Genomic DNA, 72,089 nt, shown 5'->3' with positions numbered 1-72,089 from the left:
AAGAAATCATGAAAAGCATGCATAGATCTTCAAGAAAAATAGATCTAAGACTGAAGAACATGAATCTAAATAAGGAAACAAAACTTACCATAAATGTATCAGTTATGGTTCTTGGAGAAAGCATGGTATGATCAAGAAGAAAGAACTAGAGATTGATAGGTTACAACTCTTGTAAAGAAAACACAGCGATTAACTACTAATATGATCAATAAAACAGATCTAAGAAGATCAGAATTTGAATCAAAAGATGAACAAAGACAAGATAATGATTTAGATTATGATTCCTTCAAAAGCTTGCAATAATCATGATTAAGAACATTGCATTAGCCATTAATCCTTAGGAAGATCATGAGGGATGAGTAGCGAGATGTTTGCAACAGAGAATGCAGCATCTTCTCTACTGTCTCAGCCCAAAAAGGAAAGAAAAACAGAGATGGAGAAGAAGAAGAGAGTGTAGACATACCTTTGATGCAAGAGGAAGAAGATTACTTGAGTTCTTGCGAGAAATCAACCAAGGATGCAAGGAAATTGATTAGAATGGAGTTCTAACTCGTTCCAGAGGCTTAGGAGGTAGAGGAGACGAACTAATCCCGAGATTGGACTTAAATAGAGCAAGAAAGACCTAAATCTAGAAAACAGATCTCATTGGTCGATTGGATTGGTCTACTGGCCCAGTTGACCAATCAGTCGACCAATGGAGACAGCAAGGTACAGATTGCACTGTTTTGGTCATAACTTCTTCGTTTGAAGTCCGATTGATCCGAAATTCGAAAGGGAACTTCACACAAACATACTAAGACTATCTAGCATGAATTGGGAATCATCCATGGTCCAAAAATCAGTACTTTATTACTTGGGAACATGAGTTTCTAAATTGGAAACAACATGGTTCTCATAACAAACTCACCATGGATTCAAGGGAAGAATTAGAGAGAACAAGGCTTCTCTCTAATGGAATATCAAGAACATATCAGAGGCAAGAATAACTAAATAGAAAATCAAAAGAATACTAATCCTAGAATGAGAGGAATCAAAAATAGAAACTTACTAGAATGCTTATATCACTGGTCAACATAGAAGGCTAAAATGGCTAGAAAGAAAGGGGAATTGATTCAAGGAGATGAAACACATTAGAACAGTAGTAAAGGCTAAGATCAAACATGTTAACATTTAATTAGAAAAGAAGCTACAGTTGAATGATCTTGCTGTCCAAAATTCAATCAAAATCAGTGAAGAATTGAGGAGATTCACCATGTGGTTTCAAGGAATGCATAGAGTGATTGGGGTTCACTCTAAGACATAAGGAGATTAGAGAATAGGTAGTTATAGTAGTGTAACACCTTCTCCACAATCAAAACATCAAGATAGAACAGTAAGAAGAAGAAAAGAGAGAAGAAGGAGACAGAACACTGAAATCAAGGTCCAACTTCAAGATGTAACATTAAACTAACCTTTCTTCACCCAAAATAGATAGGGTGTCCTGGCTAGGTTTGGGTTGGATTTCACATTCTCCCCCCCTTAAAATAATTTCGTCCTCGAAATTGGGAGAGTTCCTGGATTCCGAAAGACAGGGGTACTTTCCTATTATCTTGGCTTCCTTCTCTCAAAGTCCACGGAAAACAATTAACAATAAGTCTTATGTAAGAAAACAAGGAATATATCTTACATGCTTTGAAATCAAATCGAAAGTATGATCATGTCTTCATGAAGATTTCACAAGGATCATGGCGAAGATGAATATGAGGATCATAAAACCTTAAGAATTAAAGGAGATTGTAGAAGAGATGGTTGCTAGGATGCAACATCCTCTTCATAATCTCAATCTCAAAGAATAATCATAGCAAGAGTAGATCAATACAACACAAGAGATATTACAAATCTTTGATTGAAGAATAGGAGATGAAAAGCTTGAAGTCTTGAAACAATTAGAAGGAATAATAAATCATGAAGATCACACTTGATTTCTCTTCGAAATCATCATGTGGAGAATTTACAAGGTTATAGAGTGTATGGAGATCCACTCTAGAACAGAAGGGATAGAAGGATCAGTCATGGGAATGATTTAAGATCATCCTCCTATCAAAGGGAATGTAAGACATAAGAAGAAATCGTGGAGGGAATAGATCAGCTTTAGGATAAAATTCTACCAAACGAAACTAGGCAATTCGTACAATAGAGAATAAATCGAACAATGCATATGGTATGCATATGGTATGTATGCATTTGGTACAACAGCAAGGTTAGGGTTAGGTGGGATCTCACAATCTCCCCCCCTTAAAATAATTTCGTCCCCGAAATTGAAAGCATACTTGGGCTTCCACTAAGATGAGGAAACTTCTTCAGGGGTGTGATTCTTCCACCGAATTTTTAATAGGGGATGGAAGGTACAATGAACAATAGATCTAATAGGTAAAGAACATTGGACTCTTGGCTGACTTCTTAAATAGCTATGAGGAATTCAAAACAATATTCACAGGCACTTCATACAGACTAGGCAAACTCATATGGTAAGAATAAATCAAAACAATGCATATGGCCTATATGCAATGCATCAGTAAGGATTAAATCAAGCAACGCATATGATATGTATGTAATGCATAAGTAAAGAATAAATCAAGGAAATGCATGTGTATTCATACATGCGCAAGCAAAGATAAATCAAAGCAGCGCATATGGTATTTATACAATGCATAAGTAAAGAATAGATCTATAGCAGAAGTTAAAGGATAAGAGCAACGTACCAGTTACGAGATCTTGGTTTTGTTCTATCTCACTTCCAACTACGCTACACACTTTACCAGTAGGAGGGGCTTGAACTGACTTCGCAGCTAAAGCAGCTAGACGACTTGGTTTATGAGGGCAGCAACGGGCGAAATGTCCTTTTTGACGGTAGTAAAAACAAACAAGTTCTTTCTGTCCTACAGGTCGCACTGGCTCTAGAGATCTTCGATTCACTAGCCTCAGGTCTGCAGCAATTTGATTGAGGTTTGCATTCCCAACACTTTGTCCCACAGTCTGGGGCTGATAAGTCAAGGTGGAATACGGTGCAGGCCTAGTGAACTTTCTGCTGGGTCTTTTAACATAGCTAGGACTTCTATGGGGCAAGGACTTCTGCTAACAAAATTTCTTTCTTCCAACATCAGGCACAGTAGCGAGGTTAGGGTTTGTCTGGGCAGCAGCACGAGTCTCATTGTGCATAGCCATAATCCCAATCAAGATCCGATTGAACTGTGCACTCTGCTGTTGCAACATATCCCCCATAAGATTAATGATTTCTTGGTAGTTAACCACTGGAGGAGCACCGGATGGGTTACCGGTCGCTTGACCTGTCAGAGGGTTCTGGGCTTCAACACTGCCAGAGGACACTCCAGCTCTAGGAACAACTCTCTTTCCATTCCAACTTGAGGAAGCACTACAGTTCCTTCTTCCGGTCATTCTGACAAACCAATCGAAAGTCAAAAATCTACGAGAATATGTCCAAATTCAAAATCACACTCCCAACATGTCAAACATACTTGATTTCAACTGCACATGCCATTAAAAATCCAAACAATGCATCAAAATCAATATTTTCCCAAAACTGCCAAAACAGTAAAATTTGTCCTGCTTGAAAAACAACCTTAAAGGGACCACTTTCTCTATTTCAATCCCATTTCAAACACTTCCAACTTCAATTTTGGCTCAGGGAAAAGGTTATCTAGGGCTCCTAAGGTTCCAAGATTCTCAAGAGGCTTCAACGGCAACTTACAACCCTCATTGATCAACAACACAAGTAAGACCTTCTCTTTCTTCTCTTTTCTTTCAAACTTCATTTACCATTGGTATGTTTTTCTTCAAAACTGAGAAATACTTGAGGCTGAAGGTTAGGATAGTGTCTAGGGATGTTTAGAAACATGTTCCTATTATTTTCCAATCAAAACCAAGCTTCAACCAAAAAGATTTCCCACACTTTGGTTCAAAAATACTATTCACCTTACCAAATTCCAACTTTACAAACGCTTGTCCCATTTTCAAACCAAATTGAATTTTAACACCAAACCAATTCCCACAAGACTGATTTACTATGGGGAAGATGCTCCCACTCTCCGTTCGTTCAAAATCCAACTTTCCAAAAATCACAACACCTTGTTCATAAGAGGATTCCTTCTTCAAAAGTTGCTGAATTTTCATGTCCATAAAACAAAATTGATGGGTTTTCTTCAAACAAATCATCCCAGCATGTTTATCCAAGTCTTATGAACACACTAGAATGTTCAAATCGAAATTTTGACAAAATCGAAATTTTTCAAAAATTTACGAAAATGCCCGATTTGCAGAATTTTTCCAAACTCCAGGGGTTTCGATGGATCTTCTCCAAACAAACCTTCTTATCATGTTAAACCAACTCTTATACACATGCTAACATGTCCAAATCGCAGTTTCCATCGAAAACAAATTTTTCCAAAAATTGACCAAAATGCCCCTCTTCATCAAATATTGCATTGCTTAACATACTTTACTCATGTAATGCAAAACTCAACTTGACTCTTCAAATTCCCTTCAAACCAACAAGAAGAAAATGCTTTAGGGTTAGGAGAGGTAGAGATGAGGATCAAAGTACTATTCTTATGTCACAAGCAGAGATAATACAAGGATAAGGAGACAACAATCCAAACTTCAGGTGAGGTTCAAGATCAGGATGAAGATGATGATGAGGAGAATCAGGAAGTTCAGTTAGACGAGGAGGGAACTATTCCAGCTCGATGGTTTTGAGGATAGAGGCACACAAATATACTATAGAAGATCGATTAACACGACTAAGATGAAAGTCTCGGGCTATGAGAGGTCAGCTCGATTCTCAGGAACAATTTCCTAAACAAATAGCACTAGAATTGTCATCGAGTCTATGGTTGGAGGCAGAGCAATCAGTTTCACTAACAGGGACATCATAGGGGCTTCATGACATAGCTAGGTCAGAGGATGAGGGTGAAATTGTCAAGGCTGATGACACAGAGGTTGAGGATGCCGACGACAGTGATGATGATGATGATGGGGATGAGCATGGAGACAATGATGTTCATGATGGGGTTCTAGTTCAGGATGAGGATGTTATTGATGATCAAGGAGGTGAGGATTAGGGTCAGGGTGAGATTCCGAGACACGAGGAGATTCCTATACCACACTTCCGTGAGATTGGAGGTCCATCACATACAACTTCTGGGGTTCCAGGTGTGGCTTCTCATTAGTCATTGATTTCTTCCACACTTAAGAGGATAAAGGCTCAACAGGAGAGGATAGAGTCCTATATGTATACCTTGTGAGAGAAATTTTCACGACTGGAGAAGGAGTTCAGATCTAGGAGGGACCAGATAGATCATCGGAGTTGATCACCTAGATAGATAGTACTAGGAGTTTCCTTGTATGCTTTCTTAGATGTATTTCCTTTCAGACTTGTAAGAATATCCTATGTGATTAATGAGATTCAGTTTGTTCACTTGTGTTATTGTACATTATGTGTCTCTTTTGTTGCATTAGTAGTTGTTAATGTTTGGTTATGACTTATAACTCATAACGACTACTCACAACCATTACTCCCAACGACAACTCCTGACTCAAACTTACATGACAACACACGACGACAACACGACTCGAACTCATATGACAACTTACTCATGACAATACTTCACAATAAGGACTCACTCGCAAAGACGACTCACCACGACAACTTTCAACAGAAGACTCAACTCAAAACTCATACACATACCCAATAACTTAAAACTGACAACTTAACTCTAACCATGACTACAACCCAAGTACAAGTCATAAACTTTAATTATTGTGCATTATTCAAACATGGTATATTATGCTTTGTTTGTTCAAATTTCTAATCCAAGTTTTCTATTATTCACTTCTAAGAAAGTTTGAGTCACTTCTGGATCTATGACTCAAGGATGCTTCCATTACTGTGTTCTATGGTTATGATTGTCCGAAAACTTAGGGCTTTGATACCATTCTGTCACATCCTCCCAGCCGGTACCCTAACTGGCATACCCGAGAGTGTGATCCACAGCCCAAAAGATCAAGTTTAGGAACGATCATATCCATTTAGCACAATAACAAATCAAAAGCAAGAACAAATCATTGTATTCTAATAAGTTAATAATAAAATTCAAGAAAAGATCTCAAAAGAATCACTAAGAATATCAGAGTGCGGAAAACATGATACCAAATAAAAAGGCAACTGTAGAGTATAGCGGAAATATACTCCACAACATATGCGGAAGGTAGATCGAAATCTAAGTAAAGCTCTAAGCTAATACAAGTAAAGTAAAAGATAAGTCTAGAAGAAACAAGAGAAATCTAATCCACATCTTCAGTCGGCTCTTCTTCATCTTCAGTCTTCATCTTCTTCACCTTGCCTTTCCTTATATGGACCGTCATCATATTTCAAACCTGTAGAGAAGTCTAACAAAAGATATGGTACAAAAGGAGTGAGTTTCGAAAGAAACCCAGTAAGGCAGTTAAATCCACAATAACATAAATGGCAGGATTACAAAGCAAACATAAATGCAATATGGTATGAGACAAACAATGAATGTATGAATCTAACTCTATGTATGCTGGTCTCTATTGGCAGACATGCTTTAAGTCATAGCACCATACTTCTTTGGGTAGGTCAATCACACAACGCCTTTTGGTAGTGGGTCCGGCATCCCTCGGGACATTCCATGGCTGGGGGTATAGGTCACCACTCTCTCACATCACCATTGGTCTAAGTACCGGCGCATGTCAGGGTTAAGCCTAGCCAAATGCAAGTCTTCTACTCAGTTACATCAAGTCAGATCCAGATACGTCCATTCCTCGCCCCTGGCGATCCTTTCCGGTATCCTTCACACTAGAGTCCTCATAGTCCCTGACTACGGACTCATCAACCCTATTGGTTATCCACATATGGTAAACGGGAAGCTCTCACGTCCTCTCACGGGTTGGTTACCGGTCTTGAGCGCCCGTGAGCCCAAGTCTATCCATATGCAACCCTACCAATAAATGGCCCCCACAATGTGATTCCTGTCCTCTCACGGGTTGGTTACCGGTCTTGAGCGCCCACAAATCCCCATTGCTACCACGGGTCGTTCGGTCTCAATACCCCTCCGATTAGGGTCTGACATAATGGGACATCCAAGCCAAACACTACTAGACAGTCCTAAATATGTCATCCAACAGTTTAGGAAGGTGTCCACAGGGCATCTCCGGAAACATCCCATAATATTTCCGTAGTTGTCCAAGGACAGAAGTGTCAAAAGGACACCTCTCCTTCCCGAACCATACTTAATCAATCACAATCACAAATCAATCATATCATACACATTTATAGTATATAGAAAATATACCATAATAAGATTCATCTCATATACAGTTGACAAATAAAGACTTTCATAAACTAAAGAAAGTAAGTAAATAATGCTACTATAATTGAAGTAAATACAGCAGTAATATATTCACAAAAGAATCTAATTATGGTAACAAATCCGAAAGATTCTAATATAGAAACTAAAATCACACAATCTATGCTATTATAGAAGTAACCATCCTTACCTTATATAACTTGAAGAGAATCTCCAAGGATCAAGGAGAATCTTCCCAAACTTGGCAAGAAGGTCCTAAACAAGTATATATATCATATTAGGAAAGAAACCTAGAAGGAAAGATATCAAAACATCCAAAACAGACCAAATCTGGAGTTGCTGTACTCATTGGTCGATTGGATTGGTCTACTGTCTCAGTCGACCAATGAGTCGACCAATAGAGACAGTGGCCTTCAAAATCAGAGTTTTTAGAATATAGAACCAAATTTGGTGGTTCAAAAGGGTACCAAACAAGGGGGAAACTACTATGAAAGTATCCTAGTATATAGAGGACTTCAAAACACTAATCAAATCAAGTCTTCAAGTTACAAATTAGGAAACAAAAGTTACCATAATTAGATCAATCATGGTTCTTGAAGAATTCATAGTAACAATCATGGACAAGAACGATAGGATGATGGATCATTGATTGTGATAAAGAAATCATGAAAAGCATGCATAGATCTTCAAGAAAAATAGATCTAAGACTGAAGAACATGAATCTAAATAAGGAAACAAAACTTACCATAAATGTATCAGTTATGGTTCTTGGAGAAAGCATGGTATGATCAAGAAGAAAGAACTAGAGATTGATAGGTTACAACTCTTGTAAAGAAAACACAGCGATTAACTACTAATATGATCAATAAAACAGATCTAAGAAGATCAGAATTTGAATCAAAAGATGAACAAAGACAAGATCATGATTTAGATCATGATTCCTTCAAAAGCTTGCAATGATCATGATTAAGAACATTGCATTAGCCATTAATCCTTAGGAAGATCATGAGGGATGAGTAGAGAGATGTTTGCAACAGAGAATGCAGCATCTTCTCTACTGTCTCAGCCCAAAAAGGAAAGAAAAACAGAGATGGAGAAGAAGAAGAGAGTGTAGACATACCTTTGATGCAAGAGGAAGAAGATTACTTGAGTTCTTGCGAGGGATCAACCAAGGATGCAAGGAAATTGATTAGAATGGAGTTCTAACTCGTTCCGCAGGCTTAGGAGGCAGAGGAGACGAACTAATCCCGAGATTGGACTTAAATAGAGCAAGAAAGACCTAAATCTGGAAAACAGATCTCATTGGTCGATTGGATTGGTCTATCGCCAATCGACCAATCAATCGACCAATGGAGACAAAGAAGGTACAGATTGCACTTGTTTTGGTCATAACTTCTTCGTTTGAAGTCCGATTGATCCGAAATTCGAAAGGGAACTTCACACAAACATACTAAGACTATCTAGCATGAATTGGGCATCATCCATGGTCCAAAAATCAGTACTTTATTACTTGGGAACATGAGTTTCTAAATTGGAAACAACATGGTTCTCATAGCAAACTCACCATGGATTCAAGGGAAGAATTAGAGAGAACAAGGCTTCTCTCTAATGGAATATCAAGAACATATCAGAGGCAAGAATAACTAAATAGAAAATCAAAAGAATACTAATCCTAGAATGAGAGGAATCAAAAATAGAAACTTACTAGAATGCTTATATCAATGGTCAACATAGAAGGCTAAAATGGCTAGAAAGAAAGGGGAATTGATTCAAGGAGATGAAACACATTGGAACAGTAGTAAAGGCTAAGATCAAACATGTTAAACATTTAATTAGAAAAGAAGCTACAGTAGAATGATCATGCTGTCCAAAACTCAATCAAAATCAATGAAGAATTGAGGAGATTCACCATGTGGTTTCAAGGAATGCATATAGTGATTGGGGTTCACTCTAAGACATAAGGAGATTAGAGAATAGGTAGTTATAGTAGTGTAACACCTTCTCCACAATCAAAACATCAAGATAGAACAGTAAGAAGAAGAAAAGAGAGAAGAAGGAGACAGAACACTGAAATCAAGGTCCAACTTCAAGATGTAACATTAAACTAACCTTTCTTCACCCAAAATAGATAGGGGGGGGGGGGGGGGGAGGAGCCCCCCGGTTTTGGCGGGTTTTGCCCCCCACCAGGGGGGGGGGGGAAAAAGCCCGGCCAGGGGGGGCCCCAAAAGTTTCCCCCCCATCCCCCGAAAACCAAGGGTAGGAAAACCGAGAGTTCAGCAAAAGCAATCTCCTGTTATGATCATATTGGGGAGTTTAGACTTAAATTCAATTTCAAAGTCTAAGGCTCACGCCAGGTATGTGCATTCTGTTGAATCTCATGTTATTCCTAAAAGAATTAAGAAGATGAAGGAAATAATCTTCACGGAGGAGGAAATGAGAGGAAATGAGTGGAATTCAAGAGCCACCTGATGATGCGATTGTTGTTATTATCAAAGTGGCAAACAGAGACATTCACAAGGTTTTAATTGATACGTGATCTTCTGTAGACATCATGTCTTACAAAGCCTTCCAACAGTTGAAGCTAGATATTGTGAAGATAAAACCTTGTGGAACAAGGTTATTTGGGTTTTTTGGAGTCTACTTCTGTGGAAGGAACTGTGGAGTTGACAATAACACTAGGAACACATCCACAAACGGTGACTACAGTTACCAAATTCCTGCTGATAAAAAATCTATCGGCATACAATATAATTCTGGAAAGACCAACTTTAAATTCTATTGGCGCTGTGGTCTCAACAAGGCATTTGAAAATGAAATTCCCAACTGAAGGAGGCATTGGAGAATGCAGGTCGACCCAGAAAACTTCGAGGCAAAGTTATACAACCTTTTTGAAAGATTCCAAATCACATGGTAAAGCTCTTGCCCTCATTGTTGAAATTATGGATAGTAGAGATGAGGAGAATATTCAGAGGGGAGAACCGGTGGAGAAATTAGAAAAATTCTCTTTCGATCTCGAAAATCCAAAAAAGGGGACCATGATTGGGGCTGATTAGACCAGTCAGGATAAAGTCTTGTTGAAAGAGTTTCTCCGTATGAATGTGGATGTTTTTGTCTGGTCAGCCCAGGATATGCCAAGGCTGAGCAGGGAGGTTGCGGAGCACTGTCTCTAGATAGACAGTACTGGTAAACCTGTGAAGCAAAGAAGGAGGAATTTCTCATCAGAATAACATGATGCAATCAAAATTGAAGTTGAAAAGCTCAGTAAATCGAAGTTTGTTGAGCAGATTGAGGGTCCCAAGTGATTAGCAAACGTCGTAATGGTGAAAAAGCATAATGGTAAATGGAGAATGTGCGTGGATTATACTGATTTGAACAAGGCCTGCCCCAAGGATTGCTATCATTTGCCATGGATTGATCAGTTAATTGACGCCACTTCAGGTCAGCAAATGCTAAGCTTTATGGATGCCTATTCGGGCTATAATCAGATCCTTATGAAGAAGGAGGACCAACCTCACATGGCATTTATGACAAATCATGAAAGCTACTATTATAAACTTATGCCTTTTGGATTGAAGAATGCCGGGGCAACATATCAAAGAGCAATGAATAAAGTGTTCGCTGATCAGATTGGGAGGAATATGGAAGTTTATGTTGATGATCTTCTGGTGAAGAATCAATTCAAATCTGATCACCTCACTAATCTGAAGGAATGTTTTGACGTACTCAGAAAGAATGGACTGAGACTTAACCCTGAGAAGTGCGCATTTGGAGTTTCATCAGGAAAATTCTTGGGTTATATGGTTACACGAAGGGGTATTGAGGCAAATCCAGAAAAAATTAAGGCCATCTTGGATATGTCACCACCTAGCAATATGAAGGAAATTCAAAGTTTGACAGGGAAAGTTGCGGCTTTGAGCAGATTTATATCCAGATCTGGAGATAAATGTGCACCCTTTTTCAAAGCGTTCAAGAATCTGATCGCACTCAATGAATTCATATGGTCAGAGGACTGTCAAAAATCATTTGAAGAATTAAAAAGAAGGTTGACCAGTCCACCAGTCTTATCTCGGCCAATTCCAGGAGAAGCCTTACAAATGTACTTATCCTCTTCAAAGGCTGCAGTGAGTGCTGTATTAATTCAAGAAGAAGGTACGATTCAGAATCCCATCTATTTTGTAAGTCATACATTATTAGATGCGGAATCTAGATACCCTGAATTTGAGAAGCAAGCTTTAGCTTTGATAATAGCGGCTAGAAAACTCAGACCCTATTTTCAGGCTCATCTAATTATTGTTCTGACCAATTGGACTTTAAAGAAAATAATGCATAAACCTGACCTTGCCGGGAGAATGGTGTCCTAGGCAGTGGAATTAACAGAACATGACATTGACTATAGACCCAGAACTGCAATAAAGGCACAAGTCCTAGCGGATTTTGTTGCTGAAAGTGTTTCATCACCAGAAGACCTTGGTGAGATATGTAGTGGGTGGATTCTTCATGTGGATGGATCAAGTCATTCTCAGGGATCTGGAGCAGGTATGATTTTACAAAGTCCAGCAGCTGGATTTGTAATTCAAACTACTCTTCGATTCAATTTTTGTGCTTCAAATAATGAGGCAGAGTATGAAGCTCTTATTGCGGGGTTGCGATTAGCCAAATCCCTATGTGTACAAAATATTGAAGTCAAGATCGATTCTGAGTTGGTGGTCAGCCAAGTTAAAGGAGTATATGGAGCAAAGGATACTAGGATGATCAGTTATCTCAAAAGGCACTGGAATGTAAAGGATGGTTCCAGCAATTCTTGATTATGAGGATTCCCATAAATCAGAATACAATAGCAGATTCTTTGGCAAAGTTAGCATCGGCAAAATTTGCTTCTCTGCTACAAGCTGTATATATTGAAGAGTTGGATATTCCAGCATATTCTGAATCAGAGATAATGAAAATTGATATGGAAGTGTCATGGATGGATCCTATTATGCAATATCTTAAACAAGATACTTTCCCAGAAGATAGGGAAAAGGCCAGAGTATTAAGAAGAAGAGTAGCAAAATGTGTTTTAAAAGATGGGTTATTGTATAAGAGAACAGTTTCTGGACCACTTTTGAAATGTTTAGGACCATCCGATGCACAGTATGCGCTTGCTGAAGTTCATAAAGGAATCTGTGGGAGCCATCTTGGAGGAAGAGCTTTGGCTTATAAAATCTTGAGACAAGGATTTTACTGGCCACGGATGCAATCTGAGGCAATTGAATATGTAAGGAAATGCCATCAGTGCCAAATTCATGCTCCGATTCAGAAGCAGCCTATAGAACAATTGACTTCAATTCTAAATCCCATTCCATTTGCAATGTGGGGGATGGATTTACTTGGTCCATTTCCTATTGCATCTGGAGGAAGAAAATTTGTGGTAGCAGCAATTAATTACTTTACAAAATGGGTGGAGGCAGAAGCTTTGGCCACAATAACAACAAATCAAATGTAGAAGTTTTTCAGAAATAAGATCATTTTTAGATTTGGTTTGCCTAAGATCTTGTTAACAAATCATGGCACTCAGTTTGATAATGAAAGGTTCAAGGAATTCGGCGCAGACTATCACATTGAGTATAAAAATTCTTCTGTAGCTTATCCTCAATGCAATGGGCAGATTGAAATAACTAATAGAACTCTCTTGCAAGGAATCAAAAGAAGATTGGATGAAGGAAATAGTCTGTGTGTAGATGAACTACTTTGCTATGGGAGGCTTCTGACTTTGATCTTCAGGCATTTCGGGGTGAGTTTCGAGGATACTCCGATGGACAAAACAAATCAAGGGGGTCCCCCATTGGGCCCCCGCCCCTTCCGCCGATGAGACTACATCGGTTAGAGAGATCTCCTGGTCCGGAGGGTGAGGATGATGATGAATCGAGAGGATGAGGATGAGGGATCGAGAGGATGGAGGAGAGGATATCGGTCTCGATAGTGATGATCGGGCCGGAGATGATCTGAGATATGCGCGAGGCTGAGCCCGTGCATCATGAGTTTCCTTCATCACACTTCGAGGCAGGTGGCCCTTCACATGCGGTTCCGGAGACTTCAGATCTTGGTGCACGAGATGAGATCGATGACTTCCATGCTAGAGAGGATGGAGGTCGACGGGGAGCAGATGTACGAGAGGATGGAGTCTCGACGGAGACGAGGATAGAGCATCGGGTGACTCGGCTAGCGAGAGGAGTTCGAGCATATAGAGATCGAGTAGATCACCTAGATAGACTGTGTACCTTAGGATTTCCCATTTATGCATTTCAGATGTAATCATTGTAAAAACTTTTGAAATTAATGAAGTTCATTTTGTTTCTCTTTAATTATTGTATGTTATGCACTTTTCTTTTCCTTGCATTAGTGACATTTGTTCAAGTATAATCATGGTATGTTATTCGAAATGTTACTGTTATGCCTCAAAGTTCAAGTTTCTAATTCGGTGTTCTATTATTCACTTCTAAGAGTAGAAGAGTCACTTCGGATCAATGACTCAGGGAATGTTCAGTTGTTGCCTTTTGTGGTTAGGATCTCCTCGAACCTTGGGCTCGATACCAATCATCACGCCCTCCCAGCCCGGTACCCTATCGGCATACCCAGAGATGTGATCCACAGCCCGAAGATCAGGTATCGAGTGATCAACCTCCCACATAAACAATAACATAATCATGAACAACCATAACAAGAGTGCGGAAGATAAATCATAGATCCAATAATGAAAGAATGAATCATAAACGAAACGGAATAATAGATATAATCGAGTGTCAAACGGATAAGTAAAGTGAAGCAAAAATCCCCCACTTTACATCCAGCGGAAAAGTAGCTCGAAAGAATAAACTAGATAAAAGCTAATCCCGGTAGCAAGTACATTGGGTAACTAAATTATTCTCCACTTTGTAGACGACATCCTTGTAGGTGTAGATCTCATAAATAGCACAAGGACGCTTCCACTCAATGGTCGGACTAAGCATCGTACGGAGCATAACCACCCGTGGGATCTTCAGAGTAATTGTGGTAACCGCAATCACCTTCCTGGAGATATGTCTCTTCGCCTTGCGCTTCCTCATAGGGACCGTCATAGTATTCCGTACTGCACAGGATAGTCTAACAACATTGTACAATAAAGGAATGAGTTTCAAAGAAACTCGATAAGGCGATTAAAATCCATAATAACATAAATGGCGGGATTCCGGAACAATCATAAATGCAATATGATATGAGACAAACAATGAATGAATGATTCTAACTCTATGTATGCTTGGTCTCTATTGGCAGACATGCTTTAAGTCATAGCACCGTACTTCTTTAGGAAAGTCCACTCACATCCTCAACCATTTAAGATATCTTGGATTCCCTCCAACCATTTAAGATATCTCGGGCGACCGATTGGTAATGGGTCCTTCATCCCTCAGGACAAACCTTGGCAGGGGGTTAAGTCAACACACTCTCTCACAACCATTTGGTATAAGTACTGGCGCATGTCAGGGTAATACCTAGCCGAATGCAAGTCTTCTACTTGGTTACATCAAGTCGGATCCGGATACTTCCATTCCTCGTCCCCTGACGATCCTTTCCGGTATCCTTCACACTAGAGTCCTCATAGTCCACCGACTACGGACTCACCAACCCTATTGATCATCCACATATGGTAAACGGGAAGCTCTCACGTCCTCTCACGGGTTGGTTACCGGTCTTAAGCGCCCGTGAGCCCAAGTCTAACCATATGCAACCCTACCAATAAATGGCCCCCACAATGTGATTCCTGTCCTCTCACGGGTTGGTTACCGGTCTTGAGCGCCCATGAATCCCCATTGCTACCACGGGTCGTTCGGTCTCAATACCCCTCCGATTAGGGTCGACATAACAGGACATCCTAGCCAAACACTACTAGACAATCCTATATATGTCATCCAACGGTTTAGGAAGGTGTCCAGGAGGGCATCTCCGGAAACATCCCATAATATTCCCGTAGTAGTCCAAGGACAGAAATGTCAAAAGGACACCTCTCCTTTCCAAACCATACGTAAGCATACACATGCATCAATTCATATCATCACATATATGGTAACTCCATATATGGAAAGAAATCAATATTTACAATCATTTGTATAACATTGGTAAGTAAATCATACATGAATCAATTCAATATGAATAAGCAATGCTACTGTAATCAAAGTTATGCAACAGTAGTATATCATTGTAAGAATCTAATTTAGGAAACATATCAATGATATTCAAATATAGAAACTAGATTCATGCTATCTATGTAATTAAGGAAATAACCATCCTTACCTTTTATAACTCGCAAAGAATCCTAAGAAATCAAGTAAGATCTTGGCAAACTTGAGAAGAAGGTCCTAAACAAGTATATACAACATATTAGGAAAGATCCCTAACAGAAAATATAGCAAAACATCCGAAAGCAGACCAATTCAGGGTTGCTTTGTACTCATTGGTCGAGTGGATTGGTCGAGTGGTCCGATCGACCAATCGATCGACCAATGCGGACGATAGCTTAGAAAATCGAGTTTTGAGATATGAAATCCGAATTTGGTGGTTCAAAAGGGTACTAATCAAGGGGTAGACTACATCAGTAGTATTCTAGCATATAGGGGACCTCAAAACACTAATCAAATCAAGGTATCAAGATCCAAATTAGGAAACAAAAAGTTACCATAAATAAATCAAACATGGATCTTGAGGAATTTTGAAATAGAAAACAAGGACAAGAACAATAGGAGGATGGATCATTGCTTTCGGTAATGAAAACATGAAAACATGCATAGGTCTTCATAGAATAAGGCTTAGAAGCATAAATCTAAATAAGGAAATAAAACCTACCATATATGTACTATCATGCATCATGAAGAACACATAGTAAGGTAGAAGAGAACAACTAGAATTCTATGGATTATGGATCATAGAAAGAAAACACAACCATTAACCACTAACATGATCAATGAAAGAAGATCCAAAGAGATCAGAATTCAGATTAGGAAATTAACAGAGATTAAATCATGGTTTGATCATGAATCCTTCAAAAGCTTGCAATGATCATGGTTAAGATCATTGTTCTAGCCTTAAATCCTTAGGATGATCATGAGAACATGTTCGAGAGATGTTTGCAACAGAGGATGCAGCATCTCTTCTCTGTCTCAACTCAAAAAGGAAAGAAAAACAAAGATGTAGGAGAAGAAGAGAGAGTAGACATACCTTTTGATGCAAAAAGAAGAGTTCCGACGAAGATCCGCCAAGAAAACTCCAAGGATGCAAGAGAGATGACTTGCGAGAGGTCTTTGGTTCGTTCCGGAGGGTTTGGAGGCAGCAAATACGAAGTGGACTCGAGGTTAGACTTAAATAGAGCAAGAATCAACCTAATTGCCAAAGACAGCACCCATTGGTCGAGTGGATTGGTCGACGGGCCCGATCGACCAATCGGTCGACCAATGCGAACGACAAGGCCAAAACGAGGAATTGAAGGCCCAGATCAAATCCAAACCTAAAGAGGTTTTGCACACAAGTCAAGTGACTTACCTAGTAGGTAGAAATGCCTTCAAACCAAGATAGAGAGCACTCCAAGTCCATCAACTAATTAGATCTTCATCAGGATTCTGTTTCCATAAATAGAACCTCATCATCAACCTTCATGGATTCAAAGCCAGACACCAAGTCCTCTACTGGGATGGCCCAAAGCTGACTTCTTACTTTACTTCGGGTCATCGGACCTACAAATAACAAGGTTTCCGGGTCAAGGTTAGGGCTGGGTTTCACAACAGCAGCATACTATAATGCTCGTATCAGGCCTAAGTGTCACATCCCCCCAGCCGGTACCCTAACTGGCATACCCAGGAGTGTGATCCACAGCCCTAAAGATCAAGTATCAAGGAAATCATCCTCCCACATATACAATAACATAATCATAAACAAGAAATAATCAAGGTTTTAATATTATAAACAAAGGTTCAAATCAGTAAATGAATAATCAATATAATCAGAGTGCGGAAATGATACCAGATGTAATCACATCAAAAAGAAGTAGAGTGAGGTGGAAACTCACTCCACAAATACAACGGAACGTAGTACGTAAGTCTAAAAAGAATTACAACTGTTTCTAAAGAAAAGAAAGAATAAAATGTTCAAAGTAAACTACGCATTTTCTAATTTATAGATGACATCTTCAAAATAGTGGACTTCATCAATCCAACATAGATGTTCCATCTCTACATTACGTCTAATCGTAGTACGCAATGTGATCGCTCGAGGGATCATCAGGGTTATCTTCATAGTTGCCAGCACCTTGCGTGTAGTACGCTTCTTCGACTTGCGCTTCATCATACTATCCTTCATAGTAGTCAGTACCTGTAGAATAATCTAACAAAAGATTGTACAAAAAGGAGTGAGTTTGAATGAACTCAGCAAGTCAAGTTAACTCATAACAACATAAATAACATGCGGCAGAACATAACAAGATGCAATGCAATATGAAACAGATAATGTATGTATGCATCTAAACTCTATGTATGCTGGTCTCTATTGGCAGACATGCTTTAAGTCATAGCACCATACTTCTTTGGGTAGGTCTCAAATCACTCATCATCAGTTGGTAATGGGTCCAGCATCCCTTGGGACATTCCATGGCTTGGGGTTAAGTCACCGCTCTCTCACATCACCATTGGTCTAAGTATGGCGCATGTCAGGGTTAAGCCTAGCCCAATGCAAGTCATCTACTCAATCACATCAACTCAGTTCCAGATACGTCCATTCCTCGTCCCTGACGATCCTTTCCAGTATCCTTCACACTAGAGTCCTAATAGTCCCTGACTACGGACTCATCAACCCTATTGGTTATCCACATATGGTAAACGGGAAGCTCTCATGTCCTCTCACGGGTTGCTTACCGGTCTTGAGCGCCCATGAGCCCAAGTCTATCCATATGCAACCCTCCAATAAATGGCCCCCACAATGTGATTCCCGTCCTCTCACGGGTTGCTTACCGGTCTTGAGCGCCCGTGAATCCCCATTGCTGCCACAGGTCGTTCGATCTCAATTCCCTTCTGAATTGGATCTGATATGATGGGGACATCCTAGCCAAACACTGCTAGACAGTCCTAGGTATGACACCCAATGATTCGGGAAAGCATTAAGGAGCAACCCCAGAAACATCCCATACTATTTCCGGTAATGTCCAAGGACAGAAGTGTCAAAAGGACATCTCTCAATCCCAAACCATACTTAATCAAACACATTCTCAGATCAGTTATGACATACACAATCAACAACTCATCATATAAAAGAGAATATAAAAGCATAATCCAATCATTAAACCATATGCAGTAATAAGCATTTCATATTATCTTGAATAATGAAAAAGAGTACATAAGTGAAGTGCTACTGTACTTACAGTCAGAAGTATAAAATATAAGAACAGTAAGTAAACTCAAGTTTCATAAAGTAGAAACCAGAGAGTATGCGATCTATGTTATTATGAAATAACTGTCCTTACCTTGATTATCGTCGAAGATAATCCAAAGATCAACGAGAGAGACTCCAAACTTAGCAAATAAACCCCTAACAATCATAGATATAACATTAGGAAAGATGCCTAAAAGATCATAGAGCAAACGAATCAAACAGAGCGAAAAATGAAGCTACTTACATCATTGGTCGAGTGCTTCGTCTACTGACCCAGTCGACCAATCAGTCGACCAACCGAGTTAGTACGGAAATGCAAAAACTAGATTGGTCATAACTTCTTCGTGTGAAGTCGGATTGATCGGAAATTCGAAGGGGAACTTCCTAGAACATATTAGAACTATATAGGAAGGTAAAATCATCAAGTCAAGGTCAAAAGATGGGTTCTTGATTTGAACCAAGAATTGAGGGTTTCAATCTTATGGCTCTCATGAAAAGGCTAGGGTTACAAGATGAAAGGGAATAATTGCTAACAAGAAAATCATTGAAAGAGAGTTTAGATTAACATAAATATAATTCATGTGGTTACCCTCACATGGGAGGTTACCAAAGGTTTCCAAAAAGATCAAACAAGGGTCAGGGTTTCAAGAAAATATTCAAGGTTAGGGTTAAGATCATGACGATGATCATGGATCTCAAAGAATAGAATGAGATCATGGAATAGATGGTTGCAAGAATGCAGCATCTTCTTCCTGATCTCAATCAAGAACAAGATTGGAGAAAGAATAATCTATAATACAGAAGAGATACTAACCTTAGAACGACAGATCAGAGATGAGAGACTTCAGATCTGGCAAAGGAATCTTCGAAATCACCGAAAAGAGTTTTGGAAAGGTCTTCCCTCGTTCACAAAGTGTTTAGGAGGCAGCCTTAACTAAGAAACACGATGTAGGGTTAAATAGAGAGTGAAAAACCCTAAAATTGGATTTTCTCGAATTTAACACACAGTTGGTCGACTGCTTGGTCGACTGGCCCAGTCGACCAATCAGGTCAGTAAGGCCAAAAATAGGGAAATGGAGGCCCAACTCAAGTCCAAACCTCATGGGCTTTTGCACACACATCAAGTGATATACCTAGTGTGTAGAAATGCCTTCAAACCAAGTCAGATAATGCTCCAAGTCCTTCAACTAATCTCATCTTCAGACAGGTGCAACTTTCTTTCCAGATCTGCACAGACTTCCAAGTATGGAACTCCATCATCAGCATCCATGGGTTCAGAGTCAACACCATGTCTTCTACTAAGATGGCCCATAGTTGGCTTCTTCCTTTACTCCGGGTCTTCAGACATAAAAAAAATCGGGTTTCCGGGTCAAGGTCAGGGTTAGGTTAGGGCTGGATTTCACACTAAGTCTTTCAAAGTTGGAGATTTAGTCTTGAGGAAAAAATCAGCATCAGACCCAAGAAGTTGTGGAAAGCTCTCCGCAAACTGGGAAGGGCCATATGTGGTGATGAAAACTGTTAGTAACAACACATATTGGCTTAAAGATCTGCATGGAAGCTGCTTAAGGCGACCGTGGAATGTAACTCATCTTAGAAAATATAATCAATAGAAAAGGAGCAGAGTTTTTAGTTGTTCTTGAAGGTTTATTTCCATCGACTGTTATCACTTGAAGATTCTTCTTCAACTATGCAAAAGAGCCTTCCCAGGCCCTGTCATGCTTTCCGAAGCTGATCATGGATCATTCCTTCCGAGGGTGGTCCCGACTTTTCGTAAGTTAGGCTCAAGTAGCCAGCCTTCCGAGGAATGGTCATGCTTTCCGAAGCTGATCATGGACCATTCCTTCTGATGTGGTCCCGACTTTCTGTAAGTCAGGCTCAAGTAGCTAGCCCTCCAAGGCCTGGTCATGCTTTCCGAAGCTGATCATGAATCATTCCTTTCGAGGGTGGTCCCGACTTTTCATAAGTCAGGCTCAAGTAGCCAGCCTTCCAAGGCCTGGTCATGCTTTCCAAAGCTGATCATGGATCATTCCTTCTGAGGGTGGTCCCGAATTTCCTTAAGTGTTGCTTGTATCTCAAGGTATTACGCAAGTGTACGTATCGCAAATAAGTAATAAATGATAAGTAAAGTATCGATCCCACGGAGAATTCTATCCTTAACTTTCAATGTAAAAGTAAAATTGATTTAACTAAGATTAACAAGGTTGATTTGTGATTGACTAACTAAATGACCAAATGACAGTTAATTAAACTAACGAACTAAATTGGAGATTGAGCAATAGAAGAAACTTAGTGAGTGAAAAGTGTGTTAGGAATCAAGTTTCCCTTCCCCTAAATTTTATAATGCAAATACTAAAGCAATACTACAACCCCAAGATATATCAAGAACTTGGAATGAATGGCAATATGGTATTTTCCAATACACATAAGCTAGCATCCTAAATCAACATCTGCATATTCCTATGAAGAATTGAATTATGAATGCAATTTAAACCCAATCCAATCAATGGTAATGTGAGGTAATTGGGTATTCCTACCCAACCCACTAATTAACACAACTAATTAAAGGTTATGCTAACTCACACAATTTAACAAACATCTAGACTGCATTAAATTTCCAGCTAACTCAATCATAGCAATCGTTCATGAGAGATTCATCAAGAACAGAAATTAACCAATATATATCATGTTGAATTCATTGATAACAAGTTGTATTGTAGTAAAACTAAAGCATACATGATAAGTACATCTCAAAATTCAAGTTAGGTACTATTATCATCCCAACACAACACAAGTTTAGCCCATAATAGACATTAAAAACACAGCAGTAATTAGAGTTAACATCAAGCTAGAAGATGAGAAGATAAGTTTATAAGAATGAAAAGAAACTAAAGCATCATTGCTTCCACATGAGCTCCAGCCTTCTTCTCCAATTAATCAACTTCTCCAGCAGCCTTCAATGCTTCCACATGAGTCCAGCTCTAGTCCTTCTTCTCCTTGCCTTAGCCGAGTACTCTCCTCTCTCCTTAGCCGTGTGTGTGTCATTCTTCTCCTTTGCCTCCCTTCTCTTTCTTCCATAAATGCTTTCAATCATTAGGTTAGATTCTGGCCATAGGATTAGAACATTCCTCCTGAGATCAAGGGTTGAGAACAATCATATATTTACAAGAATCATGTCCTCTTAACCCCTTCTGGTCATTTCCTCCTGTATTGGATCTAAGAATATTCTGCTCCGTTTTGCTGCAGTAACTTCACAGCAAAGTTAGAGGAAAGCTTCTTCTCCTATTATGGCTCTTTACCTACATTTTTCAAGAGAAAGAAACAGTCAAATTCATCCACAAATCTTAAGAGAAATTCATGTAAGGGTGACAATAATGAACTAAACAAGATTCAACATGTTAAGACTAAATAAGACAACATCTAATGAATACTATCACTAAAACAAAGACAAAATACTCTTAAATCAAGCCATCTCAAGTATAAAGTTACCAATCTTAACTCCATTTCATAGAGTTATCACACCCCCAAACTTAAGACATTGCTTGACCTCGAGCAATAAAGGCAAGTGAAAATACCAACTAACTACTAATGAAAGCATTAAAAGATCAAAAGAAAAGAAAAGCAAATAACCTAGCTCAATCATGCAATAGGATGGGTGTTAAACAGAAGTTGCCTCTCAATCTTTTTATAATTTTTTTTTTTTTTAAAGATCCAACACGTCTGGCCAATAACACTTAGATGTCATACTTTACTCATCAAGATGCTCTCAAGTGTGTGTGTGTGAAAGTTAAGAATCTTGCCCCAAATCACCCTAGTCCAGCTGTCACATCCTGCCCAAATACACCCAGCCTATACCCTATCTGGGTTACCCGGGAGAGTGATCCACAGCCCAAAAGATCAAGTTTAGGAACGATCATATCCATTTAGCACAATAACATAATCAAAAGCAAGAACAAATCATTGTATTCTAATAAGTTAACAATAAAAATCAAGAAAGGATCACAGAAGGATCACTAAAGAATATTAGAGTGCGGAATAACAAGATACCAAATCAAAAGACAACTGTAGAGTATAGCGGAAATATACCCCACAACATATGCGGAAGGTAGATCGAAATCTAAAGCAAGCTCTAAGCTAATACAAGTAAAATAAAAGTCTAGAAGAAACAAGAGAATCTAATCCACTTCTTCAGTCGGCTCTTCTTCTTCTTCAGTCTTCATCCTCTTCACTTTAAGGTCATGCTCTTGAAGCTTCAGATCAGCATCTAGCGCAAGATCCCATCGGTGAATAAGATGATGCCGGCTGCCATCAATAGGAGTCGTCAGTGCAGCCCAAATCCGAGTGTTGGCTGCCTCGCTGTTCATTACCTTGTCCAAGGACATTCGGAGCTGTACCATGTAAGGAAAGGTTCTCCGTGCTGGTGCACGGGTTCTCTTTCGTACCTACAATGTCATCTAAAAACAAGTCCCCCGAAGGGTAAGCTCAAAAGAACTTAGCAAGTAATCCAAACACAATAAGCATCTTCACATGCATTCACAAACAAACATATATGAAATGATATGAAACAATATATAAGCATCTTCACATGCATTCACAAACAAACATATATGAAATGATATGAAACAATATATGCAAATATGATTCTAACTCTATATATGTATGATGGTCTCTATTGGCAGACATGCTTTAAGTCATAGCACCATACTTCTTTGGGTAGGTCTCATCTCACAACGCCGGTTGGCAAAGGGTCCTTCATCCATCTTGGACAATCCATGGCTGGGGGTTAAGTCACCGCTCTCTCACATAACCGTTTGGTCTAAGTATTGGCGCATGTCAAGGTAAAGCCTAGCCCAATGCAAGTCTTCTACTTAGTCATATCAACTCAGATCCAGATACGTCCATTCCTCGCCCCTGGCGATCCTTTCCGGTATCCTTCACACTAGAGTTAGCATAGTCCCAGACTACGGACTCATCAACCCTTTAGGTCATTCACATATAGTAAATGGAAAGCTCTCATGTCCTCTCACGGGTTGGTTACCGGTCTTAAGCGCCCATGATCCCAAGTCTATCCATATGCAACCCTACCCATAAATGGCCCCCACAATGTGATTCATTCCCCTCACGGGTTGGTTACCGGTCTTGAGCGCCCATGAATCCCCATTGCCACCACGGGTCGTTCGGTCTCAATACCCTTCCGACTCGGGTCTGATATAACAAGGAATATCCTAGCCAAACACTGCTAGACGAGTCCTAGGTATGACAGCCAATAATCCGGGAAAGTGTCAAAGGGCAACATTGGAAATATCCCATACTATCCCCAATGATATCCAAGGACAGAAATGTCAAAAGGACATTCCCCAATACCAAATCATACCTAAACAATCACAATCACAATTCAGTCATATCATCCACGACAGATATCTCATCAAATAGAAGAGTATAATAAGACAAGATTAAATGAATAAGAAATATACATGAATAAGTATTCATTCATGATCAAGTGCATAAAGTAAATAAGGAAATAAGATCCTACTGTACTTACAGCATTCATATCATAATGGAAACTAACATAACAGTAGCTAAATCATGCATTCATGTCATAATACATAAAGACATGTAAATAGGCATATTGTGAGTTGGAATACTCACCTCGAAATGCAGACTTATAGTCTTCAAATAAGAAATCAGAGAACAAATCCAAAATCACCTAAACAAGCTTGACAAAACATGTATAGGTCATAAGAAGTGATTCCAAAAGATTGGAGTCGAAACGGATCAAAAACAGAGTTGCTGTCAATGCGGGTTGATTGGCTGGGTTGAGTGCTCCAGTCGACCCAGGCAATCTGCCCAAGAGCAAATCCGAAAATAAAAAGAGAATCTTGATCCGAAACCTATGCTACACAAACCAGAATGCGAGGAAACTTGGAGAGATTGTCTAACACAGTAGTCTAAGACTAAAAAGCATAATTTAGACATCAAATCACCATTAAAACCATTACTTACTAATTTAGAATCATAGTTTCTATTTTGGAAAACAAGACTTTCTAATTTGGAAAACAACATGGTTTTCATTGAAAACAAGCTATGAATGAAAGAGATGAACTAGAGATGATGAGACCTGATTCTAGTAAATGAACACAGTAAATCAAGAGTAAGAATGATCATAGAGATGCATCTAATATGCTAGAAGAAATCAAAATAAGAACATGATCATAGTTTAAGAAGAAATCATGAAAATCATGTAGAGAATGAATATGAAATCATAGCATATAGAATGAGAAGAGATTGTAGAAGATATGATTGCAGAGATGCAATATCTTCCTCATAATCTCAGATTAGAGAAGAGAACGATCCTAGTAAGAATGAATCAATAGCATAATAGATTGAATACTAACCTTTGATTGAAGAACAAGAGAGAGAAAGCTTGAGAGTTGAATGTAGATCTTCTTCTACACCAAAGGAGGCTTGGAGATGAGTTTCCTTTGTTCTCTAGGTGTTTTGGAGGCTAGGGATACTAAAAACACGAAGTTATGAGGTATATATAGCAATAATGACCTAAACAGAAGATTCTGCTCGAATTCTGTTTGCTTGGGTCCAGTGGGTGGGTAGCATGGCCCAGTCGACCCAGCCAGTCGACCCAGGCTAACAGCATAGCCTAAAACAGGGATTTGAGGGCCTTTCTCTTATCGGAATCAAACGAAATTTTAAACACAACAACTATAACTTACCTAGCATAGGAAAATGGCTTTAAATCATATCTAACCATGCTCTAAGGTCATCAACCAATCTTCTCTTCATCAAGGTGCATTCTCTTTTCTAAATCAACCAAGCTCTTCAAGTAGGGAATTCCATCATCAATTTTCTATGGGTTTTCGAATCTACACTAAGGGAGAGTTCCGACTTGACTTTCTATGACCTTCTAAACATATCAACACCATATTGAAGGTCCAACTTCAAGGTCAAACATCAAACAACTTCTTCTTCATCCAAAACAAATAGGGTGCCTAATTTAGGTTTTGGGCTGGATTTCACACCAACTGAATCATGGTCATCAAGTTTAGTTCATTGATCTAATATGTTGACCAAATGATTACCTCTCCACTAATTAGGGATCCATCTCCTTTTACACCCCCAAGAATTTGTTTCATACTCTTTTGAGCATTTGACCCCCAAACTTATTCTTTTTGAACCATTTCTCTTTTTTTTTTTTTTTTTTCTTTTTTCTTTTTTTCTTTTTTTTTTTGAATGTTGTTGTCATCCTGCCTTTTTACGTGAATATCGCTCATTTGTGATGAAGATACTCGGTTACTCAACAAGATCACAAACAAGAGTGCCTTGCATGCTCATATTCGGGGCCACCGTTGACGTCAAAAATATACATGGGCTACATGCATATTCCCGGTTACTAGGTTGCCCCAAAACAACAGAACATTATTCTCTTTTTTTCTCTCTCTTGTCTCTCTTTTTTATTTTTTTTGTTTTTTTATTTTTTTTATTTTTTTATTTTTTTATTTTTTTAATTTTTTTATTATACTCTATTTCAGGCCACTGTTGACGTCAAAAATACACATGGGTTACATGCATATTCCCGGTTACTAGGTAGCCCAAATCAGCGGAGCATTATTCTATTGGGGAAGGGAAGGGGTCAAACTTCAGTCAATATTCACAATGCACAGAGTTCTTGGAAACACCCAAATGGGAACCCCTAATTTGTAAGTCTCAGGATTCTCATTTAACCAATTCAAAAATCCTAAAACTCTCACATTGATCCAACTTTCCCCAGGTTCTCCAGAGCTTGAAACATCACTTGGTGCATCAATAATATGGCATCACAGAAATGAGTAAATGCAGACATCAGGTCATTATAGCAAACTTGTGCTAAGATTTCCAACAAAATCAGATTAAGAGGCACTGACATTCACATTCATTAACAACCATCCAAATTTTTTAAAAACCCCCCTTTTCAACACACCACTTTTTTTCTTCCCCCCCGTTTTTTTTCGGGCCCCCCCCCAGGCGGGATGTCGAGTTTTCTATTGATCTTGTCCCTGGTGTCGCTCCGGTATCTAAAGCTCCGTATAGGATGGCTCCTACTGAGTTGAAAGAGTTGCAAAATCAGTTGAATGAGCTCATTGATAGAGGTTTTGTACAGCCTAGTGTGTCACCTTGGGGAGCTCCGGTCTTGTTTGTCAAGAAGAAAGACGATAGTATGCGCTTGTGCATCGACTACCGTGAGTTGAATAAGCTGACTATCAAGAACAGATATCCGCTGCCCAGAATTGATGATCTCTTCGATCAGTTGAAGGGTGCAGTTGTGTTCTCAAAGATTGACTTAAGGTCCGGATATCACCAATTGAAAGTGAGGTCTAGTGATATCTTCAAGACAGCTTTCCGAACGCGGTATGGTCACTACGAGTTTAGAGTCATGCCCTTCGGATTGACCAATGCTCCTGCAGTGTTCATGGACCTCATGAACCGAGTATTTCACGACATGCTTGATAAGTTTGTGATTGTTTTCATTGATGACATCTTGATCTATTCGAAGAGCGAAGAAGAGCATGCGAGTCATCTAAGCTTCACTTTGCAAAGGTTGCGAGAAAAGAAGTTGTTCGCTAAGTTTAGCGAGTGTGATTTCTGGCTTAAGAGAGTGGTATTCCTTGGTCATGTAGTTTCAGCCGAAGGTATTCGTGTCGATCCTGAAAAGGTTCAAGCTGTGGCTGATTGGGAAAGACCGAAGTCGATAACGGAAATAAGAAGTTTTCTTGGATTGGCGGGTTACTACAGAAGGTTTATTGAGAACTTTTCTCGGTTGGCTGCTCCTATGACTAAGTTGACCAGGAAAGAAGAAAAGTTTGTTTGGTCTGACGCTTGCGAGAAGAATTTCCAAGAGTTGAAAGATAGATTGACAAGTGCCCCAGTTTTGACTATACCTGATAGTTCCGGTGGTATGACAGTTTATACCGATGCGTCAAAGATTGGATTGGGTTGCGTATTGATGCAACATGGCAAGGTCGTAGCCTATGCTTCTCGGCAATTGAAAGATTATGAGCGGAATTACCCCACTCACGATCTAGAACTTGCCGCTGTTGTCTTTGCTTTGAAGATTTGGAGACATTACCTCTACGGTGAGAAGATTGCCATTTTCACGGATCATAAGAGTTTGAAATACTTCTTTACCCAAAAGGAGTTGAACATGAGACAAAGGAGATGGTTGGAACTAGTCTCCGATTATGATTGTGATATTCAGTATCACCCTGGGAAAGCAAACGTTGTTGCTGATGCTTTTAGTAGGAAGAACCAGAAGAAGACTTTGGATTTGAATGCTTTGAGTTTACCATTGTGGTCTTCTATTGAGAGTTTTGATTTGGAAATCGTCCCTGAGAATTCTAATTTTATTCTTTCCGCCATGACGGCAAGATCTGGTCTTAGAGATAAGATTGTTGCTCTGCAGAAGTTACGATCAAGAGCTTTTGATCAAAGTTGAGAAGATTTCTTCGAATCTGAGTCGGACCCCGACTTTGGTATATCCATGGATGGTGCTTTGTTGTTTAGAGGAAGACCTGTGTGCACGCAAACGAAGAAATTAAGAAAGAAATATTGAAGGAAGCACACCAATCAGTCTTTACTATACACCCGGAAGCACCAAGATGTACAAGGACTTGAAGGAACATTTTTGGTGGATTGGTCCGAAGGCTGATGTTGATGATTTTGTTGCCAAGTGTGAGACTTGCCAATGTGTGAAAGCCGTTCGACAACCTCCATCTGGATTACTTCAGCCTCTTCCTATTCCTAGTTGGAAGTGGGAGGATATCTCCATGGACTTTGTGACTAGCTTGCCTCGGACAAGTAAAGGCAATGACACTGTGTGGGTGATTGTTGATAGGTTGACCAAATCAGCCCACTTCATTCCTATGAAGATCACTCATACTCTGGATAAGCTAACAAGGCTTTATGTGGATAATGTGGTTCGTCTCGCATGGTGTGCCATTGAGTATTGTTTCGGATCGTGATCCTAGGTTCACCTCAAGGTTTTGGAATAGTTTGCGAGAAGGCCTTGGGAACCCAATTGAACTTGAGTACAGCTCATCATCCACGATCGATGGACAATCCGAGATGACAATTCGGACATTGGAAGACATGCTCGGATCTTGTGTGGTGGATATGGGTGGTAATTGGGATGAACACCTAGCTTTGGTTGAGTTTGCCTATAACAACGGTTATCAAGCAACAATAGGCATGGCTCCATTCAAGGCTTTGTATGGCGGTACTTGTAGGACACCTTTGTATTGGGTCGAGGCAATGTGAAAGAAAAGTCTTAGGTCCTGAAATGATTGAAGCTACGAGTGCTATGGTAGATATGATAAGAGAAAGGATTAAGTCCGCCAGTCAAGACAGAAATCTTATCTTGATAAGAGAAGGACCGATTTGGAATTTCAAGTTGGAGAGAAAGTATTTCGAAAGTTTCACCAATGAAGGGTGTGATGAGATTCAATGTTAAGGGAAAGCTTAGCTCTCGTTACATTGGACCTTTCGAGATTTTGGAAAAGGTTGGACCTGTTGCGTATCGATTAGCATTACCTCCGCCTCTTCTTGGTGTTCACAATGTGTTTCATATTTCGATGCTCCGAAAATACATAGAGAATCCGGAACACATTTTGCAGCAAGCACTGAAGGACTTAGTGCTGATTTGACCTACGATGAAGAACCGGCCGAAATCTTGGATAGGAAGGACAAGCAGCTGCGGAATCGCACCATCCCTTTGGTGAAGATTCGGTGGAAGAACCATACCCTGAAGAAGCTTCTTGGGAGAAGGAAGAAGACATGAAGGAGAAGTTTCCTTACCTCTTTGGAAGCACAGTACACTTTCAATTTCGAGGACGAAATTTCTTTAAGGGGGGAGAATGTAAAACCCAGCCCTAACCTTGACCCGGAAACCTTGTTATTTGTAGGTCCGATGACCCGAAGTAAAGTAAGAAGTCAGCTTTGGGCCATCCCAGTGGAGGACTTGGTGTCCGGCTCAGAATCCATGAAAGTTGATGATGAAGTTCTATTTATGGAAACTGAATCTTGATGAAGATCGGATTAGTTGATGGACTTGGAGTGCTCTCTATCTTGGTTTGAAGGCATTTCTACCTATTAGGTAAGTCACTTGACATGTGTGCAAAACCCCTTTAGGATTGGATTTGATCTGGGTCTTCAATTCCCTGTTTTGGAATTGCTGAACTTTGTCGACATTGGTCGATCGATTGGTCGACTGGACCAGTCGACCAATCCACTCGACCAATGAGTGCTTGTCTTTGGCAATTAGGTTTTGCTTGCTCTATTTAAGTCCAATCTCGAGTCTACTTCGTATTTGCTGCCTCCAAACTCTTTGGAACGAACCAAAGACCTCTCGCAAGTCATCTCCCTTGCATCCTTGGTGATTTTCTTGACGGATCTTCGTCAAAACTCTTCCTTTTCATCAAAAGGTATGTCTACACTCTCTTCTTCTCCTCTATCTCTTATTTTCTTTCCTTTTTGAGTTGAGACAGTAGAGGAGATGCTGCATTCTCTGTTGCAAACATCTCTGGACTTGTCTCTCATGATCATCCTAAGGATTAAAGGCTAGAACAATGATCTTAACCATGATCATTGCAAGCTTTTGAAGGAATCATGATCAAACCATGATCTAATCTTTGTTAAACTTCTGATTTGAATTCCGATCTCCTTGGATCTTCTATATTGATCATGTTAGTAGTTAATTGCTGTGTTTTCTTTTCATGATCCATGATCTATCAATCTCTAGTTGTTCTCTTCTACCATACTATGTGTTCTTCATGAATCATGATAGTTACATATATGGTAGGTTTTGTTTCCTTATTTAGATTTATGCTTTTAAGCCTATTTCCTTGAAGATCTAAGTATGCTTTTCATGATACCTTTACCTGAAGCAATGATCCCTTCTCCTATTGTTCTTGTCTTTGATTTCTATTTTGAATTCATCAAGATCCATGGTTGATCTAATTATGGTAACTTTTTGTTTCCTAATTTGGATCTTGATGGCTTGATTTGATTAGTGTTTTGAGGTCCCCTATATGTTAGAATACTACTGATGTAGTTTACCCCTTGATTAGTACCCTTTTGAACCACCAAATTCGGATTTCATATCTTAAAACTCTGTTTTTTTAGGCTACTATCTGCATTGGTCGACTGATTGGTCGACTGGACCAGTCGACCAATCCACTCGACCAATGAATACAGGCAACTCCAGAATTGGTCCGTGTTGGATGTTTTGGTATCTTTTCTGTTAGGGATCTTTCCTAATATGTTGTATACACTTGTTTAGGACCTTCTTCTCAAGTTTGCCAAGATCTTACTTGATTTCTTAGGATTCCTTTGCGAGTTATAAAAGGTAAGGATGGTTATTTCCTTAATTACATAGATAGCATGAATCTAGTTTCTATATTTGAATATCATTGATATGTTTCCTTAATTAGATTCTTACAATGATATACTACTGTTGCATAACCTTGATTACAGTAGCATTGCTTAAATTGATTCATGTATGATTTACTTACCAATTATATACAAAGTGATTGTAATTATTGATTTCTTTCCATATATGAAGTTACCATATATGTGATGATCTGAATTGATGCATGTGTATGCTTAAGTATGGTTTGGAAAGGAGAGGTGTCCTTTTGACACTTCTGTCCTTGGACTACTACGGGAATATTATGGGATGTTTCCGGAGATGCCCTATGGACACCTTCCTAAACTGTTGGATGACATATCTAGGATTGTCTAGTAGTGTTTGGCTAGGATGTCCTGTTATGTCAGACCCTAATCGGAGGGGTATTGAGACCGAACGACCCATGGTAGCAATGGGGATTCATGGGCGCTCAAGACCGGTAACCAACCCGTGAGAGGACAGGAATCACATTGTGGGGGCCATTTATTGGTAGGATTGCATATGGTTAGACTTGGGCTCACGGGCGCTTAAGACCGGTAACCAACCCGTGAGAGGACGTGAGAGCTTCCCGTTTACCATATGTGGATGATCAATAGGGTTGATGAGTCCGTAGTCAGGGACTATGAGGACTCTAGTGTGAAGGATACCGGAAAGGATCGTCAGGGACGAGGAATGGACGTATCTGGATCTGACTTGATGTAACTAAGTAGAAGACTTGCATTTGGCTAAGTTTTACCCTGACATGCGCCGGTACTTAGACCAATGGTGATGTGAGAGAGTGGTGACTTAACCCCCAGCCATGGAATGTCCCGAGGGATGCCGGACCCATTACCAACTGATGATGAGTGATTGAGACCTTCCCAAAGAAGTACGGTGCTATGACTTAAAGCATGTCTGCCAATAGAGACCAGCATACATAGAGCTAGATTCATTCATTCATTGCTTGTCTCATATCATATTGCATTTATGTTTGTTCTGAAATCCTGCCATTTATGTTATTATGGATTTAACTGCCTTACCGAGTTTCTTTGAAACTCATTCCTTTATTGTACAATGTTTGTTAGACTATTCTGCAGTGCATGAATATTATGGCGGTCCCTATGAAGAAGCGCAAGGCGAAGAAGCATATCTCCAGGAAGGTGATTGCGGTTACAACAATTACACTGAAGATCCCGCGAGTGGTTATGCTCCTTACGATGCTTAGTCCGACCATTGAGTGGAAGCGTCCTTGTGCCATTTATGAGATTTACACTTATAAGGATGTTGTCTATAAAATGGAGAACAATTTAGTTACCCATTGTACTTGCTACTGGGATTAGATTTTGTCTAGTTTATTCTCTTTTGGAGCTACTTTTCCGTTGGTTGTAGAGTGGGATTTTGCCTCACTTTACTTATCTGTTTTGACACTCTGATTATATCTAGTATTCTGATTTATTTATGATTCATTCTTTCCTTATTGGATCTATGGTTTATCTTCCGCACTTTTATTATGATTGTTCATGATTATGTTATTGTTTATGTGGTAGGTTGATTACTCGATACCTGATCTTCGGGCTGTGGATCACACTCTCGGGTATGCCAGATAGGGTACCGGCTGGGAGGATGTGACAAGTCTCATTGTGCATAACCATAATCCCAGTCAAGATCCGATTGAACTGTGCACTCTGCTGTTGCAACGTATCCCCCATAAGATTAATGATTTCTTGGTAGTTAACCACTGGAGGAGCACCGGATGGGTTACCGGTAGCTTGACCATTCGGAGGGTTCTGGGCTTCAACACTGCCAGAGGACACTCCAGCTCTAGGAACAACTCTCTTTCCATTCCAACTTAAGGAAGCACCACAGTTCCTTCTTCCGGTCATTCTGACAAACGAATCGAAAGTCAAAAATCTACGAGAATATGTCCAAATTCAAAATCACACTTCCAATATGTCAAACATACTTAACTCAACTGCACAAGCCATTAAAATCCAAACAATGCATCAAAATCAATATTTTCCAAAACTGCCAAAACAGCAAAATCTTTTCCGCTTGAAAAATAGCCTTAAAGGGACCACTTTCTCTATTTCAATCCCATTTCAAACACTTCCAACTTCAAGTTTGGCTCAGGGGAAAAGGTTATCTAGGGCCCCTAAAGTTCCAAGATTCTCAAGAGGCTTCAACGACAACTTACAACCTTCATTGATCAACAACACAAGTAAGACCTTCTCTTTCTTCTCTTTTCTTTCAAACTTCATTTACCATTGGTATGTTTTTCTTCAAAACTGAGAAATACTTGAGGCTGAAGGTTAGAATAGTGCCTAGGGATGTTTAGAAACATGTTCCCATCATTTTCCAAACAAAACCAAACTTCAACCAAAAAGATTTGCCACACTTTGGTTCAAAAACACTATTCACTTTACCAAATCCCAACTTACAAATGCTTGTCCCATTTTCAAACCAAATTGAATTTTAACACCAAACCAATTCCCACAAGACTGATTTACTATGGGGAAGATGCTCCCACTCTCCGTTCGGTCAAAATCCAACTTTCCAAAAATCACAACTCCTTCTTCCAAAGTTGCTGAATTTTCATGTCCATAAAGCAAAATTGATGGGTTTTCTTCAAACAAATCATCCCAGCATGTTTATCCAAGTCTTATGAACACACTAGAATGTTCAAATCAAAATTTTGACAAAATCAAATTTTTTTCAAAAAATTACGAAAATGCCCTTCTTGCAGAAAAGAAAAAAAAAATTTCAAACTCCAAGGGTTTCGATGGATCTTCTTCAAACAAACCTTCTTAGCATGTTAAACCAACTCTTATACACATGCTAACATGTCTAAACCGCAGTTTCCATCGAAAACAAACTTTTCCAAAATTTACCAAAATGCCCCTCTTCACCAAATATTGCATTGCTTAACATCCTTTACTCATGTAATGCAAAACTCAACTTGACTCTTCAAATTCCCTTCAACCACCACGAAGAAAATGCTTTAGGGTTAGGAGAGGTAGAAATGAGGATCAAAGTACTATTCCTACGCCACAAGCAGAGATAATACAAGGATAAGGAGACAACAATCCAAACTTCAGGTGAGGTTCAAGATCAGGATGAAGATGATGATGAGGAGAATCAAGAAGTTCAGTTAGACGAGGAGGGAACTATTCCAGCTCGACAGTTTTGAGGATGGAGGCACACAAATATACTATAGAAGATCGATTGACACGACTAAGATGAAAGTCTCGGGCTATGAGAGGTCAGCTTGATTCTCAGGAACAATTTCCTAAACGAATAGCACTAGAATTTTCATCGAGTCTATGGTTGGAGGCAGAGCAGTCAGTTTCACTACCAGGGACATCATAGGGGCTTCACGACATAGCTAGGTCAGAGGACGAGGGTGACATTGTCAAGGCTGATGACACAGAGGATGAGGATGCCAACGACAATGATGATGATGATGATGGGGATGAGCATGGAGACAATGATGATCATGATGGGGTTCCAGTTCAGGATGAGGATGTTATTGATGATCAGGGAGGTGAGGATCAGGGTCAGGGTGAGATTCCGAGACACGAGGAGATTCCTATACCACGCTTCCGTGAGATTGGAGGTCCATCACATACAACTTCTGGGGTTCCAGGTGTGGCTTCTCATTAGTCATCGATTTCTTCCACACTTAAGAGGATAAAGACTCAACAGGAGAGGATAGAGTCCTATATGTATACTTTGGGAGAGAAATTTGCATGACTGGAGAAGGAGTTCAGATCTAGGAGGGACCAGATAGATCATCGGAGTCGATCACCTAGATAGATAGTACTAGGAGTTTCCTTTTATGCTTTCTTAAATGTATTTCCTTTCAGACTTGTAAGAATATCCTATGTGATTAATGAGATTCAGTTTGTTCACTTGTGTTATTGTACATTATGCGTCTCTTTTGTTGCATTAGTAGTTGTTAATGTTTAGTTATGACTTATAACTCATAACGACCACTCATGACCATTACTCCCAGCGACAACTCCCGACTCAAACTCATACGACAACACATGACTGCAACATGACTTAGACCCATATGACAACTCATGACGACAACACCTCACAATAAGGACTCACTCGCAAAGACGACTCACCACGACAACTTTCAACAGAAGACTCAACTCATAACTCATACACATACCCAATAACTTAAAACCGACAACTTAACTCTAACCATGACTACAACCCAAGTACAAGTCATAAACTTTAATTATTGTGCATTATTCAAACATGGTATATTATGCTTTGTTTGTTCAAATTTCTAATCCAAGTTTTCTATTATTCACTTCTAAGAAAGTTTGAGTCACTTCTGGATCTATGACTCAAGGATGCTTTCAGTGTGTTCTATGGTTATGATTATCCAAAAACTTAGGGCTCTGATACCATTCTGTCACATCCTCCCAGCCGGTACCCTAACTGGCATACCCGAGAGTGTGATCCACAGCCCTAAAGATCAAGTTTAGGAACGATCATATCCATTTCGCACAATAACATAATCAAAAGCAAGAACAAATCATAATGTTCAAATAATTTATAATAAAAGTCAAGAAAGGATCTCAGAAGGATCACTAAGAATATCAGAGTGCAGAAAACAAGATACCAAATCAAAAGACAACTGTAGAGTATAGCGGAAATATACTCCACAACATATGCGGAAGGTAGATCGAAATCTAAGTAAAGCTCTACGCTAATACAAGTAAAGTAAAAGATAAGTCTAGAAGAAACAAAAGAAATCTAATCCACATCTTCAGTTGGCTCTTCTTCATCTTCAGTCCTCATCTTGCGCTTCCTCATACGTACCGTCATAGTATTCCAAACCTGTAGAGAAGTCTAACAAAAGATATGGTACAAAAGGAGTGAGTTTCTAAAGAAACCCAGTAAGGCAGTTAAATCCATAATAACATAAATGCAGGATTTCAGAACAAACATAAATGCAATATGGTATGAGACAAACAATGAATGTATGAATCTAACTCTATGTATGCTGGTCTCTATTGGCAGACATGCTTTAAGTCATAGCATCATACTTCTTTGGGAAGGTCTCATCACACAACGCCTTTTGGTAGTGGGTCCGGCATCCCTCGGGACATTCCATGGCTGGGGGTTAAGTCACCTCTCTCTCACATCACCATTGGTCTAAGTACTGGCGCATGTCAGGGTTAAGCCTAGCCAAATGCAAGTCTTCTACTTAGTTATATCAAGTCAGATCCAGATACGTCCATTCCTCGCCCCTGGCGATCCTTTCGGGTATCCTTCACACTAGAGTCCTCATAGTCCCTGACTACGGACTCATCAACCCTATTGGTTATCCACATATGGTAAACGGGAAGCTCTCACGTCCCCTCACGGGTTGGTTACCGGTCTTGAGCGCCCGTGAGCCCAAGTCTATCCATATGCAACCCTACCAATAAATGGCCCCCACAATGTGATTCCTGTCCTCTCACGGGTTGGTTACCGGTCTTGAGCGCCCACAAATCCCCATTGCTACCACGGGTCGTTCGGTCTCAATACCCCTCCGATTAGGGTCTGACATAACGGGACATCCTAGCCAAACACTACTAGACAGTCCTAAATATGCCATCCAACAGTTTAGGAAGGTGTCCAGAGGGCATCTCCGGAAACATCCCATAATATTCCCGTAGTTGTCCAAGGACAGAAGTGTCAAAAGGACACCTCTCCTTCCCGAACCATACTTAATCAGTCACAATCACAAATCAATCATATCATACACATTTATAGTATATAGAAAATATACCATAATAAGATTCATCTCATATACAGTTGACAAATAAAGACTTTCATAAACTAAAGAAAGCAAGTAAATAATGCTACTGTAATTGAAGTAAATACAGCAGTAATATATTCATAAAAGAATCTAACTATGGTAACAAATCCGAAAGATTCTAATATAGAAACTAAAATCACACAGTCTATGTTATTATAGAAGTAACCATCCTTACTTATATAACTTGAAGAGAATCTCCAAGGATCAAGGAGAATCTTCCCAAAGTTGGCAAGAAGGTCCTAAACAAGTATATATATCATATTAGGAAAGAAACCTAGAAGGAAAGATATCAAAACATCCAAAACAGACCAAATCTGGAGTTGCTGTACTCATTGGTCGATTGGATTGGTCTACTGTCTCAGTCGACCAACAGAGACAGTGGCCTACAAAATTAGAGTTTTAAGAATAAAGAACCGAATTTGGTGGTTCAAAAGGATACCAACAAGGGGGAAACTACTATGACAGTATCCTAGTATATAGAGGACTTCAAAACACTAATCAAATCAAATCTTCAAGTTACAAATTAGGAAACAAAAGTTACCATAATTAGATCAATCATGGTTCTTGAAGAATTCATAGTAACAATCATGGACAAGAACGATAGGATGATGGATCATTGATTGTGATAAAGAAATCATGAAAAGCATGCATAGATCTTCAAGAAAAATAGATCTAAGACTGAAGAACATGAATCTAAATAAGGAAACAAAACTTACCATAAATGTATCAGTTATGGTTTTCGAAGAAAGCATGGTATGATCAAGAAGAAAGAACTAAAGATTGACAGGTTACAACTCTTGCAAAGAAAACACAGCGATTAATTACTAATATGATCAATAAAACAGATCTAAGAAGATCAAAATTTGAATCAAAAGATGAACAAAGACAAGATCATGATTTAGATCATGATTCCTTCAAAAGCTTGCATTGATCATGATTAAGATCATTGCATTAGCCATTAATCCTTAGGAAGATCATGAGGGATGAGTAGAGAGATGTTTGCAACAGAGAATGCAGCATCTTCTCTACTGTCTCAGCCCAAAAAGGAAAGAAAAAAAGAGATGGAGAAGAAGAAGAGAGTGTAGACATACCTTTGATGCAAGAGGAAGAAGATTACTTGAGTTCTTGCGAGGGATCAACCAAGGATGCAAGGAAATTGATTAGAATGGAGTTCTAACTCGTTCCAGAGGCTTAGGAGGCAGAGGAGACGAACTAATCCCGAGATTGGACTTAAATAGAGCAAGAAAGACCTAAATCTAGAAAACAGATCTCATTGGTCGATTGGATTGGTCTACTGGCTCCAATCGACCAATCAGTCGACCAATGGAGACAGCAAGGTACATAATGCACTGTTTTGGTCATAACTTCTTCGTTTGAAGTCCGATTGATCCGAAATTCGAAAGGGAACTTCACACAAACATAATAAGACTATCTAGCATGAATTGGGCATCATCCATGGTCCAAAAATCAGTACTTTATAAATTGGGAACATGAGTTTCTAAATTGGAAACAACATGGTTCTCATAGCAAACTCACCATAGATTCAAGGGAAGAATTAGAGAGAACAAGGCTTCTCTCTAATGGAATATCAAGAACGTATCAGAGGCAAGAATAACTAAATAGAAAATCAAAAGAATACTAATCCTAGAATGAGAGGAATCAAAAATAGAAACTTACTATAATGCTTATATCAATGGTTAACATAGAAGGATAAAATGGCTAGAAAGAAAGGGGAATTGATTCAAGGAGATGAAATACATTGGAACAGCAGCAAAGGCTAAGATCAAGCATGATAAACATTAATTAGAATAGAAGCTACAGTAGAATGGTCATGCTGTCCAAAATTCAATCAAAATCAATGAAGAATTGAGGAGATTTACCATGTGGTTTCAAGGAATGCATAGAGTGATTGGAAGTTCACTCTAAGACACAAGGAGATTAGAGAATAGGTAGTTACAGTAGTGTAACACCTTCCCCACAATCAAAACATCAAGATAGAACAATAAGAAGAAGAAAAGAGAGAAGAAGGAGATAGAACACTGAAATCAAGGTCTAACTTCAAGGTGTAACATTAAACTAACCTTTCTTCACCCAAAATAGATAGGGTGTCCTGGCTAGGTTTGGGCTGGATTTCACACCAACTAGGAGGATGGGAGATAGAAAGAAGATGAAAATGCACAATAAGAGCAAGAGAAGGCGTAATGCACCAGTTTTCCAAATTAATCCCGCGGATACATATAATTCAGAAGAATATGTGAGTGATTCATACACGGCATCTCTTTCTTTTATCAAAAGTTCAAAACATAAACCCCAAGAAACCGACGATGAGACACCAGCTATTGGGAAGGAACATTCCAGGGCAAATGTCCCAGTGATTCAGGATGGCTGCAAACAGAGGATTGAAAAAAGGAAAACGAACCCCGCTTTCCAATGCATCTATGTATAGGGAAAATTTGCCTAGAAGGGTCGAATCAACCCTCTCATCAGGGTTAGGAGCCCTAAGATGGTAAGAAGGAGGAAAATCAAAACCCTGGATGGCCAAAAGAAGAGTATCCTCCTTATACGAGGAGGCAACAGAATCAGGTCCACCACTAGACCTGGAAGTTTGTTTTGACTGCCCAGAAGACCCGGCGGTCACTCTAGGAGTCGTGGATGGTCCAGACACAGGAAGGGCAGAAGAAGTCTCAGCTTTTCTTTCTAATCTTTTCTGGCTAACTTTTGCAAAGTCACGCCAGAGAGCAATTAGGGTTTTATTATCACTATCCGACTGCTCAGAAGGAAGGGAAACAAAGGCCTTGTTACCACTATCACTCTTACGGCACTTGGGCACAAGGGAAGCTTCAGAAGAAACCCTATTATCCTCAATTACTAAAGTCTCACTACGGTACGAAAAGAAAAACCTGGAGACAGAAAGTTAAACTTTGCAAAGGGATCAGTAAACTTACTGATTCAATGAGGCAAAAAGCTCGAGAACGAGAAGGCACAAAGGAGACGACGAGGTTTCAAAATTCTAGACAAGAAGAATGAAACCTACAAAGACAACGAACCACTTTTAAGCACCCGCACTAGTGTTCGAGGACGTGAACGATTGAGATTTGAAGACGGTTTGAAAGTTTGAACTCACGAATCCAAAACAGTCGTTCAGAAACCGTCGGTTGGGTTACATGAGCCACGATAGTTCGACTGCAAAAGGACGCGTGGCATTGCCCTCACAACGCTCGAGGAAAAACGTGACCACCGCATTAAATGTGATATGACATTTAGTGGGATATGCAAAGACTATTGCTTGACGAAAAACCCAGTTAAGAACCAAGCCCTTGGGATCGACCGAACGCTTGGTATGGGGGCCTCGTGATGTGGAGAAAATATGATCAAACCTAGTTCATACTTGGTTTGACCTTCAACTCCGGTCAGGACGAAAGGAATCGACTCGCTTCCGAGCGAGCCGGGTCCAGGAGATAGCTTGCTGAGGAAGAAAACTAAATCAACCACAAGCATGCCCTAATCTGACTTATGAATTAGGTTAATTGCCCTAATGATGGCAGACACAACTTGGTGGCTGTCACTTATCGCTATGGAAGGGATAATCATCAAATAACCATAAGATTATCCTAGGAGTCCTCTACTAGTTCAAACTAGTAGATGTCTATCACTCAACAGATCTAACTGTTAGGATCCAATGACTATCCGAAGAAGGCTCAAATACATCCAACGAAGAAGATTCGAAGGTACACTCTATATAAACCTCAACTACCTGCAAGGTAGGGAGGACCCAGATCGATACACACACATTTGGATGCAAACACTCATATGCTTATGATCTAGATCGTATTCCAGTTATTCATTCCTTAGCTCTGTGCTTCTAGCAGAGCCGTTTGTGATTAAGTTTATCGACTGACTTAGCCTTCGGAGGTGGACTCCCAACCCCCAGCGGTTGGGCCACATCTGACGCTTTTGTTTTGCAGGTCATTCTAAGGAGATCTAAGGGCTGAGCAGATTTTGGACACATCAGGTACCCATCGTGAACACATAAAAACCCTGTTGAGAGGAAGGTAACTTGTATATATGTTGAGATGGGACTTTCCTTAAAAAATAAAAGGCCATTAACTTAAGGCATTGGACCATCTATTGGTTTTGTGGGTCCTTGTTTCTTTGGCTAAGAGTTGAGATCAATTTTTTGTATGGCATGACAAAAGTTTCAAAAAAAAAAGTGTAGAAAGTAAAAGTTGAATTCCTTGGAACTGGACAAGGCACTCCGACTCAAGAATCAAAGTGACTTGATCGAAACTCTTAGGAATGAGATTATTGAAAAGAACTCTCGCATCACTGTCTATGTGGGCATATGTAAAGCAAAGCTACAAAGTAACTTGGGTTTTTGGTGTTTGCTTCACCATGTCATTCAAGCCAACCATAGTGGAGTAAAGTAGAGTTCACTACTCAAAAGAAAAGAGAGAGATAAATACAAGTGTCATCAATGCCTTGGTAAAATTGTTTGGTCAAAAATACTTCAAAACCTTAGTCCTTGGTCCCCTTACTTTATGAGTGATTTTGCTTAAAGGAGAGGTGTACTTGCAAGATATAAGGTGAGTCTTTGATTGAGATATATGCTTAGTCTCAATAATCAATATGGGGTAATAAAGTTCAAGTGTGGAGGATGTTAAATCAATGGTGAGAAAAATCGTCATAGCTATTGATCCTGTATGAGTACTTACCAATTGTTAAGAGTTGAAATTTGCAATGTTTTATTTTGAGCTGAATTGAAATTTTGGATGTATATTCTCTGCAAACATCCACGAGACAAAACTCGTCCTCTAGGGGTAACCTAGTGGTTTAAAAGCTTGTTGCACATACTAAGTGTAACCGTGATTCCTATGAAAGTGAGTTATGATTTTATTTTGTTGCATTAGTTTATTACCTGCATTTGTATTTTTTTTTTTCTTTTATTATTGCTTGAGGACAAGCTTAGTCTAAGTGTGGGGGAATCTAATAAGCACATTTATGTGTGAAATCTTAGGGCATAAAGCATGCATTTTACACACTTAGAGTGGAGTTTCTTGGATTTTATGTTGTTTTTGCAGATTTTAGGACTTTTCAAGATTTAAGCAAATATTTGGAGTTTTTGGTATGAAATATGCAATTTTAAAAGTCAATAGGTCCGTTCAAATTCTCAAGTGTGAAAATGGGCTGGATTTGGAGCATGATGGGCTAGAGATGTGATTATGGGCCAACTCCAAAATATTTTAGAGATAAATAAGCAAATTTTTATCTACGGCTGAGATTAGAAATTATCAATCAAATCTACAGAGGTATTCTTAAGAGAGTCCTAATGGAAAAAAAGAGTCCTTGCATACTTCAATATCTTATTTCCTATTTGGGACTTGATCAAAGAAAGAAAAAGAGGAAAAAGAATTATATTCAGAGAAGGAAGAGGGAAAAATCTAGTTTTTTATTGTCTCTGTCCAATTTCGATCAAGCCCTTCATCGAATGGTCATCCGGTGTCCGATCGAGCTGATATTTGGAGGAGAGATTCATGACTTCTTGATCCTCAAATCCAACGGTGTAATTGTGCATTTAATCTCTCTAAGTCAGTCCGATTAGTATCCCAATACCCTAATTGGTTGAGTCAGATAGGAAACTTGAGTTTGATTCAAACTCTGTCAAGATTCATATGCCATGTAAACTCTATAAAAGGAGAGCATACCCATCAAGGTTGAACGTGTTTTAGAGCTTAGGAGGAGTACATTTTCTTTTCTCTTTGGTTTATTTAGGCTTTCTCTAGTTTTCTTTGATTGCTTTTGTGATATTCTAATTTCTAGATTGAATGTTTAGGTTTAATTTTTCTATGTATTGCAATTTCAAGTCCAAGTTTCAAGATTCGTTTTTCTCTAGGTCTAGCAATTGTAGATCTAGATCATTCTAGATCTGGTTATTATGGTTGGTTGAGATTCGAATCATTCGTTCAATTTTTTTATTATTATTTGAAGTTCAAAGATGCAAGTAAGTAACCTTTTTCAATAATCTTCTCTCCCCTCTCCATTCCTGCTTCTATCTACCCTTCCATATTCTTAATTTAGGATTTTTTTTCAGCATTTATTTATTGTTCTCCCTTCCCCTAGGTCCTTGATCAGAGATGCCTACAGTCGTGCCTCTCTTTAGTTAATGTTTCCCTTTTCCTTCTATTGCTTTGATTATTTCCTTTATGCATTTTTTTTCTCTAATATCCGTTCCCCCGATCGGTGGACTGTAAGCTATGGCAAAGGGTCCACGGTCAAAGTCATTCTACTTATACCCCCCTTCCCTCGATCTAGAGTTGACACTCAGATCACTTCCCAGTTATTTATTTATTTATTGTTCGCATTTTTTTCTGTATTTTATTTATGTGTTGGTTATATTTGTGTTATCTTTAGTTTCAATCTGATCGCATTAGATGTATGGATTATGACCATTCGTTTAGTTTAATTAAGTAGTTAACAAATTTGAATCATTGCACTCTCGCATTACCATTAAGAGGTTAAATTCTAAAGTGGCTTATCTCCTTGAGATCGACCCGTTAGCTACACGATACCGTGCGCTTGCGGTTATTTTTATTTTGCAAAAAATTATATTATTGTGCTATCTGGGTGTATGATTGCCCTAAACTTTATCTTCGGGTCTATGGATCACACATCCTGGTATTCTAGATAAGGTACCAACTGAGGGGATGTGACAGAAAAAAATCTATTTAAATGGGCCCACTTGGCTCATTCTATTTCATTTCTAACTCTTCCCATTTTAAGTTAGCGCTCTGGAGAATAGATTCTTAAGGTTTTCCCAAGGGTTTCCAGGCTCTCAAGAGGCTTCAACCTCAACATCTTTCAACACTTTGATCTTCAACCCAAGGTATGTGATGTTCAAACTCTCAAAAGGCTTAATCCTCTTCTTGATTTTTCTCAAATCCATGAAATACTTGTTGTTTTAGGTTAGAAACATGTCTAAGAGTTCCCTTCTTTGTATTCCATGTGTTAGAAACTCAATGCATGCACCAACAACTTCTCACACACAACACTTGCATTTTCACTATTCATCACATAATATGCCCTCTTTTGAAATTCTTGTCTCATTTTCAAACAAAAGAAATTTTTAGGTCAAGCCACTTCCCACACACCTTATTCAATATGGTTGAGGTGCACACACACTTCGTTTGATTAATTTCCGAAAATTCAAAAATCACAAAACTTCACCCAAAAGCCGGGTTTTTCGTTTTTTTCCCTTGCTGAATTTTTTTCAATGTTCAAGAGTTTTGAGGGAATTTTCTCCAACAAACCTTCTTAGCATGGTATCCAACTATTATACACATGCTAACATGTCTGAATTGTTGTTTTGCCGAAATTGGATTTTCCCAAAAAATTACCAAAATGACCTTCTTCACTGGAAATAATCATGTTGTACTAACTCATTGCAACATTGCCTTGTCTTAATAGATTCACTATGTCACGACGTGGGAGACGTGTAGACAGAGGTCAGGGACACGTTCCTCGCCCGTCAGAGAGGACCTGTTTGACACACCTGAGGCAGAGTTTCTCTACGAGTAATGCTTCTAGGATCTTCCCATTGAGTATGGGCAGCTGGTCATCACGGAAGACCTACAGACATTCGGCATACGGCAAAGGTTAGAGGCGATGCATTGGATACACCTCTACGCTAACGATTACCCAATCTATCTAAAGCTCATCAGGTATTTCTATAGTAACCTGACTTTCCACACGGAGATAGACATCCATGGAGGCACGAGACTTGTCCTCCAATCACGAGTCTAGGAGACTGAGATCCAACTCTTCACAAGAGTGCTAGCCCGTATCCTTGGAGTACCACACTACCCAGGTTCTTGGTAGTGGATCCCGGTAGGCATCAACATCACAGAGACACTACTTCCACATGAGCTTCACGAGATTTGTGTCATACTTTAGGACGACGATCATTGCTACAGTCCAAGGAGTGGCACCGGGATGATTCCTTCTGCTCAAGTCATCACTCACATCATCGGGGAAAACATTATCCTAAAGGGCAGTCATCACAGTAGGGTTATAGTGATGGAGGTGCTCGTCATCTACAGCATTTACGCGGGGCATCACATCCGATCTAGCCTACATCATGATCGATCGAGTTGAGTGTCCTGGGGTCAAGAACTTAGCATTCGATCGACTACTAGAACTCATCTTCCGACACTTCGTCGTCATTCTCGAGGATACAGAGGAGCTTCATTGGGACTTAGGAGAGGTCATAGGATGCAGACAGATCGGGATGATGCAACTTCATGAAGCAGAGAGATTCGAGGGTGAGGACGATGATGATGATGATGATGATGAGGTTCCAGCTCAGGCTCAAGCTCAGGCTCAAGGTGGTGATGGGGATGAGGGTCATCAGAGAGATGAGGAGGATATTGTTCCACCTCGACACTTTGAGGTTGGACGTCCTTCGCATATGACCTCCGAGGCACCGGGTGTGGCTTCTTATTTGTCAGCAATCACTTCCACACTAGAGAGGATAGAGACATACATATAAACTATGGGAGAGAGGTTGACACAATTAGAGGAGGAGTCTTGAGCTATGAGGGATCAGCTTGATTCACAGAGACGAGATCACCTGGATAGACAGTTCTAGGATATTTTCCTTTTATATTATCACAGATGTATTTACATTTTCAATCTTGTAAAAAAAAATTTCTAGAAATTAATGAAGTTCAGTTTGTTTCACTTGTCTTATTGTAAATTATGCATTTTCTTTATTGCATTAAGATGTATATTTGTTTAAAACTTACAACCATAGTTATTGTGCATTATTCAGACTTGATGTATTATGATTCATTAATTCAAATTTCTATTATAATGTTTTCTACTATTCACTTCTAAGAAGATTGAGTCACTTTTGGATCTATGACTCAAGAATGCTCCATTACTGTGTTCCGTGGTTATGATTGTCCGAAAACTTCGGGCTCTGATACCACTCTGTCACATCCCGCTAGCTAGTACCCTAACCGCGATACCAGAAGTTGTGATCCACAAGTCCCATGGTCAAGTTTAGGGCGATCATGTACCCACATTGCACAATAACACAATCACGAGCAACGAATAATCAATGTTCAATTATATTAAGAAACAAATCAAAGAATAAATCTTAAAGTATAATCAAAGTGCGGAATAAAATGATACCAATCAAAGAACAACTATACATAGCGGAAAATAACTCTAAAGGTCAAAAGCAGAAAAGTAGATCAAAACTTTAAAGAAACTTTAAACTATTACAACCGAAAATAAACTAAGAACAAGAATAAGACTAAGTCTATTCATTGGTCTCTCTGAACTCAATTAAAGTATGACTAATCCTAGTACGCTTCATAACCACACAAGGGATTTTCACCGTTATCTTCGTAACGGTCAACCCCTTGCATAGAGTACCGGTCACTCATCGTGGCTTTGTAGTCTTGGTTCTCGAAGTCATTGGTACCTGCAACAAAATCTAAAAACATATCCCTCGAAGGGTGAGCTCAACAGAACTCAGCAAGTAGTTCAATCATAATAAACAACTACAAGCAGTTCAAAACAAGCATGATGCTATAGTTCAAAACAAGCACGATGCAATGATATGAAACAATAAATGCAAATATGCTTCTAACTCTATATATGCTGGTCTCTAGTGGCAGACACATATCAAGATAAAACACCATACTCCTCTAGGTAGGTCTCATTCACTCTTCCCTCACGGCTCTAAAGCACGTCTTTTGGGTTCTCTACGGTAATTGGGTCTTGCATCCATCTCGCACATTCCATGGCTGGGGGTCAACACATTTATACCTCTTTTTTGTCCTTGCTTCCATCTTCTGGATGAAATCTTGTTCTGGAAGTTTCACTACTTGATTGGTCATTCCACGAGTTTCGGTCAACACTATCACTCACCACCATTGGCATGAGTATTAGCGTGTGACATGGTTATACCTAGCCCAATGCAAGTCATCTACTAAGTGACATATACTTGCAGTCAGATACCTCCCTTCTGTGCGCTAGACAGTCCGTTCTAGTATGATAGCCTCCCTTCCGTGCCTAGGTAGTCCGTTCTAGTATCTCCCTCCCTAGAGTCATTGTCTACCTCTCGGATACATAAACTCTTAACCCTATTGGTCATCCACGTATAATAAACGGGAAGCTCTCATGTCCTCTCATGGGTTGGTTACAGGTCTTGAAGACCTATGAGCAGAGGCTTATTATGTGCTATGAAATCCAGCCCTAACCCTAACCCTAACCCAAAAACCCTGTTGTCTGTAGGTCTGAAGACCCGAAGTGAAGGTAGAAGGCAACCATGGGCCATCTCAATGTAAGACATGGTGTTTGACCCATAACCCATGGAGATTGATGATGGTGTTCCATACTTGGAAACTTGGTCTGAGTTGGAGAAAAAACTGCACATTGATGAAGGAGAGCCTGGCTGTTGGACCTAAAGCCTATTTGGACATGGTTTGAAGGCATCCCTCCATGGTAGGTAAGTTGTTTGACGAGTTGTGAGAAGCCCATCCAAAGATATTGAGGTTTGGACCATTAATTCCCTATTTTGAGTTGCTGACATGGTTGGTCGATTGTCGATCAATAGTGACAGTGAAGGTCGGTTTGGTAAAAACTCGATTTTTTAAGGGTTTTTGTTCTATTTAAAGGGAACTCTGTGTTTTTCACTCATAATCAATTCTAAACCTCTAGAGAACGTGGGAAGAACCCTAGGACCTCCTCTTCGAAGCCAAGGAACATCCCTAAGCATCCGTTCGAGTTTCTCCATTGATTCTTCTTCTAAAAAGGTTAGTAATTGAATTGTTTCCTCTTCGATCTATTCTATCTTCTATTCTTCTAATCTCTTGACTATGAGAAAGGTATTACACTACTATAATGGCCCCTTCTCTAATTCTATTATCCCTAGAGTGAATCCCCCAATTCACTCTATGTTCTTGAAGTTCTAGAAGCCTTATGGTGATGTTCTTGAAATTGATCTTACCTGAGATCTTGATTACTCCCTCATTATTTTTCTACCTATCTGGTGATTGTGGGAAATGTCTCACACCAGTGTTACAACCTTTCCTTGTATCCCCATGATTATTGGGAGGCTCTCGTTTCCCATTTTTACCTTGGGAATCCAAAGTGGTTGATTTTGGGAGGAAACCCTTGGGTAACCCTCATGAAAGGGTATCCAAATTGGGAACCCTAATTCTCTTTTAATTCGTTGGATCATCCCCAACACCTTTCTTGATTATAAATTTCTATTTTTCTTGACCTAGGGTGAATCTTTATTCTCCTTAATCTTTCCATGAGACCCATGGACTATGTACAATGAAGCCCTAATCCTATGGTTCAATTAGGATTCTACTTTTGACCATGTTTTGATGCTTAGACCTTCATAGATAGTCTTAGTATGTTTTTAGGAAACTCCTCTCGGAACAATCGGACTTCAAATGTAGAAGTTATGACCAAATTAGGGTTTTCTGCCCCATTGGTCTATTGGTTGGTCTATTGAGCCAATCGACCAACCAAGCTGCCAACAGTGACAGTAACTTGTTTCTTCGTCCAATTCGATCCATTTGACTTCTAATCTTCTAGGGCTTATTGTCACATCCACCCAGTCGGTACCCTACCTGGCATATCTGGGTATGTGATCCACAGTCCCAAAGATCAAGTATCGAGCAACCATGCCTCCCACATACTCGATAACACAATCATAAACAATAATATAATCAAACTCGTAGCATATAAACATTGAAATCATGATAAAGATAAGAAGCAATATAATCAAAGTAAAAGATACCAATGTATATAATCCAAAAGAACGAGAGTGAGCGAAAATCATTCCCTCAGTAGCAGCGGAAAGTAGATCAAATCATAGTTAAGGTTACAAATCCAAATCTCAAAAGGAGAAATAACTAGATGAATATCTAAACAATTGTTTCCTCAGTCTTATACAAAATGTCTTCATAAGTGTAAACATAAGAGACAAGGCACGGCCGCTCCCACATCAGGGTCGAACTAATCCTAGAATGAAGCGTAATTACCCTCGGGATCTTCACAGTAATCCTCGTGGTAGCCAGTACCGGAGGGTAATATGCCTCATCGGGGGTCGTCTCGGAGTAGGTGCCATCAAATCCTTCAATACCTATGGAATAATCTAACAAAACATTTGCACAGAAAGGAATGAGTTCAAAAGAACTTAGCAAGGCAGTTATTCCATAATAACACAGATACATGATACAAAACATAACATGATGCAAGATGATATGAAACAAATGATGCAAATATGATTCTAACTCTATGTATGCTAGTCTCTATGGTAGACATGCTTTTAGTCATAGCACCATACTTTTCTTGGGTAGGTCCGGTCACTCGGCTTTGGTAGGCTGTGGGTCCTGCATCCCTCAGAACAATCCATGGTTGGGGTTTACGTCATCACTCTCTCACATAACCATTTGGTATAAGTATTGGCGCATGTCACTGTAAAGCCTAGCCCAACGCAAGTCATCTACTCCGTCGTATCAAGTCAGATCCGGATACTTCCATTCCTCACCCCTGGCGATCCTTTTTGGTATCCTTCACACTTGAGTCAGCATAGTCCCTGACTACGGACTCATCAACCCTATTGGTCATCCACAAATAATAGACGGGAAGCTCTCACGTCCTCTCACGGGTTGGCTACCGGTCTTGTGCGCCCGTGATCCCAAGTCTAGCTATTTGCAACCCTACCAATAAATGACCTCTAACGAGTATCCGCAATGTGATTTATGCCCTCTCATGGGTTGGTTACCGGTCTTGAGCGCCCACCAAACCACATAACTACCACAGGTCGTTCGGTCTCAATACCCTTCCGATTTGGGTCTGATACAACAGGGACATCCTAGCCAACACCACTAGACAAGTCCTATATATGACATCCAATAATCCGGGAAAGCGTTGATGGGCATCTTCGGAGAACATCCCATACTATTCCCTCCGATGTCCAAGGACATAAATGTCGAAAGGACATTCCCCAATCCCAAATCATACTTATCCAATCACATTCTCAATTTCATCATATCATACATACATGATACTTCATCATATTGAAAGATAAGTCATAACATCACATCATCAATCATATATGTCATTGACAAGAATGAATAGTCATGAAAACCAAAGAGTATATAAACATGGTACTACTGTCTTAAAGTACATACAGTAGTCATATGATGTTCAAATACAACAAAGAAGATGAATCTACTAAGTTGCCAACATCAATATAAGATTCACATAGTCTATGTAATATGGTGATAACTGTCCTTACCTTGAGTCGAGATGAAGATAATCCAATGATCAAAAGAGAATGGCCCAAAGATGGTACTTAGACCCTAGACAAACATAGATGAAAGATTAGAAAAGAAATCGGGAAAATCAGAGGTCGAATGGGTTAAATCGAGCAATTAAACAATGCAGCAATCAATTGGTTGATTGACTTGGTCGACTGACCCAGTGGACCAAGTGAAAAGTGCGAGGTTAAATATTGAATTTCGGTCCGAAACCTATATTTCGGAGCTCGGATCACTCCAAAACTTGGAGGGATTGTTAGGACCAGAATAAGAACACTATCTAGCAAGTAATTAACATAAATCAATGGTCTAATTAGGAATCCCCAATTTGAAACTCTAGGTTCTATATACTAGAATCATAGTTTTCAATGAAATCAAATGCAATTGCAAAGAACATTAGGGAATCAGCTAGGGGAAGTGATAATCACTAGATTAGAATAAAATGCTAGTAGAAATTAGACTTAGCATGCTACACAAATCAATTTTTAGAAAACAAATTGCTATGAAGAAAATCATGGAAATGTATAGACAATAATCAAAATGGGAGCATAGCATAGGTAGAAATGATAGGGGCTTAATTATTAGCAAGGAAAGAACACATGAAGTGGTGGTTGCAAGGTTGCGACACCATCTTCATGGTTTCAACAGCAAGTAAGAGAAGGGATTAGAGTAGAATAGAGAGTGAGAGAGAGAACACATACCTTGGAGATAATTTTGGGGATGAGAGACAATGATTGGCAATGATTGATGCAAGATTCCTTCACCACTACCAAGGGAATGTCTTGGGAAGGTCTCTCCACATTCTCAAGAAGTTAAATGAGTAGAATAGGGTTCAAATCATGAGGTTCACTTAAGTAGAGAGGAGAATATCCAAAAAGCATCAAATTCTTGAATTTGTAAATCCTTTGGTCGACTGGCCCAGTCGACCAAGCTAGTACAACAAGCTTTGGTAAGGGAATTGGAAGGCCAGATTGAGTCAAATTCGATTGGGCTTTCTCCTACAAGTCAATCAACAAGTCTAGATCAGAGTATTACCTTCAAATCGAGTCCGGAAGCGCATTAGGTACTTCAACTAAACTTCCCCTCTTCTAGGTGCAGTTTCTCACCGAACACTGACAGTGCATCCAAGGGGCACCATCGTCAATGCCCATTGGCTCGGAATCAAACACCAAGTCTTCAACTAAGAGGGCCCACAATTCTCTCCTTCCTCCACTCTGGGTCTTCGAACCTACGAACATCAAGGATTACAGGTCAGGGTCAGGGTTAGGATAGGGCTAGATTTCACACTTATTCCTAATTAATGTTATATGCTTGTTTAGGGATTATTTGCTAGTCTTGGACCTCTCCTCATTATTCCTCCCGAATTCTTCGAAGATTGTTTAAGGTAAGGACGATTGATCCCTAATAACCTAATATACATGTTTACTTGTAATTGATCAGATTACATGATTATACTACTATTGTAATAGCTTTCTTATAATAATATTGCTGCTGTAGTTTCTTCAACTACAGTAGTACTTGTTTATGTGATTCAAATATTATGATTGTTTACTTATGTCTATATTATCAGTTGTGCTTGTGAATGACTGATTTGGAAATGTGATTGCTTAAGTTGTGATTGGGGAATGGGGAATGCCCTTTTGGTGTTTATGTCTTTGGAGGTATGGGACACATTCCTATGGTGCCCCTTGGCGTTTTCCCTAATTACTGGTTGACATACTTAGGGCACGTCTATAAGTGTTTGGCTAGGATGTCCCTGTTATATCAATCCTGATCAGAAGGGTACTGAGACCGAGCAACCCGTGGCAGCAGTGGGGATTTGTGGGGGCTCAAGACCGGTAACCAACTCGTGAGAGGACATGGATCACATTGTGGGGGCCATTCATTGGTAGAGTTGCGGTAGTGGAACGTGGGCCCATGGGAACTCAAGACCGGTATCCAACCTATGAGAGGACATGGGAACTACCTGTTAACTAGATGTGGCTGACCAATAAGGTTGATGAGTCCGTAGTTCAAGTTGGTTGTAGCCATAGGATATGCTGACTCTAGGGAGAAGGATACCAGAAAAGATCCTGAGAGGGGAGGAATGGAAGTATCTGGATCTAAGTTGATATAACTAAGTAGAAGATTTGCATTTGGCTAGGCTTAACCTTGACATGCGCCAGTACTAAGACTAAACGAAGGAATGAGAGTGTTGACCTAAACCCCAGCCAAGGAGTGTTCGAGAGGGATGCAGGATCCATTGCCAACCGGAGAACCCAAGATACCGAGATGGTTGTGGGAGAGTGATTTTTGACCCTACCCAGAGGAGTATGGTGCTATGACTTATGGCATGTATGCCAATAGAGACCAGCATACATAGAGCTAGAAGCATATCTACATTGTTTGTTTCATATCATATTGCATTCTGTATAATTTGCTATCATGTATTATTATGTTATTATGGAATGAACTGCCTTGCTGAGTTCTTTTGAACTCACTCCTTTTTGCAACAACTTTATTAGACTTACTTGCAAGTACTGATGATTATGTTGATCAATACTATGAAGACCAAGCTGATGAATCATTCAGTATCCAAGGTACTGGCTACGGTGACTACGACTTTGAAGACTACCAATACAAGACTGGAGCTTATTAGGATTAGTCCGACTTTAGCACTTGTGTGCCAGCGATGAGACATCGTCTCTTCTCTTTTGGATATTTTACTTTATAGATTCAACGAGACCTTAGTTTAGTTTAGTTTTCCTTTCATTTTGGGAGCTGGTTGTAATCTTTCTTTTTGATCTACTTTTCCGCTGCTGCTGTAGAGTACATTTCCACTACACTCTACATTTGATTTATTCTATTGGTATCATTTCCGCACTCTGATTGTATTCTTGAACCTTATGTTGATCTTTTGATTAATATAGTTAACTTTGATTTGATCTTGTTCTAGATTATATTATTGTAAATGTGGGAGGATGATTTCCTCAATACTGGATCTTTGGGGCTGTGGATCACACACTCGGGTATGCCAGATAGGGTACCGGCTGGGTGGATGTGACATGTGCGACCCTACCATTGAATGGCCCCCACAATGTGATTTGCATCCTCCCACAGGTTGGTTACCGGTCTTGAAAATCCTCATTGCTGCCACGGGTCAATTGACCTTAATCCCCCTTCTAATAGGGTCAGATATGATAGGGTTTCCCTAACCAAACTCAACTAGACCCAACCTAGGTATGTCATCCAGTAGTTAAGGAAAGCGTTAAAGGACACCATAAGAAAGCGTCCCATACCACCTCCACTGATGTCCAATGACAGAAATGCCAAAAGGGCATTCCCCAATCCACAACCACATTTAGGCAATCACAACACATCATGATTCCATAATATCACAATATAATCCAACTCACAAACCATCATTCATATTCAATACAAGTATGTAAATCACATCATGAATAGCCTACTATAATCACAGAAGTGAAACAATATAGAAAAGAGTTTTAAACAGTAGCTATCATATGCAAACACAATCTAACAAAGTATAGAATGTAGTTATGTAAATTGTGAGTGAACGTACTCACCTTATATTCAATTTCATAACCTTTGAGAGAGATCAAAGGGCAAGTCCAAAATCACCAAAACAACCTTAAACAAACATGTAGAGAGTATAAGGAACAAACCCTAATGATCAGAGATGAAATGGAGACAAAATATGCAAAGCTTGCTGTTAGGGCTCCCTTTGGTCACTTGGGGCGACCAAAACAGGTGATCAAAGCATATGTGTACGGACAGTAACTTCCAACTTTGATCGAAAACTCATTGTTTGAAGTCCGAACACCCCGAAATTAACAGGAAAAATTCTAAAATAACATAATAAGACTATCTATGATGATCTAAATGTCAAACATGGTCATTTGAATAAAAATCTAATAAATCACATAATAGGCTTGATCCGCGAATTCTCACGGAGAGACTAGAATGAATGGGGATTCATTCTAGAGATAAGAAAACATTAGATCATGCATAAAAAGCAACGTAGGAATAAATCTAACATAGATTAGAATCAAATAACTTAATTAAGAATAAATCATGGTCTTCATGCTAGGTTAAACACTAAAATCACATCGTATAGTCTACAGAAAGAATAGAGTGAATGGGATTTTACTCTACGACTATGAGGATCAAAGATTAGGTCATTACAGTAGTGTAAGACCTTCCTCACAATCAAAACAAATAGTAGAAACAATAGAGAGAATATATCAATATAGAATATGATCGAATACTAACATTGTAGAAGAAGATTCAATAGAGGAACTTCACTTAGATGCTTGGAATCAACTTTGGGCTTAAGAAAGAAGCTCTAGGGTTCTTCTCATATTCTCCAATAGCTAAGAGGCAAAGTGATACGAATTAGATCGATATTTGAATATATAGAGCTCTCAAAACATAATTTCCCAAAAATAGACAATTTTGTCCCTGGACTTGTTTTAATCGCTTGCTTTGGTGGCTTGGGGCGACCAAAGCAATCGACCAAGGTTGTGCCTTAGGTCAAACTGCTGAATTTTGGATACCGGAAGTCAAATCCACCACTTGGGTCCTTTTCCTACTTAAGAAAGGGTCTTACCTGATTGTGTAAGACCTTCCGAAAGTGTCAACACCGTGCTCAAAGCCCATTTCCCAAGTCCATCATCATTTAAGTTACATCTTCTCTCAAAATCATTCAAGATTTTCATAATGGAATATTTAGTATTAATCTCTATTGATTTTAGGTCAGAGTCAATAAGTTCAACAGAGAGGGTCTACAGCGGTCTTTTACATTGACTTCGGGTCTTCCGACCTACAACATAAATTTTCGTATTAGGATTTGTGAGAGATTTCACATATTCCCTTTCTACTGACGGTTGTTGATACTTTTCCAAATTTTTTATCCAAATTAGACTTCTAAATGGGGCTGTTGATGGAATGACTATTAACCAACCATTGATTGATTTATGCATGAATGTAAGGTAGATGGTAGTTGTAGTATTTTACTCTTTTTTTTTTTTTTTTTGGTTAAAGGTTGTATTAACACTTCTTGTAAATATTTAAGTTCGCTTCTACCAAAGATACAAAAGAGAACTGTTTGTTAGCTTTAAATTATTCTATTCTAATAATAATTTGCGGAAACATTCTTTTTTTCACTTTTTTCACTTTTTTCACTTTTTTTTCAAATAATAATTTGCACAGCGTTCGTTTACACTCCTTTGATTAGATCAGACGTGTCATCGTCATGATTTGTTAGACGTTGACATAACTTACATTATTTAAAATTAAAAAAAAAACATTACCAAAGTCTTTATTACATACGAAATACCCTTCAGCTCTGAGGCCTTACACTCGAGTCAAATAGCAAAATAATGTTGTTTCTAGAAATTTCAAGGGTAATTTGGTACTTCAAATTTATTCTTCTGCCTGGCTTCCTTGTCGCGCGTTGAAACGTCTGCCTCATCTCATCTCAACTGCCGAGAGGTAGAGGGAGAAAGAAGCTTTACTTCACAACAAAATTTGCATCTGCGATTTTAATTCAAGTTTTGAACCGGTAAACAGCCTGGAAGAAAAGAAAAAGGTGAAAAGCGGAGAACTTTGAAGAGCTTCCTTTACTCAACTCATTTCAAGGTTCGGAATCCTGGAGTGCGATCTTCACAGCTTTCTTGAATCCCTAAATCTTGAGGATGGTGGGAACTCTTGCAGGATTGCAGGAGCATGTCAAATTGGCCAAGGAATACGCCCTGGAAGGCCTTTATGACACCGCGATCATATTCTTCGATGGCGCCATTGCTCAGATCAACAGGTACTTGGTTTACCTATTTCGTTTGTGTTATAATCCCTAGCTTGTGTTTTTTACATTGTTTTTCGAATTTCTGCTTTGCTTCTTGTTGAAGAAAATGTTGGGTTTTTCTTTTCTTTTCTACCTCTGATTTGTGAATCCGAAGAACTTCTCCTCTTCCACAACCCCTCCCTCAACAGAAAAAAAGGAATTGGCCTCGAGAAGAAAAGTTATACCTTTTAAAAGAAGATTTTGTTTTATGATCTCAATGTTGGCCTATGTGTGGACATTTCCATTTACAGATTTTTAATTAGTGAGGATTTCGAAAGATCGTGTTTCATGTGGTTTGTTCGTGTGTGAATTTGAATTTGATTTACTATTACGAGTGATGAAAGCTAACTTCCTCCAATTAGGCTGTAACTATATGACTGTTAGTGAGGGGCAAGTTCATGGCTTTCCTTTTCTACTCTTTGCAGACACATGAGCACGCTTGATGACCCTTTAATCCGAGCGAAATGGATGAATGTGAAGAAAAGTCTGTGTGAGGAAATAGATGTAGTTAAACTGTTGGATGCCGAGAGAAGGGCCTTCAAAGAGGTTCCGGGCAACATACGCTCTTCCTCACCTCCTATTAATACTAACTCGTCATTTGTTTTTCAACCGTTAGACGAATACCCTACTTCTTCAGGTGCTCCGATGGATGATCCTGATGTTTGGAGACCTCCGAGCAGAGACCCAACAGGCAGAAGGTCTACCAGGGCTGGCCAAGTGGGTATGAGGAAGTCTCCACAAGATGGTGCTTGGGCTCGCGGTGCTTCCACAAAAGCAGGTACAAGTAATCGTGGATCAAAGACTAGTTCTTCAAGCAAAGCTGGTTCAGGAGTCAGAGCTTCAAGTGCTTCTGGACCTGGGAGAAAAGGCAATGCATCTAGCAAGTCCAACTCCAACAAGACAGAGTCAGCAGTAAGTCTATTGCCGAGGTTTTATCTTCACTTATTTGTGTTTGGGGTGTCAGATCATTGTACAGGCATAAGTCTTCAGCATCTGATCTTTGTTGGTTGCAAAATGTGGCTTGTTGAGTTCTTTTTCTTTTTCATCCAAGATGTCCTACAGCCTGGAATGTACAGTCATTTCAGAAAACATTTGAGTCGTCCTGTTGGACTTAAAAGTAATGTCTGCTACCAGGTGTTGATGATGCACAATTTGCTTTTGTGCTAAATGTTGTAACTGGCATCGAGTTGATGAGTATTGTTCTATCAGTCACTTATCTCAACATGTCAGTTCCTTTTTTCTTGCCATGTTGCTGATTCTGGTTGTAACTACTCAGATGTCCCATTGTTATTCCAAGTTCAAAAATATATAATTTTGTTATTGTACCATATGGGTGTCAACTTAAGGATAATATAATTTCGTCGTATATATTTACTTCCTGATTAATATGTTTTTAAATTAACTACCATAAGGACATCTATTGTCAAAAATTCAGGTGCTGGGAAAGTAGATGAATATTTGATCCACAATGCTTAGACAAAATACATTTCTAAAGCTACCCATTGAGAAAACCAAATGAAATTGTTTTAGACCTGCAAGTATTTCAACCCTGGCTTGGTTGTTTAGTACTTTTATCCGCTCAGGCAGTTTAGGAAAACTGAACTATTTTCTAGGGGTAGTGATCCAAGCCTTGTTTTGAGGGACAACATGATGAAAGTATATGAGGAACAAAAAATGCCAAGTGTTGGAATAAATCTCTTTGGCATACTGGGGAATTAGAGTCGAAAGTCCTTGGACTAGGATTTTCATTGATGTTGTTGTAGGGAGGAAAGTTTCATGGTTGTCAGTGACTCGGTGGAATGCTGTTGGAAATCAAATCTGAGTTGCAACCATTGTTGTCAAGGCATTGCCTTAATTTTCTCCTCCCCCCCCCCCACCCCCCCTTAACACCCTCCATCGGATGACTCGTTCTTGTGACAACTACCATTGCAATCAAATGGTAGGTTTAGCATCTCATTTAGGTTGTGCCCGTGATATATATCTTGGCTTCCATGAAGAGAATAAGAATATAAAACTTCAGACTTTGGGTATTAAATTGGACACTAAAGAATCATCCATGATAAATTTTCTAAGAATTTAGGGGTATGCCAGATCTTTGTATGATAGCTTTTTCTTGTCTATATACTGTCTTCATAAAATCATTACTTATCAAACTAAAGCAAGACGTGTGAAGTGGAAGAGTACTTTTATTTGGGCAATACTGCATTATATCTTCTTGGCTGCTGAACTGGCCAAGGTTGTTAGACTGACAAGTTCCACTATGAGTAATGATTATTTTACATGTTTTCAAGCACATGCCGTAATTGCTTGTGACTGTGATTTGGGAATATATAATGTCCTCTCTGCTCTTATTGTGGTAGTGTTAGTAGTACTACTGAATTAGTTCCCTACATATTAATGTTTGTAAAGTAGTACTCAAGGTTGCCTTTCTGTCGCTGATAGTTTTCCAATTGTATTAAATGATAATGCGATCCTGAATATCTGTTTTCTAGGTACTGATTTGTATGTTCAATTGTCATTTTGTCAGAACGGAGACACTGAAGATGGGAAATCAAGAAGAGGACAATATGAAGGGCCTGATCCAGACTTGGCTGAAATGTTGGAAAGGGATGTGTTGGAGACAAGCCCTGGAGTTAGATGGGATGATGTTGCTGGGCTGAGTGAAGCCAAAAGACTATTGGAAGAAGCTGTTGTCCTTCCCTTGTGGATGCCTGAGTATTTCCAGGTATGCACATTCTTTGGAAGCCTCTGGAGATTATCCAGTGATGCCGCACTGGTTTTCCTATTTATTAAATACCAGTGAGTTGGAGAAACACGGTGTGCTTGGTGAATTATGTATTATCAACTCTCAAGGATATTGGGTGGTTAAATTGAACATATTAGTTTTGAATAATAATGGGCATCTATAGTGTGTGCCAGTGCATATTGTTGGGTAACCTGAGCCTGTTGAGCCTCTAAACTTTGACTGTGTTATGGGAGAGCGGAAGAATGTTATAGGATTTTGAAACTGCAACAAATTATGCAATGGGTGAGGAAGATTTGAGTCTGTCGGTATGAAATCTTCAGATTCCACTTACCTGAGGGATAAAATCCTTTCATTTTCCCATGTACTTGAAACATGTCCCTTGACTGAAAAACTTGTGGGAATAAAGCGAGGGGCAACCAAAAAGAAGTTCTAAATTCACCTATAGAGGTGTCACTCAGACATTCTAATATATTTGTTTATATGTATGATGGCCATGCTGACATCTAGTGCCTTTAATCGCAGGGAATCAGGAGACCATGGAAAGGTGTTCTTATGTTTGGCCCCCCTGGTACTGGGAAGACTCTTTTGGCCAAGGCAGTTGCTACAGAGTGTGGAACAACGTTTTTCAATGTTTCTTCTGCTACCTTAGCTTCAAAGTGGCGTGGTGAGAGTGAACGCATGGTTCGGTGCTTGTTCGATCTTGCCAGAGCTTATGCTCCAAGTACAATTTTCATAGATGAAATTGATTCTCTTTGCAATTCTAGGGGGTAAGTTTACATTATCATTACTATTGCTACTATGTTTGTTGTCAGTATTATTATGGTACTAGGCAAAAGTTTGGCTAGGCATGCAACCAAGGCATAGTTGAATTGCGTGATTGTCAGGGTGCCTAGGTGAACTAAGGCATTGGATAGTGCTAAAAATATAAGGCTACACCAACTAGGCAAGCAAGGTGTCCAAGCCACCTGCCTTGGCAACCAAGTGTGAAGGTCGATTAAAGCACCTGGTCGCCTAAGCACTGCCTAGGCAACACCTTTGCAACCATGTTTGGACGGTGAAAATGAAATTGTTGGATTCAAAGTGGAATCCACCACAAACCTAGGATGGTTGAAGGTATTGGTGTACATGGTAAAGTAACCTCAATAAAGGGGAAAAAAAGAAAATTTGCCTTTTGTAAACAATCCCAAGATCTGTACCAGCACCCATAGAGAGGAGAAGAAACTGAGATTGAAGGGAAAAAGAGAGAATCCTGCTCACAATGTACTTTGTGGAGCTTGAGTATCAATTGTAAAGACACCTAATACCTTTACCTTTATTTATATCTTCAGCTTACATCAATTTAAGAAGTAGAATAGAACTAAAATGCTAAAAATAGAAAATAGAATTGTACTTTAAGTCCAAAACCAACTCAAACCCAGCTCCAAGGTGATAGCCAATTTTTTCCCACTTTACCCTTGTTCCCTTACACCTTCGACCTCTAGTTTCATGTTCAAATGCGTTATCGATGAAACTTGGTACTGTTTTATCCCCTATTGTTGTTTGATCGCTTCATAAGATTCTGTTTGGTTATTCTTTTATTTATTGTTGATGGAATTGGTCTTATGTATGAGAGATCATTCATGGGGTTAGGTCAGTTGAGTATTTGCTCTGCGTTAGTGCGTGAAGGATTTCTGTATCTACCATCATGTAGGTGGCAGTCCAATTGGCTGAATTGACATGTGGGTAATTATATCATATATTGGGCATTTATTTATTTATTTGGGTTCTATGGTAATGTCCCTAATTCATGAACTCATGGCGTGGAAATAAAGTTAGTACAGGGATTAGTAGTTGAGTCATTGAGTGTTCTGAGTTAACTAGGATACTCAATAATCAGAATATTGTTTTGAGTTTATTAATTTGGTCGGTCATATTGTAGTTGATTATGTGTTCTTTTATGACTCATTAAGAATTTTAGGTCCTTATACATGAAATAATCAATTAGTGGGATAATTTAAGTCAATAATATGTGGTTCTAAAGAATTTTAGCACTAACGAGCAGGGCTTAAAGATGGGTATTCAATACCTGATTATCTTCTTCTCTCTTGTTCATTCTAAGATGCATCTTATGTTCCCCCTCCCCTTTGTTGATATGATTTCCCAGGACAACAAAGTTGCTGCCTTTTCCAGATCTGATAAATAGATTTGATTGTTGGGCCTGCACGCCTTTGGTATTCAGAATATGAATTTTCCAAATCCTTAGTTAATTTATCCCTTGGTTGATGCTTTGTGGTTTAGTGAGGAATGGGTCATGATTTTGTTAGCCTTCTAAGTTTAGAAACAGGGATTTAGTTAAGGTGAGTAGGGGTCTAAAGCCTCTGCATGGGTTGCCCATGCTTGAGTTCTAATAAAGATGTGAGTCATAAGGTCTTGTCATTCCTGACCTTGAGAGTATGACCTGTTCTTTCTGGGCGGAGCTTTGTCAGACCTCAATTCCTGATTAGGAGGATGGAATAGAATAATCTCTCCATATTTGATTTTGTAGGACTATAAATGGTTCCTGTAACTATTTTGAATTAGACCAACAGCCAGCGATAGTGTAACCTTTCTGCCTGTCTGTTTTCATTGTTGACTTGAATCTCTACTTCACAGTCCACAGTAGGGAGTACAACAGGGTTGGTTTGGGCTCCTTAGAAACAGTTGTGATGTTGGACAACCCTAGAAACTAGGGTATTCTACAAGAAACAGGATCCTACACCAATTAAGGCACTTTAAGGGATGAGGGGAGGGGTTCACACAACACACAATTGAATCCACGCTCAAAAAACAATACGGAATTAAAATTTCAGCAAAGAAAAATATAAATAACATGCAAGATAAAACTTAAAAGGCTTAGGGAAGAACAAATTAGATTTATTAATTCAATCCACAAAACTAGACAAGGAGGAATAGGGCATTGCATTCAAAGTAACCAGAAAATACAGCAGTAGGTCATACAATTGATCTTTCATTCAATGAGGGAATAAATAGTACATTCAATGTATGAAATCTAATCCCAACCCAACTAACATGCTACCAATCACCAAGCAGGGGTTAATAACAGGGCATAACCAGCAAAGTAGAAGAAGGAGATGTAGAAAACAAGAAGAGACAATAAGTATGCGGGATTGTCGATAGGTTTAGCAAGAAAGTAAAGAACTAAAGGTAGCAGGATTGTCGTGAGATGGGCAGGAGAAGAGGGTACAGAACAAAGGTTTAGAAGAAGGGGAAAAAAACAAAAATTGATTGCAGAAAAACGATTCTGCTGTAAGTGGCCAACACGGGAATAAGGAAGAAGAAAAAAGAGAGGGTTTAGGACAATTGTAGGCTGCATGGTGAGGTTCTGTGCAGAAAGAAAGGGTAGGAAAAAAAGAAATGAAGAGAAAAAGAATCCAGTCAAGGAGAATGCCAGCCTAGAGGGGGAAAAGGGAGAGGGAACATTCAGTTCCAGAAGAACAGAAAAGAGGTGGAAGAAGCACTTATCGAGATGAGGTAGGAGATCCAGAGAGAGAAGCTGCAGTCATGAGGTTCTTTTCCTTCTAATTTTTTTTTCATCCTTGTGCCCTTGTTGGTGGTTACAACATAAAAGGAAAAAAAAAGTTCCTAAAATAACCCAATAACATAAAGGAAACAACATAAAATCTTCTAACTCCATGATATGAAAAGAAAACCCTGAACTACCTTGACAAAAATGACCCCATAATACTAATATTAATAAATAATACCAATACTGAAAAAACCATGGTGTGGACCATGCCACATAGAAAGGTACCCTCAACGTGGAATCACATGGGAACGTGAAACCCCGCCCACATGGCCAGTTTTTTGCGCGACTGGTGGCGTGCGTGAATGTTTACAAAAAGGTAATTAAATAAAGATCAAAGCATATACAAATGCTAATCTTCATGTTAATCTACATGCATGCAATGCAAAAAGGTATAGAAGGGCCTAGGAGATGGTAGAGGCACGACTGTAGGCATGCCATCTCAAATCCTTCCTCTATGAAATTAAGATAAAAAAGAGAAAAACAGGCCATCTAATCCCGCATCCTTACCTTGCTTGAGTTCCCTTTCGGGTTCCCAAAAAGATGAAAAGAACTTAAGAAGAAAGAAATAAGGCACTTACCATTAAGAAGACTTGCTTTATTAATTCAAAGAGAAGTTACAAAGAGAACACTTAGTACAAAAGGAGAGCACCATCACTTGGGGAGATTTTTTCACAAGAGCAAAGGTGGAAGAAGAGTTCATGTAAGGTGCCTCCCTTACAATAGTCCTAGCTATTTATAGGCAAGTGGATAACACCATGCCTTAGTACACATGGCATTTTTATAAGCAAAGTAAAGACAAAGGACTAAAGAACAATATTTAGGGGACTATAATGTCCTTAACCTTTAATAATATTTTCATTCTTGTCCTTTGAGGTGTCACTTCAATTATTTAAGGAGATGATTCCATGCAACACCCTCTACACATGCAGTTGTGTGATCTACTGAGGACCGTAGATTTGGTATTTCTTCAAGAACCGCCCCGTGGCATTCCACGTAGTATAAAACTATTGTTTTTTCACATTGGTTTGGTTCAGGAGATTAACCTATATTTTACAGGCAAGGTTTTTGCCTGGCATATTTTTATTCTTAGCATGCTCAAGTGTGATAAACACTATGTTTTATAACCCGTGTTCAGAGTTAGCTGGTTTTGTACTAGTCTGGCCTAATTTACCCAATATTTTACATGCTTGGTACTAGCATAGATCCTGTTGTAGCCTGGATCAAGGGTTAATGACAATTATGAGATTTTACATGGTTGTTCTATGAACCATGTGGTCCTTTATGGGTTGGGCCAAAATCTTTGTGGTTTTGTTAAGGTCCACAAAGACCATCCTTAAGTTTAACATTATTTGGGTGTGAGACAGATGATAAGGGAATCACCCTATGATAGGAATCTACATTTCAAGGAGACTTTTCTCCTTGTCTTTCCCTTTCCTTCTTTTGATCACCTCAAATTCAGCATCTTCTAGAGGTGGCATAATGCGTGGTTGTGATTATATTTGTGGGTTTATGGGCCCACCATTGCTTGTATGTGATTGTAGCATGTTTCGAATTTATCATATGATGCCTTCTTTGAAGCTTTGAAGGAATTCTGATGGTTCTGGAGCTGGTTCTGTTCTTTAGCTTCCAACTGTGTTTTGAAGTATTTGTTTTATTTTGTCTAGAGCTTCCTCATGTTCTTTGATCTTTTTGTGAAGCTCCAACTTTTCTTGGTGTATTTTGATCATATGATCTTTGGCTTGCTGAAGAGCTCTCTCCTTTTCAGCATTTTCCTTGTTGAGGTTATTGATTCTAGTTGCTCTGGAGATGAGTTCTTCATTGTATTATGCATTCCTTTTCTTCATATTTTCGCAATGATCACAGAACAATCTTCTTTGGATCATTGCAGTGAAGGAAGGTTGTGATGGCGGTGCTGCCCTGAGTTTTGGATCAATATAGTAGTTGGGGCCAAGAATGATTCTGGCTTGCATGGTGGCCTCCTCGAGAGTGTCGAATCCTTTGAATCTTGGAGTTGGGTGGTCTTGTATTGCTTGGATGACATCTTCCCAATCAAGGAATATGCCTTTTGTATTGCCGTCAAAGACCACGTAAAATTTTGATTTTCCTCTTTTTGTTCTAACTTGATCAAACAATAGAGTTACTGCATTTAGAGCATTGGCTAGAGCAAGCTGAAGTTTTTTGTTTCCAATGCTTGTGTTGATAGATTGCTAGAGATTATCGAGGGCAAAATCTTCTGTTCATCACTGATTTTATATTCAATATGGTTGGCAAACTTCATATGAGTATTCTTGAACAGAATATGGGGGCCAATCTTGATCGTCTCTGATGGTGATTGTGATCTTGGGGATCCTGCAAACAAGCTTGTGTTCTGATTATGAGTCCCAGTGACAGGAGCGTATGATGATGAGGCATTGGAATTGCTTATAGTAGGATTTCCTGTGATGCTGGAGGGTAAAATCCTCATTGGAGTGAGTATGTTAGTTGTACCCGAAGGTTGTGATTGGTTTGGTGTAAGGGGAGAGGATACAGGTGGGGACTCTGAATGTTGATCTGGAGAAATGCCTGACCATCTCCCAAGGGAAGTGTTTAAGAATTCGTCCTGCTGCATTGTCAAGCGGCAAAGTTAGCTAATTCATTCTGTCTATAATATAAGAGTCTTTTTAAATTAGATATTTCATATATTTTATTATATACTAAGGCTTGGTTATCAATCCTCTTAAGTAGGTCTTCTGGGATAGTTTATATGGGTTCATCATCAACTATTCCAGCAATTCTTCTTCTTATATAATTTAATTCATCTTCCTTTTCTTTTATTTTATTTTCTAGTTTATGTATTTTTCTTAGATGTCTTAGCCTATCCTGTGCACTCATTTTGTGTCCTTTAATATTTTGTTTATTTCAGATAATAAATCAGCTGTTTTATTGTCATGGCCTTTTATATGTTCGATTTTAATTTGGTGTCCCCTATTATAAAAATGTGTTCTAAATATGATCCATCTTCTGTGTTGAATTTTTCTCTCATTATAATTTTTATATGCTTTTCCTATGGCTTCACAATCTGTTCTTATCGTAAAGGGTCTATTTGTTAGGAATATTTCCATTGATTCTAATCCTTTGATTAAGGCTTCAACTTCATATTCTACATATGTTAGGATTTTAACAGAAAATTTTCCTGAATTATATCTACATATTTGTTCTGTAGATTTTGGGTGATATTCAGATGGTTTTATTTTGAGGACGACTCCCCATCCTTCTTCACATCCATCGGTTTCTAAAATCCTATAATCTTTGTCAGTGGGTAATCTTAATGGTGGTATATTTTTAAATAATTCTTTAATTTTTTGAATAATTTTAATATCTTGGTTATTCCACCTATGTTCTCCATTAGGGGAAGTCTTCTGGTATAATGGTCCTAATATTTTCCCTAGGTTAAGAATAAAGGTCTAGCTTGATTTGCTAATTCTAAAAATGATCTTATCTGGGTAATACTTGTTAATTTGTCTGAAAATTCTAGAATTTTGTAGCAATATGAGGTTGTAATTTTATTGTTCCTTCTTCTAATTCCATTCCTAAGAATTTTATATTTGTTTTTCCTATTTCCATTTTCTTTTTGGAAATGACAATTCCATGATTCATAAATTCTGAAAAATATTATTTGTAAATGACTAATATGTTCCTGGGGTGTTTTACTGTAGGCTAATATGTCATCAATGTAAGCTATAGCAAAATTTCTATGTTTAAGAAATATATTATCCATGTGTTTTTGGAAGTCTTGTATGTCCTGTATCTAGTTATATGTGTGTGTGTGTGTGTGTGTGTGTGTGTGTGTGTGCGCATATCTCCTTAGTTATATACAAGACTGTAAAATATTCAGTAAATTTGACTGCAAATTTGGATTCCATCAAATTAAAATATATCCAGAATCTATTGAATGGACTACATTCACCACAACTGAAGGACATTATGAATGGTTAGTAATGCCATTTGGACTTAAGAATGCTCCTTCTGTCTTCCAAAAGCCATTTGCTCTTAAATTGTTCATGTACTAGTCACATACTAACTTAAATTAATTGATTGGTCAATCAATTTAATATTGAAAAGGTAAAAGTTAAACCAAGTAATAAAGCTAAATTCATATTTAGCTCGACCCAACACGTAGGCCCTTAAAGGTGGTCTACTGTATAGACCACAGGATAAAGGCCCAACACCTATATGACCCAGCCCTAGGCTTATTCCTAGGGAAAGACTGTTTTGGTTATGGGTCTCTGTAAGTGATGGGGAGATCAGGTTGTTGGGATTCCAGTCCAGGATCGAATGTGTAGCTTGATTCATATCCTTCTTCCCTATTCTTTTCATATTCTTCTTGGTGCAAAAGGTAAAGGTTGCTTCGTTATGACCAATACGCCATGGGTTTGAGTCTGAAAACAGCCTCTTTGTGAAAAGAGAGGTAAGGCTGCATATGTTTTGACCTCCCTAGTTCCCACAGTCGCAGTAACCTAGTGCACTGGATGTGCATTTTTTTTCTTTCCAGGTTTGTATATTCAAATTGATAATCAAACTCTTGTCTTTTACGATGAGTTCAAAGAATCCTCTTCAGATGTATCAATTGGATTAAGTTCTTAACCTATTTCTGGTTTTGTAAATCTGATTTCGAATTGAGAAAGAAAAATGAGGTGAACATGGATCAGTGACAACACTAATAAGGATAAACTAGAAACAGATTGATCATTCCAAAATAATTCCAAAAGGTGACAAAGATGAAGAGGCATCAAATGAGACCGGTCAGAGCCAGACTCTTTAACAACGAGAAGGGACAATGCGGTAAATTGACAGCTCTACAAGAACAAAAGAGAAAGTAAATGCAATTCAGGTTGATATTCTGTTAATGTTATTGAGTCCTAGTGCTATTCTGATCATCTGTCCATTGCTGGTTGGGTTTTTAGGAATCTGATTTTGCTCACTGTTCTGAAGCTCTTAAGATTAGAATCTTATTGCTAATGTCTATAATTCCAGATCTGACTGTCAGATGTATCAGTCTTTGGGTAGTTATTCTCCTCCATATTTTGTCCCTTAAACTAGCTTTTCAACTGCAGCAGAATCTTGGGTCATGTGTTTTATGGATGTCCTGAATTCTGGTTTATCATTGCACTTCAGAGCCTATCGCTTAAAGCTTTTCTGGAAACTCATAAATAAGTCTGAAGGAGGCAACAGTTTGTTGGGGACAGAAGATGACTATGAATTTGAGTGAAGCCTCTTCTCCATTCCCATTTAAGTTGTATCACTTCAAACACCTTATTTATATGAATTACAAAATTCCAAATGTGCAGTACCATTTAAGCATGGGCAAGATCCAGTGGTCAGAGAAACACCTGGCTTAGCTGAATGAGCCACCCACCACCAGCTGGTCTTGATTTCTTTTTTGTTACTATTATTTTAACGTTCTCTACTGAATTTCTGAGATCTGTTCTGCTGCTTTGCTGTCTTCTGTTTTCAAGAGACTTCAGAAGCTCTGATTTCTTTTCTATTGCATTAGCTTGTTGGTGATATGTTTTCTGATGCAATAGTCTATTGGTGATATGTATGTCCTTTTACTTTCTGATTCCTAGTTCTGTGAAGTAAATATTCACTTTTTTTTTTCCCGTAAAAAATGTTTATTGTAAATGGGCTCGCCAAGTCTCCCTTTTTTGAATTAATATTGGCATCTTTGATAGATATACATTTAAATTTTGATGTGAAATTTTATGGCTATAATGATGAAATATGCATTGATTTTTTTAGGGCTTCAGGAGTGAATGTGCTCTCAATGGCTGCCATTGAATTTCTATCTTCTAAATCTGAATCAACATTGACATCTATGCTTAGATGTATATCCTAATTTTGATGGCAAATATCATGGAAACATGACGAAACAGTCCACTGATTTTTTCAGGGCTTCAGGAGAGCATGAATCATCCAGAAGAGTTAAGTCTGAACTTCTAGTGCAAGTAGATGGTGTTAATAACAGCTCCACTGGTGAAGATGGTACTCGCAAAATTGTGATGGTCTTGGCAGCCACTAACTTTCCATGGGATATAGATGAGGCACTTAGGTTGAGCATCATTTCTATCACTTGAAGATTTAAATCTTTGAATCACTGATGGAATCTTCTAGTTCCTATTACGTGTTTTAATGCTGCATGACTTCTCCTTTGAAATCAAATTTTGTCCTATGTGTTGGTGTTTTCTTTGATTTGATCCTTACATTAACACAGGAGGCGGCTGGAAAAGCGAATATATATTCCTCTTCCAGATTTTGAGAGTCGGAAGGAGCTTATAAGGATTAACCTCAAAACTGTTGAGGTAAAGCTTACTTTTTCTAACTACTTAGCTCATGCTCTGAATGTCTTGTTTTTATCAAAAGTCGTAGATGGTTCAGTTTAACAATGACAACAACTTACAACAACAAGAAGCCTTGTCCCAACTAAATGGGGTCGGCTGCATGGATTCTTTGCATTCCAATCAGCTCTCTTTGAGGTTATACTAGATAAAAGGCTAAAGCCATGCATATCCTTTCTCACCACTTTTCTTAAGGTTATCATAGGACTGTCCCTGGTTCTTCTAATTCCTTAAATCTGGATTAATTCAAAAGGTTGTAGATGGTTCAGTTCAAACTGTGATATTTCTTTGAGAACTTTCATCTTGGAATTTGTATAGTGGTTCGTCCCTCAGCCATTGCATGTTGCATTCCATACTTCCACTCACCAAGTGAGAAGAAGAAGAAGAGGCTACTTTGGGGTTGGGAAAAGAGGATCCAGGTTAGGATTGGGTAAATTTTTATCCTGAGATGCATGTCTGTGACAGGGATTTTTTAGCCTACGAGCACAATTAACTTAGTAGATGAGGATTAGAAATATCTTCAATTTATATTCAGAATATTACTGCTTTATCTTGGCTAATCCATAGTGTCTGTATGTATTCTTCTTCATTCCTCATTACTGACTGCTGGATCAGCATTTCTAATCAAACAGATAAATGTTTCACTATGTTTATACGAACCCTTTATACTCCTTCCAGGTGTCTCCTGATGTAAACATTGATGAAGTGGCCCGTCGAACTAATGGATACAGTGGAGATGATCTCACGAATGTATGCCGTGATGCTTCTTTGAATGGCATGAGACGTAAGATAGCTGGTAAGACTCGTGATGAGATCAAGAACATGTCAAAGGATGAAATCTCGATCGACCCTGTTGCCATGTGTGATTTTGAAGAAGCTATAGCCAAAGTCCAACGAAGTGTTTCTGCTGCAGACATTGAACGCCATGAAAAGTGGTTTTCAGAGTTTGGATCAGCATAGTATTTGGGAAATGATCAGCTGAATTGGTTGTTCCTGGGTCCATAATGTCTATTTGATGGTTGGTGATTGTTTTAGGGTAAAAGGCTGGGCATGCTGCCAGGGTATCGAACCTTATCTCTCCCCACTCCTAGTGAACCCCTTGCCCTCTGATGCTCCCTTCCATGTGTCTGCCGCCCACTAGCTTACCTGGAATGGGTTGCAGGCCTATGCTTTCCCCTTCCACATGTTCATATATCTTTGGCTATATTTCTTGTTGATAATCATTTGTTGTAAGGATGATGAGTTGCTTTTCTTCTTGTGTCTTAATCTGCCCTGATGTTAAAAGTTTATCCACTTACTGGGTTTAGCTAATAAAAACGAGAGGGGTCTCTGAGCCAGTGGTAGGTCTTCCACCCTTAACAACATTTCAATTTAATTGTTAAATGATCATGTTAGCATTCTACGTAGTGAAATCTTTGCACCATCTCCTGGGTAACGCCATAAACTTACGGCAAATTTTCAGCTGAACCCCTTGAGGTACCAGCTAAAATTAATGCCATTCTTTGAGTTATTCTATTTATCAATTAGATTCCTACAGGGGAAAAATATATTGGTAACACCCCTGTTGTTAGGAAATCAAAATTAAGTGCTGATGCAAGAAAGTTTAAATTTTCAAAAGGACTAAAATATTCTTGAATGAAAAATTATATGCTCGACTTGTCGGTGTCTTCCTCTATTGTTTGTAGCCGTTCCTTATTTTCCATTTTTATATCTTTATAATTCTATTCTTGAATAGATTTTTTTTCTTCTATTTTGGTATTGGTGTTTTTTTTTTTTTGCTAAATAAGCAATATATTATATTAGTTAAAGCAACAACTACATATTTTGGTTTTATCTATTACAACCACTCTGTTGTGATAGTCTAGTGCAGAAGATTCATATGCTCTATGGTTAAACCATTGTTGGAGCATTGGCTGGCTACACCCACTAAGGTGAGAGTCTTTAATATTACATTTTATGTTAACCAAAATGGGAACATATGCTATTGGCCAAATGTTGTGATTCCGTGATGAGAGAAGATGTAGCACATTCTTGTCATCACATCAAATTTCATCCAGTAAGATATTCCTTTTCTGTGCTTGATCCAACCGATCCTTGATCCCAACTAGTATGGCATCGTCTACCTTTCCTTCCCCTATTCTTCCAGTACTAGCATAACTTAGTCTTCCTTTCGCAAAAAGGCCAATGCTCCATCCCACGCTATTTAGATCTCTGTTATGTACCCCTGCACATATCAAGAAAGACAACTGACTCATATTAGTTAAAATTCTACAAATACAAGTGTTTGGTTTATCACTTATGACACTGGTCTCACTATTTGAGGCATCTTGGTAATCAGGAAGAAATAAATTTAAGTATTGGGTCCATCTAGCTGTGTTGTGTAACACTCTGCTTGGATTGGGACTGACTTTATTAAAGATTTTATTATTCCTTTCTTTCCATACAAAATAACATGTTATTATGAAAACCGATGCCATCCATTGCTGTGTGTCTTTTCCAAACCTAGGGTTTAGAATAAAAGAGCTGCAGAAATCCATAATAGACCCCTGTGTCAATCTTTCAGTCCTTAAACCTAAGGGTCCAAAGAACCCATATTCTTTTTGTCCAGTCACAGGACATGAAAATATGCCCTAAAGACTCCACATTTTTTTCACACATCTCACATATCGGATTCATTGGTATCCATTTAGAGAGAATTTCTTTCATTGGAAGCCCTGTATTTAACAGGCGCCAAAAAAACAATTTAAATTTGGGATGAAGGGGGAGTTTCCAAAAAAAGAACCACCATTTTTTAAGAGAGTGGGCTACTGGCAATTCTCTTCTTTGTAATAGGGATTTCCTTGCCAATTTGACAGAGAACTCCCCATTACTAGAAATAAGAGCCCTCCACTCATCCTGTTCATTATTCAAAACTAGATTGGAAATGCTATAAACTTGGGAAGGTTGAGGAAAGATTAATTCCCTGTTTTGATGGTTGACTGCCACTTGTTCAACTGACGCATTTCTTGCCCACTGATCGGTATTTGGTGTTAGATATGATCGATCCATTGGTTCTTTTATCCATGGATCAAACCAAAATGATGTAGTCCTTCCATTTCCAACTTTCCTCCAGACCATTTTTTTGAGGGTAGGTAAGATTTCACAGATGCTGTT

General features: G+C 39.0%; 2 protein-coding genes across 2 annotated transcripts; both read left to right on the top strand.

Annotated features, from left to right (window-relative positions):
* The first annotated feature begins 12,192 nt into the window (after positions 1 to 12,192).
* LOC149007421 (uncharacterized) lies at positions 12,193 to 44,635 on the top strand. Its single transcript, XM_089167059.1, has 2 exons — positions 12,193 to 12,642; positions 44,525 to 44,635. The coding sequence occupies exons 1-2, from the start codon at positions 12,193 to 12,195 to the stop codon at positions 44,633 to 44,635; spliced, it is 561 nt and encodes a 186-aa protein (XP_089023185.1).
* An 11,237-nt stretch (positions 44,636 to 55,872) lies between these two features.
* On the top strand, positions 55,873 to 70,606 carry LOC149007420 (katanin p60 ATPase-containing subunit A1-like). The gene is made up of 7 exons (XM_089165030.1): positions 55,873 to 56,224; positions 56,677 to 57,163; positions 58,779 to 58,976; positions 59,520 to 59,764; positions 68,492 to 68,650; positions 68,813 to 68,900; positions 69,615 to 70,606. The coding sequence occupies exons 1-7, from the start codon at positions 56,106 to 56,108 to the stop codon at positions 69,894 to 69,896; spliced, it is 1,578 nt and encodes a 525-aa protein (XP_089021156.1). The 5' UTR covers positions 55,873 to 56,105; the 3' UTR covers positions 69,897 to 70,606.
* The last annotated feature ends 1,483 nt before the right edge of the window (positions 70,607 to 72,089 follow it).

The sequence above is a fragment of the Hakea prostrata genome, chromosome 8, assembly GCF_041222555.1.
Source record: "Hakea prostrata isolate BN-2017 chromosome 8, UWA_Hpros_2, whole genome shotgun sequence".
NCBI lineage: Eukaryota > Viridiplantae > Streptophyta > Magnoliopsida > Proteales > Proteaceae > Hakea > Hakea prostrata.
This window is presented reverse-complemented; position numbering and strand designations above follow the sequence as displayed.

Coding starts and splice junctions, on each gene's coding strand:
- LOC149007421 (XM_089167059.1), top strand. CDS start 12,193: ATGAGGATTCCCATAAATCAGAATACAATAGCAGATTCTTTGGCAAAG. Junction 12,643..44,524: donor AATCTGAGGCAATTGAATAT/GTAAGGAAATGC, acceptor TTGTCTTAATAG/ATTCACTATGTCACGACGTG.
- LOC149007420 (XM_089165030.1), top strand. CDS start 56,106: ATGGTGGGAACTCTTGCAGGATTGCAGGAGCATGTCAAATTGGCCAAG. Junction 56,225..56,676: donor GCCATTGCTCAGATCAACAG/GTACTTGGTTTA, acceptor TACTCTTTGCAG/ACACATGAGCACGCTTGATG. Junction 57,164..58,778: donor CCAACAAGACAGAGTCAGCA/GTAAGTCTATTG, acceptor TCATTTTGTCAG/AACGGAGACACTGAAGATGG.